Below are 72,089 nucleotides of genomic sequence, written 5' to 3' on the forward strand. Positions count from 1 at the left end.
AAACAAAAAAAAAAAAACTAAAATGTCTTCCAAAGGAAAATTCCATAAACTTTTGATTAAAAATCTTTTAACTAAAAAATATCGGAAGCTCGAAACGCTTGAAGCAAATATGTCTTCATAGTTCAGTCATTAACAGCAGAGGACAAAATAAATCGTAGGCTAAACGTTTTGGTTTCGATTCTCGGTGGTGGCGCACGAGTCATTATTTATTTATTTTTTTTTACATTTTAAATCATTACTATATATTGGGTCAAATATAATATAATAATAGATGCGAAATCTGGATTAATCAAAATATCATATTTAAGCCTATTTTACGATCGGGCAATACCGGGCACCCTGCTAGTATATATATATATATATATATATATATATATATATATATATATATATATATATTGCAAGATAGGTCACTACTTATCAAGGTACAGCGAACACGTGAGGATAAAGATTAGGTAGATGGAGAGACAAGAACAGTCTTGGAGGAGCTTGGAGAGGTCTAAGTTATTCAAGAGGGCAGCTCAACAGGAACCTATTCACATTAGATTTGAAGACTGTCATGTTATAGTCACATGGGAAGCAGACATACGATGTTGTGTTCCACAGAAGAACAGTTCTTGGAAAGAAACTCTGCTTATGGAATCTTCGTTTAGCTTTAGGCTTAGATAGAGAGTGGGGGAAGTAGTTGGCTGTTGTTACAACCATGGAAAGTATTTGTTGTAAACGATTTGCGGGAGGGATCATAGGGTCAGTCGAGCACCTGCCATAAAATAACGATAGAGCAGAAAGACTCGCAGTGTCTCTTCTGTGAGAAAGTAAGTAAGGAGGCGAAGAGGTCATCGCTCACTAAATCCTGGAGACAATTTTGTACCCTGTCAAAGAAGGAAATGGCGCTCTTAGTAGTTCTCCTCCCCAGATGTGGCAACAGTATTCCATCTTAGGGTGTATTTGACTCTTGTGCAAGTAGAGCATTGCGTCGGAGTTGAGGTTACTTCCTCAAGATTTTTCCTGTGATTTTTGCATCGGATGTATGTCTTACATTTCGAGGGTAAAGGTTTGTTCCAGAAGTTTGTTACAACAGGGCGCTTCATCAAGATGGGAGCCGTTCATTTCAACTGGAGCAAAGTTGACATGTGAGCGTCGGTAGTGGTAGAAAGATAGGAGTTTGGTTTAGGATACATTAAAAGTAATATGCAATTTTTTACCCCATTGTACAAAGCACTCTAAGTTGGAGAAGAGAAAATAAGATAGATCTTGATCTTTTTTGGCTTTGGAAGTGTTTTTTTTCTTGCATGGGAGTCACCACTTATCGAGGCTCGAAGGTCACTCGAAGATAAGTGTTAATGAGTGTAGAGTAGTCACCGAGACAACAGCGTATTAATAGTTAGTGGTAGAAATGGAGTAGAAATAGATTATTCAGGGAACAACAAGAACTTGCTTACAGTGAAGACGATCGTATTGTAGTCAGCTGGAAAGCAGGCCAGACACATGAAGCTTTGTTAATAGAATATGCGTTTAGATTTAGGGACAGATAGAGAGTGGGAGAAACTGTTGATGTTCGTCGTAGCTAGACGGGTGTTCTGTGAAAATTTGGCAGAAATGGTCCATAAATTGAAGCTAAGACAAGCATTTGCCATGAAAATAATAATAGAGCAAAGACAGGCTGACAATGTCTCTTCTGTGGGGAAGAGGTTGCAGGGGGGAAAAAGCACATCATCTACTAGGTTTCGAAACCGGTTTAAAACTTTATCAGAGCAGGATAGGGTGGTCCGAGCAGCTCTCGCCCAGAAATGGCAACAATGCGCCATTTTAGGACGCATCTGGTTCTTATATAGGTGAAAGATTACTTCTGAAGTGGTAAAATGACACAACGATTTTTCCGGCGATCTTGGCAACTAATTTGTTGCCATAGTTGGAAGTATCGTCTGAATAAATGTTGACGAATGAATGAAGAATGTGATTTGGGAGGTTGTTAATGAAGATTGGAAAAAGAGTTGGACCCATAATGGATCCCTTAGGCACGCCAGCGTTAATACTGTGAGCTTAAGATTTCTGTCCATCAGTGATTACTCTGATAGATCTTTCAGAAAGAAAGAGGTTTATGGTTAAGAGAACATTTCCAGCTATTCTGTAGCTGGAAATCTTATAACGCAAACCTTTGTGCCAGACACTATCAAATGCCTTAGATATGACAAGAGCTTTTGCTCTAGAAACGAAGCTGTCGTCCATAGATTCACTGATTCTGTGTGATATTACTGTGAGAATATCGGCTGTTGATCTGTCAGAACGAAAACCATATTGGATGTTGCTGAAGAAGTTGTTTTTGGTGAGTGATTGACAACTTCTCTATTTATTACGGACTCAAGCAAATTACTCATGACGCACAGGAAACTGATTTGTCTGTGCTGGAATGTAGAAGATCGATCCACTGTATTTCTAATATACAGACTGTCAAGGTTATGGTTAGGAGCTTTGACTGTTATACAGGCGGTCGGGTTTCAATCCTGGCTTGAGGTAGTTGTCTGTCTAGCCGCACTGATGAGCTGTGAAACAGCGAAACAGTGCTGTATGTGGATGACTATATATATATATATATATATATATATATATATATATCACTATATATGTGAGTTCCTCATAAGTTCTGAAACAGCTGAGTTTATCATTTGCAAATTTCACACAAAGGTTATTTATATGTCTGGCAGTGTTCTTAGATATGATCTGTACAGAAATTCACCTGATAAGTATGAAATATCGAAAAAATCCGATCTTAAAAATAGTCTATCGCTCTTAGAAATAAAAAAGAAGAATTTTACAAGGGTATATTTTACGTTATATTGGATAAGGGAGTAATAAAATTTCAGCAAATCATTTGTTCGAAAAATTTAAAGATATAGTTTAGTAGTAGAGCATTCGACTACAGATCGATCAAGTCCGGGTGTACCTTACCATTTTATTTATTTTATTTTTTTCTTATTAATGAGTTCAATTTACGATAAAAGAAGAGGTACCATTTCAAATCGCCGCAAATCATTTCTTCGTTTGCATATGTTGTAACTAATCATTAATCAGAAGTGTTTTTTCCAGGGTATTCATTGTCAAACCCAAATATCAGCTGACGTGATATGGTAAACAAACACAGACGGAATTTGATGAACGACATTATTTATTTATTTTGCAAATTAGTCCACCGGGTAAATTATTCCTCGTAATATATAATAATCAATACAGGATTGATTCTATAATAATAGATACGCAATCTGCATAAATTAAAACATTATGTTTAAGCTTATTGTACAACCGGGCAACGCCAGAGAGAGAGAGAGAGAGAGAGAGAGAGAGAGAGAGAGAGAGAGAGAGAGAGATAATTTGCATAATGTATGGATATTAGGTATTGGTCGACACCGATTTGCCACGCAAATTATTAATATTATTCTATCTTTCTTCTTCTTCTTCTTCTTCTTCTTCTTCTTCTTCTTCTTCTTCTTTATTCACTGCCAAACATTCACTGCCTATTCAAAGAATTACTGTATTAAGTGGGAAATTTCCTCATTACTTTCCTACTTGTATAACCCAATAAAATACTGTTTCAATGATTATACTTTCAGTTTGTGTGTGTGTGTGTGTGTGTGTGTGTGTGTGTGTGCACGCGCGTGCGTTTTAACTGGAGAAACAGCGATAAGGCATTACAGTCCGAGAGTAAGTTTAATTTCGCGGGACAATTGTGAGATTTAAAATAATTTTATATTTTCTCCGCTTCTCCTCACACTACAACCACTCCGAAAATAAAACGATACATCCGTCCGCTCACCGCCCTCGCGACCCTTGCCGATCCAAGGCACTCATTGCGCGCATCCACCTCCTCCAGGTCGGATCTCCTTCTGTTCACTCTCTAGACTGCCTTGTCTTCACTACTGACCTTTACGACGGACAAAAAAAGAAGTTGGGGTTTTCCTTCATCAGCTCTCAAGAGAAACAATTACATAAAATATTACCCGGCACAAAGAACCTCTTTAAACATACTGACCCATAACCGATACAACAACACTGCTCCATGTCTATCCTCAAATAATATCCAATTAATTGATTCCCTCGCGCGAAAAAGAAAAACTTTTCATCTAAAGAACATCGAAATCAAAGATGACAAATTTAGACTTTGCATTGTTTATGCTTTTTGCCAGCATCATGGTATCGCAATGTCGTAAGTAAAAAAATTTCTTTTGATATATTTTTAAAACAACAACCACATTGAACTGGTTCCCTGATCAATTTTCGCCCTGAGAAAGGTTAGTTTATTGATAACTTCAAGCGCTCCTACCGCTAATTAAAACACATTCGTAAAAAAAATTCTCGAATAATGAAATTCACCATTAATTTTCGATTTAATGTGTTTAGGAATTCTTTAGTCGGCTTGGGATTTTTATCCTTGACTTCCTACATCAACAGAGATTAGACCATTCCTGCAACAACATAATCCCTGTTGATTGTGGTGTAATGTTAGTTCTGTGCAGTTCTAGGAGGTCAACCCACCCTGGCTTTGCCCTCTCTCTTTGATGTTCATTTGTTTTTATGTTAGTTTATTTCTAATCGTCTGAGGCGCTCTTACCGGGGAATGCCCAGGCATTTTTTGCAGGTCAGAGTGGCCTTCCTCGGACGCGCTGAATACTCGACCTCACTTTCCGACCCTGGTGTCACACTTCTTGCAGTGAACGAGAATTAAATCCATCTTTATTTTTTTAAAAGTGAAAACGATCTTTCTTTCGGATACAACCTCGCATCTCTGTAAAAGACTACAGTTGTCTATTTTGCCTCTAATTTAACATAACATTTTCCTTTGATTCATCACGATTATGTTTTAAGTTGAATTTTTCATGTCCCACTCTTAGATTTGAAATATATTCCATATAAGCAACAGCTTATGTCGAATAATCGCTACTTAAAGGGACTCGTGGAAGAAAATACACCCACACGTACCCATTCATACTAACACATCAGCAAAGTAAAATCTTTCTGAAATATTTCAGTCAAAATATTTTTTGGCCAACTTCACCGTCATAAGAAACTTTTAAATTGTCTTGATGTTTGGTAAATAAAAAAGTATATTCAATTAATTTGTATTAATTTTGTTAATATTTTAGTTCAGTTGCATTAATTCCTATTATCCATATTTCATGACTCTTTTTTAGGGAATGTGTGTTCGCACCAGTTTTGGGGTCTTACTTTAAGCTATTTTGTAATAAGAGAGAAATATTTCCAGTGAAAAGTTTTTGTGTGTTTATAATTAGATATGCGAAAAAGAGAGACATTATCATACGCTAAATAAAACAAAATAATGAGTTCAGAAGGCATAAATTCACAAAAGGGATATTTGTTATATGTTTTAAATGGCAGTTTATAGCAATAGGAAAACATAGAATGTTCGTGAATATTTTAGAGTTCTTGTAAAAACAAGGAGGAATTCATAAATTGAGACATTGAAGAAATATGAATCGATTAAGAACTGTGAGTTTCAGGGGTCAAGAAAAAAATCGTTATCAAAACTTCTCTGCTCATTTTTATTATAATTCACTGAGAGTTGTTCATAAGAGTCAATGTTCATTTGTTTTTATGTGAGTAAGAATAAGATAAAGTTATAGAATATTTCAATTGATGATTTGTTTAAAATGAGCAGACGACATTAAAGGATTCAAGCATTCATTGTGTGTGTCGCACTTTGTAAGTGTGAGTATGCGTGTGACAAGGTATTGTTACGTGAATTGAGAATTATGGCGAGAGAGGAAACGTAGCACTGTCTGAATTTTTGGTTTCAACTGTTTACTGAAAGAAAATCTGGCCCCTTTAAAGGATTTAGGTGGTCCTCAAAAATTCCAATTCGAATAAATTCAGAAAATTCTCCGATTGGTCAAAATATAATTATTTGTTCGCATTAATTCAGGCCTGCGCGAATTCAGTGCACAGAAACGAGTTTATGCACTTTGATTTTGGACACAAAAAAGCAGACTTCGGTACTACGGATCAGTTAATAGTGTGAGGAAAATCCAGCTTCGCAAAAAAAAAAAAAAAAAAAGAAAAAAAGAAAAAAAAAAGGCGCATACCAGATTGGGACAAAAATATCCCAGGCTATTAAGCCTGGGATATTTTTGTCTCCCTCACTGATTAAGGACAGAAAATATACCAGAACAGAGATTACACTTCATTCCTCGCTAAATGCCAATGTAAATGCCATGTTTGTTGAAATAATTCCAGTCTTGCAAAAAGGCATATGAAAATGACGTAAAACAAGTTGAATGTTGTTTGTTTTGAAAAATCAAACAACATTTCTTTTGAAAAATCATTTATTTTTATTTATTACCAAGTCAGTACTTGTCAAGTCTAAAATTTACTCGAGGATAAGAGTTAATGATCTCATTAACCTTTAGACCGTCAGTTGAATGATAAAGAATATTATGAAAGCATTTAAAATGATGGATAGCATGAATTTGATTACTTATGAGGACCGTTCATCGCATGTACTTACTGAATTTAAAGATTATGTTATAGTTTGCAGGGGAGCAATTCTATCGCAAAGTGTCCCACAAATGAGAAGTTATTCAAAAGAAACTCTGTTCGTGGAAATCCGTTTGATGTTAGACACTCGGTAGAACTAAGGAAAATTCCTTGCAATTGTGGCAATATGATGAGTTCTTGCTGTGAATGTCTTACAACGAGGAACCATTAATTTTGTTGTAACATTTTTCACCGTTAAGCGCTCAAATTGAATGAAAATATTTTATTTTTCTGTTTTAAATTTTATCAAAGTTAATATTTTTCCATTACGGGTTCATTTTTATATTATCATACTGAGGCTGAGTTAATCAACGTTTGCATCCCAAAGAGTTTTCCCTATATATTTTAATTACACAGAGTACGTGTTAAAATAGTGTTTGGTTTTAAGATTGAGTTTCTTCTTTTCTCCCAGATATGCATCCGTACATTCCTATTGTAAACGTTTGTCGAATTTTTACTATTTTTTTAAATTAAATCATTTTTCTATGTTCCTGCTTAAAAAAAAGTTTTATTTTTTATGATTATATAAAAATTATGTTACGCCGAAAATTTCACATTCATACAAACAAGGAAAATATTAGAATCGTACATATAACAATTATGCGAAATTTGCAATTCAAAAACAAAAGCAGAAATATTTTTTGCTTTTATAATTTTTTTGTGTGAAACTATTAAATACACAATGCTTAATTCAATGATGATATCGGTAGTTCGAGAAATTAATTCTTTCGAGTTATATCGAATTCATTAATACAGATTTTAAGGACTTTTTCGTAATTTCATGTAAAAATTAAATATTTTTTAATTGTTACAATTTACAATGCTTTATTTTCATTAAAAATGCAAAAATAAATTTATGCATTTTTTTTTTACTACTGAAAACTATAACTTTAGTAAAGGTATTTTTTATTTAAACAAAATAATACATTTCCACTAAGATTTAAGTAAAAAAAAAAACTGTATTCCTTGTATTCCATAATCATTATTTGATAAATACTGAAAATTTCATTAAAATTAGTTAATTTCCTGATTTTTTGGTGAATTTTTAAGTAAAGGGAAGAGTCAAAATGTTTATACATTTCGAACAACGGCATTCATTTTGCCCGTACCTACTTTAATGAGTGCGATGATCGGCTCTCAGTAGTTTAGCACCAAATCGGCAACGGCCTCTTTTATTGCTATTGGTTACTATTGGTGAAAACATTTTGACTCTTCTCATTAGTTGGATTTTTTGTTTGTTGTTTCTGTTCTTTTCTTTTTTTTTTTTTTTTGTACCAAAATATGCAATTCTTTTATTATTATTTTTTTTTTTTTTACTATTCGCACAAACAGTCTTAATCCTAATACAAACTCTTGTTTCATGTTTTAAATTAATGATTTTTCTTTCATTTAAGCTCATATTTTAAACAATCATCATTCGTTTGTTCTTAAGGTTTAGTTGTTTATCTGATAACGGAAATAAATTGGAAAATAGTGAAATGCGTTTTTTAATGGTAGAAACTGTTTTTTAATGGCATAAGCTGTTTTTTAATGGTATAATTTGTTTTTAATATGCTTTTAATTATAAATGTGTGCATATTACAAATATTCCGGGCAGGAAGATTCTTTCTAACTAATTTGTTGCTAAGTACATTACTATATTGCCAATAACACGACATAACAACAAATAGACATTGGCTTTTCAAAAGAAAATGTTGATCTGTCGGCTTTATTTGTGTGGGGATTGAGGTCGGCATGTAAAGCAAACTTTGTGTGGGGGCGGTGTGAGGGCGATGTGTGGGTCGCACTGCGCTGGAGAGGGATGCAGGATGAACCAAGTGTGAGGTTTTGGAGTGGTGTGTAAAGCTAACCGCGGTTGAAGAGGAGGGGATGAGATGTAGCACGTGTAAAGGTTTGGGTGTGCATGGTCAAAAGTTAAATTTAATTCCGATTACACTTGAACATATTTCGAGAACAATTAAGCATTTGTAACGCCTTTCGCTTCCTTTTTCTCAATTTCCAATTAAAATACCAACGTACCATTCGTCGAGTGGCATGATGTCGTTCTCTAGTTAATCCGACATAAGGATCGCGTGGTGAGATGAAAAGTTGTGGAATCAAGAATCTGAAACTGGATAAAAGGATTTTGAAGAACCGTGGAACAACCGACGATGATGTCGATTTTTATCGGAGAACTGGAAACGCACCGCAAAGTTGGATTATAAATTAGAATGGAAGCGATCCGAAGATGGGAGTGAAAATTGTTAATCAGTTTGCTTATGATCAGTCAAGAGGAATGGATGGTACAGAAAAGTCATCTAGGAATTTGAGATTGAAGAAGATCACCCAATATTCGCTAGCAAACAGATAGTTGATGATATGGAAGAAAATCCCAGGAAAGTTGTAAATAGGGGCAATCAGAATAATTGGAGGATAAACAGCCTTATGTAATCGCTTGTTTGCTGTGAAGACGTTATGTGCTCATACAACTATTGCTTTATTATGAACACTCTCATCACGTAATCTAGTGGTGAACCGTGTTGATCATGGATTGGACTGCATATATGACAAAATGTTACAACGAAGATAGATGAGTAAGAGAGAGAGAGAGGGAGGGGGAGAAAGAAAGAGAGAGAATAAGAGAAGGAAGGAAGAAGGCAGAAGAAAGGAAATGTTGATTCGGTAATTACAGAGTTATGTCCCTTGAGCCAGATTCAAGTTATCTCCCATAAATCATTTCGTGCCAACGAGAGAATACAGTCTCTTATTTTTGAAAGTTAAAAAGACTAGTTATACGCAAGTGCGAAATTCAAAACGAAGCTTGGATGCCCAAAGCATTAGACGCGATTACATAGTCTTCATAACTCTGACGATGTCTCTGTCAGATCCGACTTCAAGCTCACAGACATAATCGACAGAATAAGTTACATTATTCATTGAACCTATCTTTCTATTCGTTTACACTTGCTATGCATGTATTTCGATTGTATTGGAACATTCGTCTAACTTTGACGTTAGTAATGTCCACCCTTCTCTGTACCATGTTTCACATATCACTCTTTCGTTTTCTTTTTGACAAATTATACCCGTGAAAATAAACATAATTGTTTCCTAATTAGTATAGTCTCTTTATCTTCCTCTTTACCCTATGTGCTATTGTGACACCACGTGCCCGCTCCTTCGACAACATCGCCGACTGCAACGTTGTGTGCCGTGGATTTCTTCCTTCTTTCATCTTCTATTCTCGCTCTGGCATGTCATCGTCTCTTACGCATTGGCGACTGCTAAGGGGAGGGGATCACGGATTCGCAAGTATAAAAAATTAAATACAACAAGAGAAGCAAAATAAAACGCAGACTCTGACACTTTCTGTAAATATTAGTTGCACTCTAAGTGTGCGTGACACATTACCGCTAAGGTCCACATCTACGTCTTCTGTCGAGTCGGTTGATCAATCCATTTTCTCATTTTTTCCGAGCAACAGCTTGTGTTTAACTGTTTCCAGCTCACAGTTGTCGTCAACTGGGCATTCATTGCCAATTCTAAAACTAATTCTAAGTATATTTCCGCCACACTCTGATTCACAACCCCACCTCAGCTTTCTTTTGTCTGCCTCGGTGAACAATTCCACCCCCATTGTTCTGCCAATAAACCTATTTCCTCTTTCTTTTGTTATATTTTTTCTTCTCGTTCTCCTTTACTTCTTACCACTTGGAAGAGGGGAACATCGATAATATCACACTATTCCCGATAACACAGTAGTATACAAAATAGCGAGTGTCTGTTTGGAAAGAAACCAAACATGTGATCACTACAAAAATGGAGAAATTGAATATCAACTATTCGAATTCTTCAGAAAGAGGAAAAATGAGTAGTATTAATAGAAACAGAGAAGTAGAAAGGTGGAGGGCAAGTTCGATGGGAGATATACCGTGAGATTGAATACGTTGTACCATCTTAAAAAAATCTACCGTGGATGTTTCTTTCCACATTTACCCGATGAAGGGACGACACATGAACTTAATGTGATATGCAAAGTATATTTGAATTGAGTGGACATCAAACATCGTGTATATTATTATTTATTTCTTATTTGCGTATGAGTTATATTAATTTTGTTGTTCTCCGTAAACATAAAGTAGAACCACTTATTTTTAATAATAAACCACTTATTTTTAAAAATAAACCACTTATTTTTAATAATAAACCACTTATTTTTAATAATAAACCATTTCTTTTTGATAAAGTACTAAAATCTGTTTCGTCAGGCATTTGTGGCAAATATTAGTCTATGTTTATAAAAAATAAAAATTCATATTTTCGATCGATTTTAAAATGGAAATATTTCATTCTGATCAATATTTTATTTTATATAAGTTATATTTTAAGAAAGTCGGAGATTTTTAATCTCGACACTCGTAAGTCTCTCACTGTCACCCATAACAACGGAAACAAATTTAATAACAATTAATTTTTCCTAATTCAGCAAAAATAATTTATATTTTTTAATATATTTTTAATATATTTTGAAATTTATACATAAATAACTTTAAAATTGAAAATAACATTAGAAAATAAATAAAAATAAAATAAAATAAACAGATATATTCATATAATAAATAATTTTATGAATAAAACTAACATAATATCCGAAATATAAAATAAAACACAAAATAACATATCTAACTACACCTAGGTTGAGAGTAGATCAGCTTCCTACACACAAAGGATATCTATCCTTCCCATAAAAACACACAAAGGGAAAGGGTGAACCTGAGATCAACTGTACCTTTGTCCTGTAAGTGTCCGACCATTAGCTGATTAGAATGAGCGCAGTTACAACTAAGAATCTAGAAATTCAATACCATGAGTTTATATAAAAATGCGCGATAACCACAACTTTTCGCATAAACCTGATGAATTCTCACGAGGATGAAACGCGGAATATTCTGTGTAACTTAAATTACCATATATATTTTCATAAATTACTATATATATATATATATATATATATATATATATATATATATATATATATATTCAATGTGTTGCAAAAAAAAAGCATCTAATCTTATAGATAACTATGTACGTATGACTGTGTATTACCTTGAAAACAGGTGTATGAAGAGAGACGACAAGAATGACTTTTAGGGTGGTGGTAGGGTTGTATGCACCCCAAAATAAATAATTGTCGAACACAAAAGCACGGAATGAATAACAGAATCCTTTTTATAAGAAAACGACGAAAGGGTTTATTCCGGCAGTAGAAAGTTGACAATTGGACTGTGTTCTGGCCGAGAAGAAGGAATAGCAGATTCTTTTTGGTCTGTCAGTCAGGAAGCCGTTCTTTTTGTAGTTTCAGGTTGGCAGAAGTTATTTTTAATGAAAATCGTCGATACTGGAATGTAAAGTGGAGAGAGACGAGAGAGAAAGAAAGGTGTCTGGCTTGGTCGGATTTATTCTGCTAACCGTGTTTTACAAAAGGAGCTAAAGAAGTTTTTTGATGATAGACGAATCAATGCGCCCCACCAGCTGATTGGCCAGTGTGTGGCCGAATTACTGACCGAGGGGGGGCGTTGATTCACAAGAGAAAATAGATCATTTGTGACTGCTACATCACCCCCTATTAGGCAAAAAGTTGACAGAGAAAAACGTAGTTGTACAAAATAGAAATATTAATTCAAATGTTAAATCAGTTTACAGACAATGTTTTTATATGAAAAAATGTTCTTGCTTTTCAGTGAAAAGTTGGTTTTCCTTGTTGATGAAAAAGAAATGTTTTGGTTTTTTTTTTCAGCGAAAAAATAGAACATATTGGGGGGAAAAATGTTCATATTTTGGGGACAAAATATGTTTTGTTTTTTTCTGTGAAAAGTACTTTTTATGAAAAAAAACAAAAAAAACAAAACAAAAAAAAAACAAGCAGAAATTATACAAAAGCACATTCTATATGTATAGTCTTCCATAATTTCTTTGGCCAATGTACTCGTCGACTGGAGTATTCACTTCAGGTGTATGTTAATGCAATGTGTATGTAGGGGCAATGTGTGGCTCTTGTGCTTTCGTGTCAAGAAAGACTCTTTACCATGTCAATTGATACCGTCTCTTTTTTACCACTCATGTCTAGGGTGAAAAGTTTATCAGTGCGTGAAACTACGCGATAAGGGCCAGTATAAGGGGGAGTTATATGGAATTTCCCACCGTTCTTTCTCAGAAAAATGTGAGTCTCCGAGAAAATGTCCTTTGGGACTGATGATTTTATGGTCTGTTCCCTAGGGTACATCGGAGAGAGCTTACTGAAATAAGCTCACAGTCTGTTAACATACAGAAGTGTATATTATCTGACCTGGTAACGATGGAGGTACTCCATAGACACGTTCAGCTCACGTGGTCTAGAACTCCATGAGATAACAAAAGGCGCACCCCAAAGATTTCATTTCCGTAAGTGAAAGTGGTTATATATTTTTTATGAACTGGATTTTTTTCTCTGGTTTATTTTTCAGTTTCAAAATGTCCACGCATCCGGAATTTAAAGAATATTCGCACAAAGTATAGCTTTCAGGGAAGACTCCTCTACTTCCGGTGTAAAAGAGGCTTTAATATGATTGGTGCCAAATCAGCAGTTTGTAAGGGACGCACATGGTCGAACGAGGTCCCCATCTGTATCGGTAAGTATCAATGAAACCACTAAATGCAATATCAAATCATTAATGAGAAAAAAACAAAACGATATTAACTTTCTATAAAACAAATTTGAAACTTAAAAAGCGAATAAACCTTTGTTTGGCTTGTGGTTGGAATTTCTCTCTGCTGGCATTTGTATTAAATGCTAGTAGGTTAGTATTTGTTATTATTGTAAGAATGAATGTACATTTTGAGTCTGGTCCTGGATATGACCTTAAACTATATCCGATAGTGAGGCCCCAGCTTGTAGGCTTTGAGGAGTGTGGAGCCACCCTTTAATTGCCATTGCTCTCAGGTCCACTCTGAGTGGTAGTACCTGTTAGGGTCCCAACTATGGGTTAAATAGAAACCGACTTTAAAAAAAAAAAAACAACAAATATATTCTCTTAAAGAATTTTTTTCTTCAAAATCACTGGATTCGGCATTAAATAACCTGAAAAGGGTTGATATGCCGTAAAAAACAAAAAAACAAAAAAAAAAACAACCAACCAACAACATTTTGAGTCATGCATCTTTTGAAAGGGAGTAGAATATCATTCTGATACATGATGAAAGAATTCACAATCTAGAAAATATTGAGAACCAATGTATTTTTTTTTACGGAAATCGCCCCAGACAAGGCGTAAAGCCATTTGATATAAGAAGCTAACAAGAACGAAAGATAATTACTGCAAAGATAGGGAATTCATATTGGCTTTAATTTAGAAAAGACCAAGGTTATAAGTAGGAGGGAAACAGTCAGCAGGAAAAGAGTTTCACAAACCGACAGTGCTTGGAAATAAGCTACTTGAATAGGAAGCTGTATTATTAAAACTTATCACAAGCAGAAAATTAATGGAGATCACTAGACAAATGAATGAAACAAGCGAAAGAAAGCAAATAATAAATCAGCAGCAGAGGCATGAAGAGTTGCTGAAAAGGAAATCCTTCTGAAGTGAATGTAACGATGAAGGAACGATTAACATTAACGATACTTTTTGTGAATATTGTTTTATAATGTAACGGGGGATCAGTTTTGTAGTAAAATTTAATATAAAATAATTCTCCCATTTCTAGACCGCTTTTGTTGTTGTTGTTGTTTTTGTTGTTGTTGTTTTTGTTGTTGTTGTTTTTTATGGTAGCTCAATCCGCTGCACTTATTGTTTTCTGGTATAAATATGGTGATTAATTTTTTAACAAAAAATGTGACTAAATAATTTTCCGTTTTTTTTTTAATGTAAATATTTGTGAACGAAACTTGCTCGAATGTGAAATTGTAATAATCAAAAAAAAAAAAAAGATAACATTTATCTACCTATATAAAATGTAAGTAGATAAACGTCGAAAAACTCGTTCGAGTTTCATAATGAAATGAATTCAAATATTAAAAGCATTAAAAAGCAAATCAAATTGAAAAAAAAAGAAGGATTATTTTAGTTGTGACCGCTTTTATTAATAATAACAGATACAAGGTGTTTTCCAAAAGTAATGCCTCCATTTTTTATTTTACATGAATGCAAATTACATTATTATGCCTTCGTAGTGAAAAAGTAACATTCAAAACAGAGAATACTGTGAATACTGATTACTTTATGTTGATATGAGTATTTAAAAATTACATTATTAATAAAAGAATGGAATTCTGTTTGGAAACAGCAAACTTATGCCAAGATTTGTATTTTAAAATGATTATTTGTTCGTTTTTAAGTGCACCTACATACTGGAGTAGGTTTACAAATTATAAGTAAATCGTAACTATCGCTCTATGTAATCCGATGTTATAATATCCTTAAGAAGGTGTAAATTATTATTTTGTTTTGGACGTTTATGTATTATATAGAACAAAATAAAGAAGTTGAAATGATGTTAGATGTTTTAAAAGAAATTATCTTATAATAATGAAGGACCCAGTGTCAAGGAGTTGTGTGTTAGGAGTTAATGAATAGATAGTGAAATTACTTGTTACCTTCTTCTTTGTGGGAGTATATATTTGAGAGAAAAAGGTTATTCGGAATAAATGTAATAACTTATAAACGATGACGAAAGGTATGTATAGTTTCGTGAAACACACTTTAATGCTGTAATAATAAAAATGTGTATAATGTGTAAAAAATTTGTTTACGAAGTGTTCAGTTATTTTCCTATTGAGTCCAAATCAAAAAATCAAAATTACTTTAAAGCAAAATCTTAATATTTAAAAATAAAAACGGCTTACTTTAAATAAAGAAAAGAACACTACCGGGTAACGTCGGATATGGACAGCTAGTACTTTATCGATATTAAATAAACAATAAAATTCTTTAGAAAAACTTTTTTAATCAGAAAAATAAATCTGCTTTTATGTTGTGCTTGTTCTTTCAGCGCCAGGTTGCCCACCGTTGGAATATGACGAAGATGCGCTTGATGTGACGTATACTTACCGCGGTGCTTTGGCGACTTTTCAATGCAAACCCAGTTACATCAAGGAAAGTGGGGATACTAGTGTTTATTGCAACAAAGTCAAATGGAATAAATCACCTCCAAAATGCACAAGTAAGATTCACAAAATAATAATCCAGAAGATGAAGACGAGAGTTATATTCCTCATCTTTGTTTTTCATTTTTCTTTTATTTCTTTGTGATAAGCATGACTTTCTTCGAATTCAAAAGTTCGGACTTCAGTGAAGTTTATCATCAGTTATTGACTAAAAACATTTTAGTAAAAATGAAAGAAATTATGAAGCAAAGGAATGGCAGTATGTAATTCTTTTCAGTGACTATATCTCTTCTTCGATCTCTGTCTTTGTATATTAGTATAACTTTAACACTAACCTTAGCTCTAACAAGGTTACCATAGCCAATGAGATGCCATTGGACAAGCTCGCATTGGTTATAAAATGTCCCTAAAATGCAAAAGTCTCTGATAAGTATCTCCAACTTTTGACCTGGTCATATGGCTTAGATATAAGACCAACGACAGAACTGCTACTAATGGTGGGAAAATGGTCGAAAACGGATTGTGTGGTGTCTGCTAACCAGTGCTTTGATTGGATGAGGCTCATCAGTCTAGGAAGATAACTCATTGAAGAGAAGGAAAACTAATCTTAAACTCAAACTGTCTTATGGCAATGCCAAGTTCTTTCGCCCGTGTATTTCGTGGGTAAGGAAGAGAGAGAAAGAGAGAGAGAGAGAGAGAGAGAGAGAGAGAGAGAGAGAGAGAGAGAGAGAGAGAGAGAGAGAGAGAGAGAGAAAATGTTTGTGGTGTTAACCCCGAGGAAAAATCCGGAGATAAATTTAAGGCAGCCGGAGATTGTATATAGCAACATTTGGGAAACTACTGTAATGCACTGGAGGCATGTGTATCGCTATTTGCTTTTTCGGTAAACCATTGCTACGACATAAACACTAGGTAAGTCTGCTGCGTGGCTAACAGCATGTCCTCCATATTTATCCATCTTTTGCATTCTAAGAAAAAGGATGCCAATGAAGATTATGGAAAAACTGCAGTTCAGCTGACTACAATATGGTTGTCTTCAAGTCTAACGTAAACAAGTTTTTGATGAGCCGTTCCATATAAGTTAACAAATTTACCGAATTTCCATTATTAACCATTACTATATTGTCCAGTTTCTACTGTACACTCTTTAACCCTTATCCTCGAGTGGCCTCTTGGTCTTGATAAGTGGTGATGCCTATGTAAAAATAACTTTAAAAAAAATAACAGTTTTAAGAATGGATAATATTTTAGTTTAACCTCATTAAACAGACTCTCAAAACACTCGTAAAAATTATAAAAAGCATGTAAAAATATCATGACCAGTTTATGGGAGAGTGGTTGCTTTAAACTTGGATCACTTTAAGGTCAGGAGTCATTTTTCTCCCATTGCATATCTGCCCCTAGTTTTTCCCATTGTTTCGTTTTCGCACACGTTTTTTTTTTCCATCTGAATTCGAAATGGTTGTCAGCACTTCGCAGGTAAGTGTGAAAACTTGGAGTGAACTTACATCTTACACACATATTGTTACTACCGTGTATTGTCTGATAGATCAAGGATATATACTTACACACATACACACATACAGGTGCTAACAAAAATATGAAAAAGGCACACACACACACACACACAAACAAACAAACATACACATATATGTAGTTAAGTGAGGACGAAACTAAACAAATATAAAGTTAGTAATTTCAGATATTACAACAAATTATAATATACATATAGAAAAATCCTTTAAACCTAGGTTTTTCAAAAAATATCTTCTCGTAGGAAGGAGGAGCCAATTATTTTTTCCGCTTAGATAAAGTATAAAGGACTACATATTTTATAACTAATCAATAAAGTTTGGTTACGCAATTAAAATCTAAGCTTTTATTACCAACAAATTTCTTCCTCCTGATGACAGGATTTTTTAAAACCTACGTTTGAAAGTCTTTTCCATATCTAATTCCATACGGTGTTATACTATTTGAAATGATTAAAAATCGTAAAGTAACTTTTTGTTTGCTTTCATTCTATCCACAATATTGAGCATATCTTTATCATATTAAGAATTACTTGAAAAGATTTACGAAATAAGTATTAAATATAGTCATCCATATACAGTACTGTTTCGCTGTATCACAGCTCATCAGTGCGGCTAGACTAACAACTACCTCAAGCCAAGTTTGAAACTTAACCGCCTAGGTGACAGTCTGTGTTCCTAACCGTTACGCTATTCAGCTGCTACTAAGATAGATATATGAATCAACACTTATACAAGATCAAGAAATAAAAATTAAGTTTACAAGCCAAACGCTCCTGTAAACTTAAAGCAAATATAAATATTAATATTTACTCGTATATAGTAATTCCAACTAAATAAAAATTGGTCAATACAACCAAGATAAGAAATAGAGCTTCTCATAAAAAAACAAAAGACTGTAAATTATAATTTACAAGAATATTTGGTCAACAGGATACCTGAAAAGAAATATTAAGATTTCCTTAATCTGCAGAGTTTCAGAGAATCTGTTATTTTCATCAGAGGAAGGATATTAGCAAATAATTATTATAGCAAAGCTATGAATTTGCTGATACTGGCATAAATTGAAACTGCATTATATGAAAATTAATCATATACGCAAAAAAAAGTTCATGAATTGAAAAAAAAAATAAATAAAAATGTAAATGAAAGGATATGCAGTGGTTAGCTTGTTCCACAATAGGCGAATTGGTTAAAAGATTCAATGTTCTCATATGAAGTAGTTCGAGCAATCTAAATTAAAAATCCAAAATGAGCGTAATCCAATTAATCTGTAGAAAGAAAAAGCCAGTTTGCAAGCAATCGAGGAAGAAATATATATATATATATATATATATATATATATATATATATATATATATATATATATATATATAGTCTTTGAAATTTTTAACCTTTAAAACTATACAAAAAATATTTTTTATCATTCGTTAGAAAACCATCTAGTCAGTAAGTCATTTAATCACCTGCAATCACTGCATCAACTCGCTCTCGAATTTACTAAAATACCAATAATTTATTTTTCAAGGGATCATCAGTTGTTTACCATGAAACATTGTTTCGGGGATTTAAAAACAGTATATTACATCATGGCTCCCCAGCAGTGTTGTTCAAACACCACCACCCTTAATCTTAGGAAGAGGACATGTTACAAACATTTGATCCAATTTCCTATTCTTAATTGCAATTGTTAACCTTTTCATACTATAAAAATGAATTTCTTACCTGTGCGATTCATCAATTTCCACATTTAAAATGGATACATTTTTTAATTTTTTAATTTTTTAATTTATCAGTCTTGTATTTATAAGATTAGGATTAATCCATTTAACTACTTATCACCCCCACTATGATTAGTATTTAGTATATTTACATTCTTATTTATTTAAAATTATTTAAAATTAAATTATATATATATATATATATATATATATATATATATATATATATATATATATATATATATATATATATATATATATATAGGAAATTTATTACTGTGAGTCCAGAAGCTGAAACAATTTGTGAACTCATTCTGGACTCACAGTAATAAATTTCCTATATACTGCTCTGACTACACATTGAGCACTCTAGTCCGGTTTTTTCACCACTGGTAAATATATATATATATATATATATATATATATATATATATAATCTTCACTCAATAAACTAGCATGATCTCTTTATATAAAGCATTCTTTTCAAGTTTGCAAACAGTCAGTAGTCATTGAAAGTCAGTTCTGAAGGATAAGGTGGCTGCGGAAGCAAATCGAATAACAATTTGTGTAGTTTTGCTATCGCTGCATTATGAATAACCACTATTTTCTTCATGATTTTTTTGTTTTTGGTGATATATAATACAATATATAATATTGATGGTTTTACTTCCTTAAGGCAATTAATAGACAAAATGCCTTGTAGAGTCCAAAACTATTCCTGGTGATGCTTGTGTCTTTGGAGGGTTTTACGTGCTGCTGTCCACTTAGCTAACTGCCGATTTCAAAAATAAAGAAATACTTTAAGAAAAATAAAAAAATAGTTTAAGAAAAAAGTTAAAACTAAAATGAAGAATTATTATTACTATTACCTGTCTTTTCTATTTTATTGACTAATCTTGAATGCTTAGAAATTTTTACCATTAATGTTGAATGCTTAGAAATTTTTACCATTAATCTTGAATGCTTAGAAATTTTTACCATTAATGTTGAATGCTTAGAAATTTTTACCATTAATGTTGAATGCTTAGAAATTTTTACCATTAATGTTGAATGCTTAGAAATTTTTACCATTAATCTTGAATGCTTAGAAATTTTTACCATTAATCTTGAATGCTTAGAAATTTTTACCATTAATGTTGAATGCTTAGAAATTTTTACCATTAATGTTGAATGCTTAGAAATTTTTACCATTAATCTTGAATGCTTAGAAATTTTTACCATTAATCTTGAATGCTTAGAAATTTTTACCATTAATGTTGAATGCTTAGAAATTTTTACCATTAATGTTGAATGCTTAGAAATTTTTACCATTAATGTTGAATGCTTAGAAATTTTTACCATTAATGTTGAATGCTTAGAAATTTTTACCATTAATGTTGAATGCTTAGAAATTTTTACCATTAATGTTGAATGCTTAGAAATTTTTACCATTAATGTTGAATGCTTAGAAATTTTTACCATTAATGTTGAATGCTTAGAAATTTTTACCATTAATGTTGAATGCTTAGAAATTTTTACCATTAATCTTGAATGCTTAGAAATTTTTACCATTAATCTTGAATGCTTAGAAATTTTTACCATTAATGTTGAATGCTTAGAAATTTTTACCATTAATGTTGAATGCTTAGAAATTTTTACCATTAATCTTGAATGCTTAGAAATTTTTACCATTAATCTTGAATGCTTAGAAATTTTTACCATTAATCTTGAATGCTTTGTCTTTTTTTTTATCTTCATCACTTGTTTATGTTTTGTTCTTGCCAGAAAAATCATCAAAAAAATCCTGCGATTACGAAGATGGATTTTGCGGTTGGAAACAAGACTGGACTGACAGTTTCGACTGGGAAATCAACTCCAAAGGAACTTCAACCAAATTCACTGGACCGAACAATGACCATACATATCACAATACAAGTGAAGGTAAGAATGCAGAGAAATGTGTCAGAAAAAATTGACATGCATCAAGAACTGAACTATTTCTTTTGTTTAAGAACTAGCATGGCTGCCCTTTGATGTTCGGAATCTTTGATGAAAAATAGAAGCGTAATATAAAAGTGTAAAAACTTTTTTTAATTTCCTCAATCATATTAACCTTTTGAACACACCACTATACCACTCTCTTATCCATGTGTACACTTTTGCAACCTTTTTCAATCTTCTAATAATTTATAATCAAGCCGGCATTTCCAAATTAAATCTAAAATTATTGTTATACCATGTTATTTGCAACAAAACTTACTTTCTTTCAAAAAATATTTACTTTGTCCAATAAAAATATTTACTTTGTCCAATAAAAATATTTACTTTGTCCAATAAAACGGGGACTTTTTTCAATTATGATTTAAAAGATAAAATCAGCTTACATCATCAAAAGCAATTATTTTTGTTCTATCTATTTCAACTATCAGATAAACAATGAGATTCTTTCACGTTTGTAAAGTGACCTTGAAAGTCTCCTATCGCTGAATTTATAACACCGGATGACAACCGGTGTTCCACTTTTTTCCAGCCCGTCTCATCGGTCGTCCCCATTCTCCTCAACCTAACATTCACAGGTAACATAAATTGAAACAAACACATTGAAGATACTGCCATGGCTGCTGCAAAAAAAGGTGGTCTCCCTCTATTGTGCTAGAAAACTTCTCATACTTGCCAATATCCTATATCTTTATAAAGCCACCATTCGTTCATTGTCATACCTGGGATAGTACACTAGTCTCTCTTTTTATCCAAGTTGCACAAAAGAGTCTCTAACCTAAGTGCCAGCCTTTGTCCCATCACAGCAATGTTGCATCCCTGTACTTGGGCTCTGATGAATTTACTTCATCTCTATTCCCTCCAATATAAATACACTCGACCAACTCGACTTGTAGCAATGTTCTAACCCTTCACAGACAAGCTCTCCAGATGTTGAAAAACTTGTTAACTTAATGCTGAGTTATCTGTTCTTGATCCGAGCTCTCCACAAAGGAGTGCACTGTCATGGCGGGATCAATAAAAGATCTCACGTACAGCATAGATGAATAACCAAACGTCTGTATCCTGTTGTCATTCCTTGTTATGTAATGTTCCTATATCTTAACTATACATGGTGTCAGAAATCGGATTAAAACAAAAATAAAAGGAAGATACAACAGCTCATCCCAAGTTAGGAACAAAAAAAATAGAAAAAAACACAGTGAAACCAAAGGATGCATACTCGCACCACAAGATAAATTTTAATGATATCTCAAAATGTCTAATCCAAACGAACCTCCAAGACACACTGAAGTTGATCCGATGACTTTCATGTTGCAAATGCAACAATAGCAGCTTACTATGCAAAAACAAATTATGAAGCTCATGGCACATATTTTGCCCACTGAGCCATGTGCCCCCACCCTGTTGTTGCACCATCCACATGTGAAATCCATTAGACTAATTATTGAATCTGACCCATCGGATAATATTCCAAGATGTGTGGCTACACTACAAGAAAATGATACAGCTCACTGACACTACCAAAACCCGAAATAAGCTACAGTCTACATGCAGTTCATCCCTTAACGAAATGCTGTTCAATTTTGTTGATCTACATGCACTAAATAACCCCACATAAGAACAACTGCTCGGGTATATTAAAACCGTTGCAGTGAAAACTGTCCACCCTGAGGTATACCATCAACAACAAGCAGAGTGATGGGGAGATGATTATGTTTTTCATTTCCTGGCTGAAATCATAAGCGACGCTCTGTCCCAAATCATCGCTGGATTATGAGACACCTGCCACCAGAGCAAAATTTTGGCAGAGATTACTTCTTTGCCAACTCTAGATGACTTAACCAGACGTTTCTTGACTCTGGAATCTACTGCCAGAGCATCAAACCACTTCTGAATGGCAGAGACCACACAAGTCGCCCAATTCATCATCAATAACATTTCCACTGCTAAATAAGACAAAAATAATGACAATATATAAAGGTTTGTGGACGCAAGACACACCCAAAAGTTCAAAAACAATGCCTCACTTGGGGCAAAGCATGCCACAAATATGGTAAGGAGAATCACTTCTGAAGTATATGCCGTGCCATAGCTCATTGAGTGTCATAATGGATGATGGCTAGGGTGAGGATTCTTCATTCATATCAACTATGACTGTATGGCTCAGATGACTGAAGGAAGAATCCCACATGGTGCATGGACCAACAACCAATTCTCACTAGGCCGGCCAGAGCCACCCCTTCATCAATATTACAGTCACATTAAACACAAAGGCCCACCAGTACTTCGGACAAATAATACATACAGATAGGAAACACCTGCCCACCCAATTGACTGCCATGGCAGACACGAGAGCTCAAACATGTACAATCAGAGTGGACATATTAAACGATCTCGGGTGAACCTCTAAACATCTGCTACGCACTAGATATTGTTTAATGATGAAAACTTGCCCATCGTGGGAGCCTTAATTCCCATGATGTCACTTAGTGATGCAGCATGTTCAGCCCAAGAATTAAGGGCCTGTATATATTGCAAAACAATAACAGGCTCTAAAAAAAACTAAGCATCATCGACAATGATTTCTCAGAGCAACTTAGGAGTCAACAAAGGAAAACCCCCAAATCATGACAAAATGTTAGCCCCTTGCGAATGCCCATATAGGTCGCTTTGCTCATTACTATGAGACAAACTGCCATTTCTTGCTAGACCTGAATATCGAGAAGACCTAGAAAACTAAATCAAATATCACTTTTCCAGCAGCAAATTCAACACATGTACACATCAAAAATTGCAGACCATTAATGAAGAATCACTCATCATCACCTTCCCAGACAACTACCAACCTAAAACCGTTCACAAACCAATCCTGGTTCTCCACCACTGGAAAGAAGCTGTCAAATCCTAGCTAAATGCTGATGTAGCACTAAACATCATTGAACCAGTACAAGGTGTTCCAGAATGATCACAGTTTCCAAAAAAGACAGCAGTCCACGTAGAACAGTCGACCTGCAGAATCTGAATGCAGCAATGAGACGGGAGACACAGCATACACCCTCTCCATTAAACCTTGTCAACACAATACCCCCAGAAAAGAAAACCGTTTTGGATGCCTGGGATGGGTATCACAGTGTTCCCCTTGCTGCAAAAGCATGGAATGCTACAACTTTCATCACAGAATGGAGCAGATACCGATATTTGCAATCTCCCCAAGGTTTCCAAGCATCTAATGACAGCTACGCAAAGAAATTTTCCAGAAAGTGTGACACACAAAAGAACACACACGCTATTTTATTAACATATAGATGACAAAAGATGAAACTAATAAAAAAAAAACTTGGACATCGCTACAATAAGGAAACCTAAGCAGAAAAACGAAATCTCTAATAACAGTTGCACAAGATAACACGATTAGAACCAAGCACATGAAAGCTACGATAAACAAAACACAAGAAAACAGCAAATGCAGACTCTGTGGACAAAGAGACAAAATGATAAACCACATAATAAGTGAATGCAGAAAACTAGCACCAAAAGAATACAAAAATAGACAAGATCAAGTGGGGAAGACAGTATACTAAGAATTATGTAGACAACTGCATCTTGAACACCCAGACAAATGGTACAACCACAAACCGACAGTAGTACTTGAAAATGAAAGTCACAAAATGCTATGAGACATTGACTACAATAGATAAACCCATCCAAGCACGAAGACCAGATGTCATAATAGTTAACAAGAAGAAAAAGTCCTGCCAGAATGTAGATTTTGCTGTTCCAGCAGATCAGTGTTAATATCGGAGACAGAAGCGGAGCAAATACACAGAGCTGGCCAGAGAGCTGAAGGAATATATGGAAGATGAAGAAAGTCATGATAACACCAATAATAGTAGGAGTGCTAGAAACAATCCCAAGAAACTTTGAAAAAAGAATGGGAGAAATATGAATCAGTGAGATGAGTTTAGAAGATATAACGGATAACAATAATTAAAATGGCTGAAATATTAAAAAGAAATTCTTGAATGCGGAGACTAATATACATGTGCTACAGACACTAGCCGGACACATAGAAACTATAACAAGTAAAACACAAAGAAAAACCATATAGGATTAAGAAAACTGAAACTATATAATTGTAAGTTACTTTCCCAATCCCTATAAAAAAAATGTCAGCATCAACTGGCACCACGCTAAATAGTCGTGAAGGTTCAAGGAGGATGGAAAAACTGAAGTGAAAAAGCACTAACCAAACATCCACTGGATGAGTACAAAGAGGACTGAAAAATAAATAAAAGCACTACCCCCCTCCAAACATACACACACAACGTCCACCATATTTTTATGTAGCTAGAATGAAAGTCTGCCAGCTTCCCACTTCCGATATGACCTTAAGAGGGGTAGGTCGCTGTTTCCAGACAGCGGTAATTAGCACACATTAGGTTCAAAAGTTAGATAAGCTAAGGTTAAAAAATGTTTCTATCTAACTTTTGAACCTAATGTGTGCTAATTACCGCTAACTGTTTTCTTATTACAACTTTGACTTAAAAACTCCTAACTAAATTTTACCTATCTTGTCTTGCGTTTTTTATTTTTTTATTGTTCTGAATCTTTGTCAAATATGCTATTAACCAATATTGTCTTGTTACATCTAAAACGGAAAGAAAAAAAGTCACCTATGAAAACGAGAACATCCCAAATTAAAACCTTGAATAATTATCTTAACTCAAATGTAAATTAATATTAAGCCAACTTCACAAATTGATAAAAGTTCATTATTGGATTTTAATTATATTCGAATGATTCAAACTCGAGATAGATAACGCCAAAAACATCCACCCATTAATATGGGAGGGGAGATTATCTTCAAAAGCGTCCTGAATTGATAATTGAGCACCGGACTTATACTAAATAGATATTAATAAGTCCCTTGTACCCATCCCCCCCCCTTTTTATTTTTTTAATGGAGAGTAGATAATACAGTGGATGTGTTATCGGCAGCTCCAGTAACTCTTGCTTCTCCTTTTTTGTCCCTCAGTCCTCATTCAAATGAGTGATTTTTCTGGCAAAGGGCGAAGAAAAAGCTGCTTTAAAGGTCGGTAGTACTTAGTGAACAGTAGTCTGAGATGTCAGAAATTTTTCTGTCTCTATGTCTATCCTTGTGGCCATGTCACTAGTAAGGGTGCTGGAGGTAAACGTTTTCATCTGGGCTGACGTTATCCGCCTGATAGTCAGGGACCCGAACCTTGGATTAACCACTAAGGAGGTTGTCCTATCAGCAGGCGCAAAGTAGTGGGACTGCTGTATTGCCATTTGGTGAATGGATTCTGGACCATGAAGTAGTCTCTGGTGGCCATACTAGTGGGTAATTGTTACGGCTATACCTTTTCATGTGCTACAAAAAAAAAAAAAATAATTCCTGTCTTTTTCTCTCTTACTTTCCCTCTCTACCTTGCTCTAACCAAGTATGCCGACCTGTTCCACAAATCCCAAAACCTCAACGACACATCTTCAGAAAAAAAACTCGAATAAATCTAGAACTCCATCTTTCAATGTAGACCCCTACTACCATGTCTCCTTCTCCAACATCAGGGGTCTACATTCCAACCTTCCAGAGGCTGAAACCCAATTACAGGAGATGAAACTGGACATATCCTTTCTAAGTGAAACTGAAATAGGGCCGACCACTTCCCTAGATGAGTTCATAATTAACGGATACTCTAACTTAACATCTAAATCTGACTCCCAAGATTGCCATGGGCATGGAATATGTGCCTACATTAAAGATGGCTTCCCATATGGCAGGGATATCTCTAGAGAAGATCCTAATTTACCTTATATGTGCTTCCAGGTTGCACTTGCTTACACCACTGCATTTATATTTACCCTCTATCGGCCCCATAAACAGCAGAGTTACTATCTTTAAGAGCATATTTGAGAAAATAGACCACATCCTGTCTGCACATCCCTCGGCTAACATCCACATCTGTGGTGACTTCAACGTCCATAATGTGGAATAGCTGACCCACTCAAATAAGACGGACAATGAGAGAAGGTTCTGTCATGATTTTGCCATTGCCTATGACCTCACTCAGATTGTTCGCAAGCCCACCCATATGCCCGATACTACAGGTCAATATGCAAGCCTCCTAGACCCTTTTCTCTCAACTTCCCCTGAGATATGTTCATGTTCTGTTCTTTTTCCTCTAGGATCTTCCGACCACTCCGTCATATCAGTTAAGATAAAAATGAAATGTAATAAGTTCCCAGACGTACCCCTCCACTGTACTGTATACCGATACTCCATGGCTGACTGGGATAGCTTCCATACATTTATATCTGATCTACCTCTGCATTCCATGTTTAAAAGGATGTGTCCTCTATAGTATCAGACCTGACTGTATGGTTAATTGTAGGCATAGACCGATTCATACCATCTAAAAAATTCCAACAAAAACCTACCAGCGAGCCATGGTTCTCCCCTGAATGTGCTGCTGCCATCACGCACAGAAATCACTTTTTCCATAGCTACCAACGTAGTAGATGCACTGAGACTAAAGCTGCTTTCAGGAACGCCAGCAACCACTATAAAAGAGTTATAAAAAATGCAAGAGAGCTATATGCCCAGTCTGTTAAATCTAAAGTAGCTGATCAGCGGCTTGGTTCCCACCAGTTTTGGCAAATAACAAATAGGATCCTGAACAGAAGTGTACGTTCTATCCCAACCATTATCAATGGACCAGAGGTGATCTTGTCAGCTCCAGACAAGGCCAAACTATTTGCCAAGAACTTTGCAGCTAATTCTACCCTATGCGACGAAGGCCATTGCCAAGCTAATCAAGAACCTTGATTCCAGTAAAGCAACTGGCCTTGACGGCATCCCAATTATAGTGTTAAAAAAGTTTCAACCAGAACTTACTCCCATACTTACGAAACTGTTTAAGTGTTGCCTTAAAGAGAAGTGCTTTCCAACACCTTGGAAAACCTCATCAGTATGCTCTGTATTTAAGAACTAAAGTGATAAGTCATCTCCCTCTCAATACAGACCTCCTGTGTGTCATGAGTAAGTTGCTGGAATCCATATTAAATAGAGAAATAGTCAACCACCTCAGCAGAAATAATCTTCTTAGTGACACGCAATATGGTTTCCGTTCTGCAAGATCTACCGCAGGTGTGCTAACGGTTATATATCATAGGATTAGTGAATCTCTTGACAAAGGCTTCCTTTCTAGGGCAATTGCTCTTGACATATCAAAGGCCTTCGACAAGGTATGGCATAAAGGCCTACTTCACAAGATTTCCAGCTACGGTATAACAAAATGTTCTCTCTATCATTAAATCATTTCTCTCTGATAGGCTCATAAGAGTAGTGGTTGATGGACAAAAATCAGAGGCCCACAGTATTAATGCTGGAGTCCCTCAAGGGTCCATCCTGGGCCCAACTCTCTTCTTGATCTACATCAATGATCTTCCTAAACACATACTTAAATCATTCGTTGACATCTATGCTGATGACACGACCATCTACGGCAACACATCAAAGGCTGTAAATGACAAAACTCTCTCTAATTCTCTCTCCTCTGATCTCGAGTGCGTAGTTCAGTGGGGGAAGACGTGGCTGGTTATCTTTAATGCATCTAAAACCAAACTCCTATCTTTACATCATCAACGCTCTGATCCCCATCTGGCATCAATTGAAATGGATGGCTCTCGTCTAGGAGAAGCCCCATGTTTTGACAAGCTTCTGGGCTTGACCTTCACTCCTGATCAAGTCTGTTGCCAAGGTCGCTGGAAAGATGGTGGGATCCTTCTACCACTTCAGAAGATATCTCACTACTGATGCAATTCTCTATCTATATAAAAGCCAAGTACGTCCAAGGATGGAATACTGCTGCCATATCTGGGCAGGAGCTGCTAAAAACAGCCTATCCTGCCTTGACAGAGTACAAAATAGATTTCGTGGCTTAGTCGGGGATGCCCTTTTCTCTTCCCTGCAACCTCTCTCCCACAGAAGAGACGTTTCAAGCCTATCTTTGTTTTATCGTTATTTCCATGGCAGGTGCTCGTCTGAGCTCCAATCTCTGGTCCCCCCTCGCCAATCTTTTACGAAAAACACCCGTCTAGCTGAATCCACTGTGAAAAATTTTTCCCACTCTTTATCTATGCCTAAATCAAAACGTAGATTCCATGAACAAAGCTTCTTTCTTAGAACTGCACGCCTGTGGAACTCTGTTCCATCTGCCTGCTTCCCACCTGATTACAACCTTGGATATCTTCAAGTCCAACGTAAACAAATTCTTGATGAACCGCCCCCTTAAGTAGACACTTTATTAAATCTCCACACTAACGTACTGTACTTACAATAACCCTTATCCCTGAGTGGCTTCTGGGCCTTGATAAGTGGTGACCACCTTGTAAAGAAAAAAAAAATCTTCGGAAGGCTTATTGTTACACAAATTCTAGGTAAGCCCAATGGTTGATGCCAACGAAGAAATTAATGGTAAACAGCTGTTATGATAACACAAATTCATTTGCAAAGTTTATCAAAAAACGTAAAGAGTACCGAAAATCTGGGAGACTTGTTATTACTCAGACTTCAGGAAATAAAGAGAAATCGTTGATGATGGCCTGTGTGATTACTCCTAGTGAATAATCTAATATATAAAAGGATATATGTCTGTCTGTCTGTCTGTCTCCATATTTTCCAACTCTAACTCTTCCGAAACTAAAAGTTACCAGCAGCATTAGGGGCCTCAAATAATTTTATCTTTTATGAACCGTTCTTTTATGGGTCTTTAGCTTGTTAAAATCGTTTTTAAGGAGTCAAAAATGGGTCAAATCAAAAACATTGTTATATATTTTGTACATTCATCTTAGTTTATTTTAAATTTTTAATTTTTAATCAGTTCATATGCATGCCACGTTGGTACAGTGGTAACGTCACAAGCTTTGAATGCTACAGCTTGACTTTCGGTTTCGATTCTAGCTGATGGCGCCCAAATACTTTCGTTTTTACTTTTGAAATCACGACTCTATAAAAACATATACGTAATCTGGACAAATTAAAATATCATATTTAAGCGTATTTTATGCTCGGGCAAAGTCGCCTTCTCCCCTCCACTAGTCTAATTTATAAAACTCACTATTTCTGTCTGTCTGTCTCCATATTTTAAAACTCTATCTCCTCCGAGACTAAAAGTCACAGAGCGGCGCTAGAGACCTCAGATGATTGGATTTTTTATGGACCGTTCTTTTATGGATCTTTAGCCGATTAAAATAATTTTTAAGGATCAAATTAAAAAAATCATTATACATCTGTACATTAATCTTAATTTACTTTTAATCAGTTCGTATGCGCGTCATGTTGGTACAGTGGTAACGTCACCAGCTTTCAATTCCTATTTAAAAAAAGAAGTTTGATTTTCAGTTTCGATTCTACTTGATAGCACCCAAATGCTTTTTATTTTTGAAATCACGACTGTATAATCTAATATATAAACGTCTGCCTGTCTGTCTATCTCCATATTTTCAAACTCTATCTCTTTCAAAACTAAAAGTCACGGAGCGACGCTAGGGACCTCAAATGATTGGATTTTTCACGGATCATTCTTTTATGTGTCTTCAGCCCATTAAAATAGTTTTTAAGGGATCAAAATCGAAAAAAATATGCATTTTGTACATTAATCTGAGTTTATTTTTAATTTTTTAATCAGTTCATGTGCGCGTCGTGTTGTTACAGTGGTAACGTGAACAACTTAGAATGCTACAGTTTCGATTCTAGCTGATGGCACACAAATACTTTTTTTTACTTTTGAAATCACGACTCTATAATAATATATACAATCATACTCTATAATAATATATACAATCATACTCTATAATGATATATACAATCATACTCTATAATGATATATACAATCATACTCTTAATGATATATACAATCATACTCTATAATGATATATACAATTATACAATCATACTCTTAATGATATATACAATCATACTCTATAATGATATATACAATCATACTCTTAATGATATATACAATTATACTCTATAATGATATATACAATCATACTCTATAATGATATATACAATCATACTCTATAATAATATATACAATCATACTCTATAATGATATATACAATCATACTCTATAATGATATATACAATCATACTCTATAATGATATATACAATCATACTCTATAATGATATATACAATCATACTCTATAATGATATATACAATCATACTCTATAATGATATATACAATCATACTCTATAATGATATATACAATCATACTCTATAATGATATATACAATCATACTCTATAATGATATATACAATCATACTCTATAATGATATATACAATCATACTCTATAATGATATATACAATTATACTCTATAATGATATATACAATCATACTCTATAATGATATATACAATCATACTCTATAATGATATATACAATCATACTCTATAATGATATATACAATCATACTCTATAATGATATATACAATCATACTCTATAATGATATATACAATCATACTCTATAATGATATATACAATCATACTCTATAATGATATATACAATTATACTCTATAATGATATATACAATCATACTCTATAATGATATATACAATCATACTCTATAATGATATATACAATCATACTCTATAATGATATATACAATCATACTCTATAATGATATATACAATCATACTCTATAATGATATATACAATCATACTCTATAATGATATATACAATCATACTCTATAATGATATATACAATCATACTCTATAATGATATATACAATTATACTCTATAATGATATATACAATCATACTCTATAATGATATATACAATCATACTCTATAATGATATATACAATCATACTCTATAATGATATATACAATCATACTCTATAATGATATATACAATCATACTCTATAATGATATATACAATCATACTCTATAATGATATATACAATCATACTCTATAATGATATATACAATCATACTCTATAATTATATATACAATCATACTCTATAATGATATATACAATCATACTCTATAATGATATATACAATCATACTCTATAATGATATATACAATCATACTCTATAATGATATATACAATCATACTCTATAATGATATATACAATCATACTCTATAATAAAATATACAATCATACTCTATAATGATATATACAATCATACTCTATAATGATATATACAATCATACTCTATAATAATATATACAATTATACTCTATAATGATATATACAATCATACTCTATAATGATATATACAATCATACTCTATAATGATATATACAATTATACTCTATAATAATATATACAATTATACTCTATAATGATATATACAATCATACTCTATAATAATATATACAATCATACTCTATAATGATATATACAATTATACTCTATAATAATATATACAATTATACTCTATAATAATATATACAATCATACTCTATAATGATATATACAATCATACTCTATAATGATATATACAATCATACTCTATAATAATATATACAATTATACTCTATAATGATATATACAATCATACTCTATAATGATATATACAATTATACTCTATAATGATATATACAATCATACTCTATAATAATATATACAATCATACTCTATAATGATATATACAATCATACTCTATAATAATATATACAATCATACTCTATAATAATATATACAATTATACTCTATAATAATATATACAATTATACTCTATAATAATATATACAATTATACTCTATAATAATATATACAATTATACTCTATAATGATATATACAATCATACTCTATAATAATATATACAATCATACTCTATAATGATATATACAATTATACTCTATAATAATATATACAATTATACTCTATAATAATATATACAATTATACTCTATAATAATATATACAATCATACTCTATAATAATATATACAATCATACTCTATAATAATATATACAATTATACTCTATAATAATATATACAATCATACTCTATAATGATATATACAATCATACTCTATAATAATATATACAATCATACTCTATAATGATATATACAATTATACTCTATAATAATATATACAATCATACTCTATAATGATATATACAATTATACTCTATAATAATATATACAATTATACTCTATAATAATATATACAATCGTACTCTATAATAATATATACAATCATACTCTATAATGATATATACAATTATACTCTATAATAATATATACAATTATACTCTATAATAATATATACAATCATACTCTATAATGATATATACAATTATACTCTATAATAATATATACAATTATACTCTATAATAATATATACAATTATACTCTATAATAATATATACAATCATACTCTATAATGATATATACAATCATACTCTATAATGATATATACAATTATACTCTATAATAATATATACAATTATACTCTATAATAATAGTTACAATCGTACTCTATAATAATATATACAATCATACTCTATAATGATATATACAATTATACTCTATAATAATATATACAATCATACTCTATAATGATATATACAATTATACTCTATAATAATATATACAATCATACTCTATAATAATATATACAATTATACTCTATAATAATATATACAATCATACTCTATAATAATATATACAATCATACTCTATAATAATATATACAATCATACTCTATAATAATATATACAATTATACTCTATAATGATATATACAATCATACTCTATAATGATATATACAATCATACTCTATAATAATATATACAATCATACTCTATAATGAAATATACAATCATACTCTATGATGATATATACAATCATACTCTATAATGATATATACAATCATACTCTATAATGATATATACAATCATACTCTATAATGATATATACAATTATACTCTATAATAATATATACAATTATACTCTATAATAATATATACAATCATACTCTATAATAATATATACAATCATACTCTATAATAATATATACAATCATACTCTTAATGATATATACAATCATACTCTATAATAATATATACAATCATACTCTATAATAATATATACAATTATACTCTATAATGATATATACAATCATACTCTATAATAATATATACAATTATACTCTATAATGATATATACAATCATACTTTATAATGATATATACAATCATACTCTATAATGATATATACAATTATACTCTATAATAATATATACAATCATACTCTATAATATTATATACAATCATACTCTATAATGATATATACAATTATACTCTATAATGATATATACAATCATACTCTATAATGATATATACAATCATACTCTTAATGATATATACAATCATACTCTATAATGATATATACAATCATAGTCTTAATGATATATACAATTATACTCTATAATAATATATACAATCATACTCTATAATGATATATACAATTATACTCTATAATAATATATACAATCATACTCTATAATGATATATACAATCATGCTCTATAATAATATATACAATCATATTCTATAATGATATATACAATCATACTCTATAATAATATATACAATTATACTCTATAATGATATATACAATCATACTCTATAATGATATATACAATCATACTCTCTAATGATATATACAATTATACTCTATAATAATATATACAATCATACTCTATAATAATATATACAATCATACTCTATAATGATATATACAATCATACTCTATTATATTATATACAATCATACTCTATAATGATATATACAATCATACTCTTAATGATATATACAATCATACTCTATAATGATATATACAATCATACTCTATAATGATATATACAATTATACTCTATAATAATATATACAATCATACTCTATAATGATATATACAATCATACTCTATAATAATATATACAATCATACTCTATAATGATATATACAATCATACTCTATTATATTATATACAATCATACTCTATAATGATATACACAATCATACTCTTAATGATATATACAATCATACTCTATAATGATATATACAATCATACTCTTAATGATATATACAATTATACTCTATAATAATATATACAATCATACTCTATAATGATATATACAATCATACTCTATAATAATATATACAATCATACTCTATAATGATATATACAATCATACTCTATTATATTATATACAATCATACTCTTAATGATATATACAATCATACTCTATAATGATATATACAATCATACTCTTAATGATATATACAATTATACTCTATAATAATATATACAATCATACTCTATAATGATATATACAATCATACTCTATAATAATATATACAATCATACTCTATAATGATATATACAATTATACTCTATAATGATATATACAATCATACTCTATAATGATATATACAATCATACTCTATAATGATATATACAATCATACTCTATAATAATATATACAATCATACTCTATAATAATATATACAATTATACTCTATAATGATATATACAATCATACTCTATAATAATATATACAATCATACTCTATAATGATATATACAATCGTACTCTATAATAATATATACAATCATACTCTATAATGATATATACAATTATACTCTATAATGATATATACAATCATACTCTATAATAATATATACAATTATACTCTATAATGATATATACAATCATACTCTATAATGATATATACAATCATACTCTATAATGATATATACAATCATACTCTATAATGATATATACAATCATACTCTATAATGATATATACAATCATACTCTATAATAATATATACAATCATACTCTATAATGATATATACAATCATACTCTATAATAATATATACAATCATACTCTATAATGATATATACAATCATACTCTATAATGATATATACAATCATACTCTATAATGATATATACAATCATACTCTATAATGATATATACAATCATACGCTTAATGATATATACAATCATACTCTATAATGATATATACAATCATACTCTATAATGATATATACAATCATACTCTATAATGATATATACAATCATACTCTATAATAATATATACAATCATACTCTATAATAATATATACAATCATACTCTATAATGATATATACAATCATACTCTATAATGATATATACAATTATACTCTATAATAATATATACAATCATACTCTATAATAATATATACAATCATACTCTTTAATAATATATACAATCATACTCTATAATGATATATACAATCATACTCTATAATGATCTATACAATTATACTCTATAATAATATATACAATCATACTCTATAATGATATATACAATCATACTCTATAATGATATATACAATCATACTCTATAATAATATATACAATCATACTCTATAATGATATATACAATCGTACTCTTAATGATATATACAATCATACTTTATAATAATATATACAATCATACTCTATAGTAATATATACAATCATACTCTATAATAATATATACAGTCATACTCTATAATGATATATACAATCATACTCTATAATAATATATACAATCATACTCTATAATGATATATACAATCATGCTTTTAATGATATATACAATCATACTCTATAATAATATATACAATCATACTCTATAATAATATATACAATCATACTCTATAATGATATATACAATCATATTCTATAATGATATATACAATTATACTCTATAATAATATATACAATCATACTCTATAATGATATATACAATCATACTCTATAATGATATATACAATCATACTCTATAATGATATATACAATCATACTCTATAATAATATATACAATCATACTCTATAATGATATATACAATCATACTCTATAATAATATATACAATCATACTCTATAATGATATATACAATCATACTCTATAATGATATATACAATCATACTCTATAATGATATATACAATCATACTCTATAATGATATATACAATCATACGCTTAATGATATATACAATCATACTCTATAATGATATATACAATCATACTCTATAATGATATATACAATCATACTCTATAATGATATATACAATCATACTCTATAATAATATATACAATCATACTCTATAATAATATATACAATCATACTCTATAATGATATATACAATCATACTCTATAATGATATATACAATTATACTCTATAATAATATATACAATCATACTCTATAATAATATATACAATCATACTCTTTAATAATATATACAATCATACTCTATAATGATATATACAATCATACTCTATAATGATCTATACAATTATACTCTATAATAATATATACAATCATACTCTATAATGATATATACAATCATACTCTATAATGATATATACAATCATACTCTATAATAATATATACAATCATACTCTATAATGATGTATACAATCATACTCTATAATGATATATACAATCATACGCTTAATGATATATACAATCATACTCTATAATGATATATACAATCATACTCTATAATGATATATACAATCATACTCTATAATGATATATACAATCATACTCTATAATAATATATGCAATCATACTCTATAATAATATATACAATTATACTCTATAATAATATATACAATTATACTCTATAATGATATATACAATCATACTCTATAATGATATATACAATCATACTCTATAATGATATATACAATCATACTCTATAATGATATATACAATCATACTCTATAATGATATATACAATCATACTCTATAATAATATATGCAATCATACTCTATAATGATATATACAATCATACTCTATAATAATATATACAATTATACTCTATAATGATATATACAATCATACTCTATAATAATATATACAATCATACTCTATAATGATATCTACAATCATACTCTATAATAATATATACAATCATACTCTATAATAATATATACAATTATACTCTATAATGATATATACAATCATACTCTATAATGATATATACAGTCATACTCTATAATAATATATACAATCATACTCTATAATGATATATACAATCATACTCTATAATAATATATACAATTATACTCCATAATGATATATACAATCATACTCTATAATGATATATACAATCATACTCTATAATAATATATACAATCATACTCTATAATAATATATACAATCATACTTTATAATGATATATACAATTATACTCTATAATAATATATACAATTATACTCTATAATAATATATACAATCATACTCTATAATAATATATACAATCATACTCTATAATAATATATACAATTATACTCTATAATGATATATACAATCATACTCTATAATGATATATACAATCATACTCTATAATAATATAAACAATCATACTCTATAATGATATATACAATCATACTCTATAATGATATATACAATCATACTCTATAATAATATATACAATCATACTCTATAATAATATATACAATTATACTCTATAATAATATATACAATTATACTCTATAATTATATATACAATCATACTCTATAATTATATATACAATCATACTCTATAATAATATATACAATCATACTCTATAATGATATATACAATCATACTCTATAATGATATATACAATCATACTCTATAATAATATATACAATCATACTCTATAATGATATATACAATCATACTCTATAATAATATATACAATTATACTCTATAATAATATATGCAATCATACTCTATAATGATATATACAATTATACTCTATAATAATATATACAGTCATACTCTATAATAATATATACAATTATACTCTATAATGATATATACAATCATACTCTATAATGATATATACAATCATACTCTATAATGATATATACAATCATACTCTATAATAATATATACAATCATACTCTATAATAATATATACAATTATACTCTATAATAATATATGCAATCATACTCTATAATTATATATACAATTATACTCTATAATAATATATACAGTCATACTCTATAATAATATATACAATTATACTCTATAATGATATATACAATCATACTCTATAATGATATATACAATCATACTCTATAATGATATATACCATCATACGCTTAATGATATATACAATCATACTCTATAATGATATATACAATCATACTCTATAATAATATATACAATTATACTCTATAATGATATATACAATCATACTCTATAATAATATATAGAATCATACTCTATAATAATATATACAATTATACTCTATAATGATATATACAATCATACTCTATAATGATATATACAATTATACTCTATAATAATATATACAGTCATACTCTATAATAATATATACAATTATACTCTATAATTATATATACAATCATACTCTATAATGATATATACAATCATACTTTATAATGATATATACAATCATACGCTTAATGATATATACAATCATACTCTATAATGATATATACAATCATACTCTATAATGATATATACAATCATACTCTATAATGATATATACAATCATACTCTATAATGATATCTACAATCATACTCTATAATAATATATACAATCATACTCTATAATAATATATACAATTATACTCTATAATGATATATACAATCATACTCTATAATGATATATACAATCATACTCTATAATGATATATACAATCATACTCTATAATGATATATACAATCATACTCTATAATAATATATACAATCATACTCTATAATGATATATACAATCATACGCTTAATGATATATACAATCATACTCTATAATGATATATACAATCATACTCTATAATGATATATACAATCATACTCTATAATGATATATACAATCATACTCTATAATAATATATACAATCATACTCTATAATAATATATACAATTATACTCTATAATAATATATGCAATCATACTCTATAATGATATATACAATTATACTCTATAATAATATATACAGTCATACTCTATAATAATATATACAATTATACTCTATAATGATATATACAATCATACTCTATAATGATATATACAATCATACTCTATAATGATATATACAATCATATTCTATAATAATATATACAATCATACTCTATAATGATATATACAATCATACTCTATAATAATATATACAATCATACTCTATAATGATATCTACAATCATACTCTACAATAATATATACAATCATACTCTATAATAATATATACAATCATACTCTATAATAATATATACAATCATACTCTATAATAATATATACAATCATACTCTATAATGATATATACAATTATACTCTATAATAATATATACAATCATACTCTATAATGATATATACAATCATATTCTATAATAATATATACAATCATACTCTATAATGATATATACAATCATACTCTATAATAATATATACAATCATACTCTATAATAATATATACAATTATACTCTATAATGATATATACAATCATACTCTATAATGATATATACAATCATACTCTATAATAATATATACAATTATACTCTATAATGATATATACAATCATACTCTATAATAATATATACAATCATACTCTATAATAATATATACAATTATACTCTATAATAATATATACAATCATACTCTATAATGATATATACAATCATACTCTATAATAATATATACAATCATACTCTATAATAATATATACAATCATACTCTATAATGATATATACAATTATACTCTATAATAATATATACAATTATACTCTATAATAATATATACAATCATACTCTATAATAATATATACAATCATACTCTATAATAATATATACAATTATACTCTATAATAATATATACAATCATACTCTATAATAATATATACAATTATACTCTATAATAATATATACAATCATACTCTATAATAATATATACAATCATACTCTATAATAATATATACAATCATACTCTATAATGATATATACAATTATACTCTATAATAATATATACAATCATACTCTATAATAATATATACAATCATACTCTATAATAATATATACAATCATACTCTATAATGATATATACAATCATACTCTATAATAATATATACAATCATACTCTATAATAATATATACAATCATACTCTATAATAATATATACAATCATACTCTATAATAATATATACAATCATACTCTATAATAATATATACAATCATACTCTATAATAATATATACAATTATACTCTATAATAATATATACAATCATACTCTATAATAATATATACAATTATACTCTATAATAATATATACAATCATACTCTATAATAATATATACAATTATACTCTATAATAATATATACAATCATACTCTATAATGATATATACAATTATACTCTATAATAATATATACAATCATACTCTATAATGATATATACAATCATACTCTATAATAATATATACAATTATACTCTATAATAATATATACAATTATACTCTATAATAATATATACAATCATACTCTATAATAATATATACAATTATACTCTATAATAATATATACAATCATACTCTATAATAATATATACAATTATACTCTATAATAATATATACAATCATACTCTATAATGATATATACAATCATACTCTATAATAATATATACAATTATACTCTATAATAATATATACAATCATACTCTATAATAATATATACAATCATACTCTATAATAATATATACAATCATACTCTATAATAATATATACAATCATACTCTATAATAATATATACAATCATACTCTATAATAATATATACAATTATACTCTATAATAATATATACAATCATACTCTATAATAATATATACAATTATACTCTATAATAATATATACAATCATACTCTATAATAATATATACAATTATACTCTATAATAATATATACAATCATACTCTATAATGATATATACAATTATACTCTATAATAATATATACAATCATACTCTATAATGATATATACAATCATACTCTATAATAATATATACAATCATACTCTATAATAATATATACAATCATACTCTATAATGATATATACAATCATACTCTATAATGATATATACAATCATACTCTATAATGATATATACAATCATACTCTATAATAATATATACAATCATACTCTATAATGAAATATACAATCATACTCTATAATGATATATACAATTATACTCTATAATAATATATACAATCATACTCTATAATAATATATACAATCATACTCTATAATGATATATACAATCATACTCTATAATGATATATACAATCATACTCTATAATGATATATACAATCATACTCTATAATGATATATACAATCATACTCTATAATGAAATATACAATCATACTCTATAATAATATATACAATCATACTCTATAATGATATATACAATCATACTCTATAATGATATATACAATCATACTCTATAATGATATATATAATCATACTCTATAATGATATATACAATCATACTCTATAATGATATATACAATTATACTCTATAATAATATATACAATTATACTCTATAATAATATATACAATCATACTCTATAATAATATATACAATTATACTCTATAATAATATATACAATCATACTCTATAATGATATATACAATCATACTCTATAATAATATATACAATCATACTCTATAATAATATATACAATCATACTCTATAATAATATATACAATCATACTCTATAATGATATATACAATCATACTCTATAATGATATATACAATCATACTCTATAATAATATATACAATCATACTCTATAATAATATATACAATCATACTCTATAATAATATATACAATCATACTCTATAATGATATATACAATCATACTCTATAATGAAATATACAATCATACTCTATAATGATATATACAATCATACTCTATAATGATATATACAATCATACTCTATAATGATATATACAATTATACTCTATAATAATATATACAATTATACTCTATAATGATATATACAATCATACTCTATAATGATATATACAATCATACTCTATAATAATATATACAATCATACTCTATAATGATATATACAATCATACTCTATAATGATATATACAATCATACTCTATAATAATATATACAAAATCTGGACGAATAAAAAAAATCATATTTAAACATATTTTACGCTCGGACAAAGGCGACCGCCAAAGCGCTAGTAATATATACAAAATCGTGACAAATTAAAATATCATATTTAAGCATATTTTGCGACTGGGCAAAACTGGGTGCTCCTATGCTAGTCTAATACATAAAAAGCTATATGTATGTCTGTCTGTCTCCGTATATTCAAACTCTGTCTCTCCCGAAAGTAAAAGTCGTACATTATTTATATTTTAGTCACAAAATTATTAAGAATAAAAAAGCATTTTTCTTTTCTTTATAGTCAGTTATTAGCATGTTCCTCTATACGGCATAATCACGTTGATGAACCGATTCCTGTCAGATCACCGAAGTTAAGCAACGTTGAGCCTGGTCTGTACTAAAATGGGTGACCATTTGGGACTTCCAGGTGCTGTATGTGCTTTCCGTCTATCTCGGCATATTTTTCAGTCGTCTAGCATTTTTCTTTGTCACCAGACTCAAGCAGTGCTGATTCAGGAGAGGTGTGGTTAGAAATTGCGCACCACTTGCTTCACAATTACTCGTGCAGCTATGCTTATACAGGGTATCCATTGTCTCCTGAGACTGAACGGCAGCATCGAGCATCTTCTTTGCTCATAAAATTAAATTTTCACATATGATTATCCATTACTTTCTTTGTTATTATTATCAGTTATGGTTAAGATTAAGTCTTCCTTGATCATAAAATAAATTTGTATACATTATTATTGAAACAAGTCGGACGCACGTTCACTTTTATTATAAAGAATAACGTCTTGTTGTTCTCTTCTGTAAACCTTTTATGTTCCTAACCTGCGAGCAAGAGATAAATTCATATTTCTTCTTTCTTCTTTTAGGCCATTATATTTATGCTGAATCGTCCGCTCCTCAACGAGAAGGGGATCAGGCCAGATTGATCTCGCCATTGTACAACTTTGAAGGGAAAATCTCCTGCTTTGAGTTTTGGTTCCATATGTGGTGTCCGTCTTTCCAAAGCAAAAACGGTAAAAAAAAAAAAAAAAAATGTTTTTATACATTTTTAAGCGCTTATTCGGAGTGGGAACGAAAGTTAAAAGCAGTGCTTTATCAATTTAGATTTTGTCATTGTTTTCGATGGTAACTCTGTTTAAACAACGGTGATTTGTAAATTAATAATCTAATTGGACTCAAATTTTGACACATGGTATTCGAAAATTATTTATAAAATTCAAATGAAATTTTTATTAATGGCGCCACAAGGCCCGAGACTTATTAAGCGATGCGTTATATGATCCACAGTATTTTGATATATCCCATTTTAAGCAATTTAAGACATTTCTAACATTCGATTATTCTGGGGTATATTCAGCAAAACTGCTTAAGCAAAATAAGCACGCGCTTGTGGCACTAAGGGAAGGGGGACACGACAAAAATGTCATAATCCACATTTTTAATGATGCTTCAGTGTTTAATGAAATAATTTGAGCTGGTTAGCTTTGTTTAATTTTAATTGATAAAATTTTGTGTGGTTTACTATGTGAAACCCGACATTACCCATGAATGAATGAGGATCAACAAATATTTCACCTTCCCATATTTTATTGTCATCGAAATCGGTGAAATCTCCTAGTTTTCTATTGTATTTGCTTCGTACACAATACATTGTAGTCTATATTGCACTGTAGAGAACGTACTGCTGATTTTATAAAATCGTTTTTATATATAATGGCTTGAATTAAAGTTTAAAATGCAAATATCAAGTATCATGGTACAAGTGTGCTCTAAACAGAAACATTCATTCGAACGCGCCTGTCATATCAAAGAACCCGCTGTTGATTTTATATGCCGGACTTTTCTGTTTGTGCAATAATAAAACGTCTCAAATGCACTTGTGATGTTTGGTTATGTTGGTCAAAATCGCCTGTTCCTTCACTCATCGGATTTTTTCGATTATCAATACTTATCGAAGACATTCGCATCTAAATCTAAAAACACTGCTAGGCACATAAAGTACATCTGTGTGAAATTTAAAAACAATCGGCCTAGTCGTTTGGAAGTCCGTAGGAAACGAACTCACATAGACACATACAAAGTTCTATTTATACAATAATAGAGATATACAAGCCAATATATCATATTAGATCAATTATGAGGATCTGAGCAAAGAGTTTGTAGTTAAAAAAATCGTGAGAAAACTTTCAAATGTAAGTAAAACTTGTTTTCTTTCTTAATGCTACTTTTGATTCACTTCGATGGATAATATCTTGTGTGGTTTATATGTGTTTGTATTTTGAATTTTATTGTGTAGTGTTTTGTGTTTGTATTTTGACACAGAGCATCAAAGTCTTGAGTGCTTAGGACATCTAAAAAGCATGATCCAGATCTACGTATATTATAGAAATAGACAAAAATGATTAGAAAGGGGGGGCGTGTGGAAATTAGTATTCTATGCGGTTTAATGTGTGGAAAAGAAGTGAAAGTATTAAACTAATAAAAACACGGGAAATTATGGCTTCAAGTGTCGAACACCAATGTGATTTTACGTTTCTGAATTTTTTACATGAAGATTGGTTATTCGTATAATTTGGAATCTTCGAATGTTATTTTATTTATTATTTATTTTTTGGTCGATGTAACTTCCGACCTTCTTCAAGTGTATCTTAGCGAACTCGAAAATGTTATTGTCTGCAAGAACTCATGGCGCAGTTGTTAGAGTATTTTCAAAATCAATTGTAAAAGTGATATGCTCCTGATGGTTGAATGTTCAATTTTTAGTGTTGGCGACTGAAAAATACAATTGCGAATCTCTTAAAACTTCTATCTAGTCATGACTGACGGAATGCGAGCATGTTACTCCCGTGAAATAAATAAAGAGTTCGAAATTCTGTCCAAATTCCTGAGTTCGACAGAAACATTTCTAAGTTCGACAAGATACACCTGATCGAAACAGTTTGAAAATGACGCTTTAGATGAGTGCGAAGAATCCAAATAATGCGAATAATCAATGTAATTTATCTTTGATGAATGTTTTTTCTAAATGTGATAGCATTTAAAGAATTCACATTCATTCCGTTTGCTTGGAATTGACGATAATCGCTGCTTCAATGTGATGAATGTTTTTGATGATCGAATTCTTCGACGGTTTAAATAATTTATTATTATTGAAATATTTTGGAATTTCTTTTACAGACGTTGGTTCGCTTGAAGTGTATGTCATTCCAGAAAACGGAACATTGAGCAATTTCAGACCATTGCTGACATTGACAGGTGATTATGGAAACATGTGGAAACGACAGCGAATAGAAATAAAACCAACGCTAAAATCCTTTCAGGTATTTTCTTTGTTTCTTTTCTTCATTATGATGCTATATTACGTTTCCCTTTTAAATGTATTCTTAGTTTATAACTTTCAAAAATATCGGCGAAAAAAAGTGACCACTCCCTACCCTGTAGAAAAGTTCTAGTTGAAGGGGAAGATATTAATGTTTTTAGCCAATTTTTCGATATTTGTCGTATAAAAGGTCGAACTTTAAAACGATACTTATCTTGGTAAAATCTGTCGCCTCTATTGAAAGTTTTAGGCAGACATGCAAACATACATACATACATTTACATATTGGTAACTGAAAATGTTCGACCTAAACCGATGAAAAAGCTTGTCCTATCTCTGAATACCCTTTATGCAAAATTTCAAATATTTAGACCAGAAATTTGGAACAGACCAAAGAGGTCAATTTTTTTTAACTTCGACCTCTTCTTTGACCCCTTAACATGTATTGTTTTTGGCTCAAATCGAGTTATTAAGTTAAATCCATGTCCAAGGAACCTATATCTAACATTTCAAGTGTGTAGACCAAAAATTGTCGGAGGAGTTTGGTACAGCTCTCAAAGGTCAAATCGTTGTACTTTGACCCCTTAATCGCCAAATTTCTGGTCGAAAACCGATTACATCGATTTTCTCAAATCTCAGTACCCTGTATATCAAATTTCGAGTCTGTAGACTAAAAATTGACAGAGTTATTGCGTAGGGAAATGTACACACACAGACAGAAAGACACTTTCACTTTTATAGATATACTAGCATTTCAGCCCGGCGTTGCCCGGATATTTGGAGGTGTTTGTTCAGAAAAAAAAAGCTGTCAATTTTTTAAACTTTGACCCCTATTATGACCCCTTAAAATTTATTGTTTTGGGCTCAAATCAAGTTATTAAGTTAGTTCCATGTCCATGGAACCTATATCCAAAATTTCAAGTGCTTAGACCAAAAATTGTCGGAGGGGTTTGGTAGAGTTCTCAAAAATCAAATCGTTGAACTTTGATCCCTTAATCGCCAAATTTCTGCCCGAAATCCGGTCACATCGATTTTTCCAAATCCCAGTACCCTGTATATCCAATTTCGAGTCTATAGACTTAAAATTGACAGCTATTGCGTATGGAAATACACACACACACACACACACACACACACACACACACACACACACACACACACACACACATAAACAGAAACTTTCACTTTTATAGATATACTAGCATGGGTGCCCGGCGTTTCCGGGTATTTGGAGGTGTATGTTGAGCAAAAAAAAAAAAACGGTCATTTTTTTAAAACTTTGACCCCTATTATTACCCCTTAAAATTTATTGTTTTGGGCTCAAATCGAGTTATTAAGTTAGATATATGTCCAACGAATCCATATCTAAAATTTCAAGTGTGTAGACCCTAAATTGTCAGAGGAGTTTGGTAGAGTTCTCAAAGGTCAAATCGTTGAACTTTGACTCCTTAATCGCCAAATTTCTGGTCGAAAACCAATCATATCGATTTTTCCAAATCTCAGTACTCTGTATATTAAATTTCCAGTCTGTAGACTAAAAATTGACAGAGTTATTGCGTAGGGAAATGTACACAGACACACACACACAGACACGTTCACTTTTATAGATAGATAGATAGATAGATAGATTATGTGTAATATTATTCATGCAGATATTCTACATGATTTATACTTGTATAATATTTGCGTAAAAAGTTTACAGTAAACATAAAATTGTTTCCATATATATTTATGTATACGTATATATTTTGGTTTAATCTATCTATCTATCTATCTATCTATCTATCTATCTATAAAAGTGAACGTATCTGTGTATCTGTCTGTCTGTCGGTGTGTGTACATTTTCCTATGCAATAACTCTGTCAATTTTTAGTCTACAGACTCGAAATTTGATATACAGGGTACTGAGATTTGGAAAAATCTATGTAATTCGTTTTCGGCCAGAAATTTGGCTATTAAGGGGTCAAAGTTCAACGAGTTGACATTTAAGAACTCCTCTGATAATTTTGGGCCTAAAGACTTGAAATGTTAGTTATAGGTTTCTTGGACATGGTCTAACTTAATAACTTGATTTGAGCCCAAAACAATAAATTTTAAGGGGTCATAATAGGGGTCAAAGTTAAAAAAAAAATATTGACCTCAGTGCTTTCTACCAAATTACTCAGACACTTTCTGGTCTAAACATTTGAAATCTTACATAAAGGGTATTAAGAGATATGGCAAGTTTTTAATCGGGTTGGGTCGAAAATTTTTAGTTACCAATATATAAATGTATGTATGTATGTATGTATGTATGTATGTATGTATGTATGTTTGCATGTGTGCCTAAAACTTTCGACAGAGGCGACGGATTTTACCAAGAAAAGTATCGTTTTCAGACGACAAATATCGAAAAATTGCCTAAGCACATTAATATCTTCATATGCAACTGGGCACTTTTCTACGGGGGGGGGGGTAGCTTTTTTCGCCAATATTTTCGAAAGTCATCCTCTCCTTTCGATTGTCTTGCCTTAATTTAAACATAAGTCACTTTCGGTTTGGCGGTGGTCGTAACAGCAAAGATGTCAGGTTTTCTCCCCCCCCCCGTTCTTTTCCTCCTTTGCGGTACGGGTTCGAGCCTGCCTTCCTACTACCACATTTTTTTTTTTTTTGCTCGACATACATATCCAAACACCCGGGCAACGCCGGGCTTAAATGCTATTTTATATATATATATATATATATATATATATATATATATATATATATATATATATATATATATATATATATATATATATCCACCCGACTGACTCTTTCTCTTTCCCCTCTTTTAACAGTCATTTTTCTCTTAACTTTCGCTAAAAGGAAAAACAAAACGATCGCTTTTCCTAAGGTTTTATACTCTTTCTTCCTGCCTTCCATAAATCGTCACTCCCTGAAGCTGAAGCTTCTGTTAACCGATTCGACATAAATAAAAGAACACTACTGTTTTCGTTATGACGTTGTTGTTCTCTCTGTCTATTCTTCAATTTGATTGGGTAGTAATCGCACGTCACATGACTTTTGAAATGGCCGACACTGAAGCCATCCATAAGGTTTAATTGTAAGTCGTTATTTTTCAACAGATAAGACATTCTTGTTTTGTTTCGATTGATTTGTTATTTCGCTTATTTTTATTTGACAGATTATTTTTGAAGCAACTCGACGAGTAAATCACCAAAACGACATTGCTGTTGACGACATCCATTTATGGCAAGGATTTTGCGATGGTAACCACCTTTCTCATTCTCAGATCTTTCGATTCGCGTGTGAAGATCTTTGTTGTTGCTCTTGAATGTCTTCCCCGTTTATCCATCTTTACTTCTGAGAAAAATGAATTAGAATATTTGGTGTGCTTTTTAATCAAGTTTAGGATACAGGAAGAGAAAAGATCAATTAATTTTCGATACAGGTGGATTTAGTACGATTCATCATGCACTAGCAGTGTCAGAAACCGACATTAAAAATGCGTGGAAAAAAATTGAATAATTCGACCTCCTATCTTTTCAATCTTATAACTACTTGAAAAATGTAATTCAAACCCCATTTTTTACAATTAAAGGAGCAAAGACCAAATTAAAAAAAAAAAAAAACAGGTTTAATAGCAAATCATGCAATATTTGTGTTTTTAAATCGGTTTTCTTTAAAAAAGATTTAAAGAAAATCAACAAATTTTAACTTGCTTCGATAAATATATGCATATATAAATTCCAAAAAATCACTTACCTATAAAAAATACTATTCAATGGGTACTTCCATTCTTCATTGTTAAGAATTTATCCATATTTATATTTTCAATTCCATGTATTTTTTTAATAAAGGAATTTTTTTAAACAACTATTTGAAAATACCGCCATTAATTTCATTACGTAAACAAAATGGCTGCATGAAGGTGTGCAGGCACTTTGTAAACCCTGTTTTTTAAAAAATAATATTTCTATTATTTTTTAAACGACTTTAATAGTTTATTTTAGAAGTATAGAAAATAAACAACCCACTTTAAAAAGAGAAATTAGGAGTTTTTTATATTTTATTCGCAATTTTTTGTTAGGGATGTCAAAAATTCCCCCCAAATTCTGACACACCTAATCATGCACTATCGTTGCAACACAAAAAGTAAAAGATCATTAAGGGGGAAATAAGACATTTCATTTAATAATAGTTTGTCTACAACAAATTATCAAGACTAAATAAATCACGCTCGACATAAGCTGTCCATTATTTATTAACACAAATAAAGTGGATGTATGCTTAAAAGATAGGTACGGACAAAAATAGTCGAAAAATAATGGGACATAGTTTTGAAAGCCGGTTTATCATTAGACGGGTACTTTCTTTTATTTTGGTTAAACGAAGCGAGAGATTCTCGTTTCATTCAACCGAAAGAAAAGAAAGTTCTCGCCTAATGGATAATACGAAAGTCCAAAATTTCATACAGATAGTTTAAAGGGCGGCGGTGGGTGCTAATTTTCTTTTTTCTCCCACTCCGTACATTCCTATCGTGTACGTTTGTCTAATTTTTACCATTTTTTAATCTAATTATTTTTCTATGGCCCTGCTTTTAAATTAAAAAGAAAAGTTTTGTTTTTCAAGATTATATAAAATTTCACATTCATTCAAGCAAGGAATATATTAGAATCTTGGATATAAAAATTATGCGAAACCTGTAATTTAAAAAAAAAAGTAGAAATATTTTTGACAATTATATTTTTGTGTGAAAATATTAAATAAAAAATGCTTAATTCAATGATAATATCGGTAGTTCGATAAATTAATTTTTCTTCGAGTAATATTGAATTAATTAACACGGACTTTAGGGTTTCTTTTTTCCTAATGTTCCTGCAAAAAACAAATTTTTTTAATTGTTACACTTTACAATACTTTATTTTCATATAAAAGGCAAACATAAATTCATGCATTTTTTAATACTTAAAATCATAACTTTAGTAAAAGTATTTTTGTTTAAACAAAATAATACATTTCATCAAGACTTCAGTAAAAATAATGTGTTCATTATATTCCGTGGGCATTATTTGATAAATACTGAAAATTTCATTAAAATTGGTACATTTCCTGATTTTTTGTGAATGTTTAAGTAAAGGGAAGGGTCAAAATGTTTATACATTTTGAGCATCGGCATTCATTTTGCACGTACCTATTAAAAGAGTTCATGCTCATTTAATGTCAATCATATAACGATAATTTTTAGTTTTATTCCCTCTTTCGAGTATTCAATCTTTTCTGAAAACATTTGTGTCGACGTTTCTGTTGTTCACACGGAATCCTGCAATTCCATTAATCCGTGAGGACAGTTTTATTTCCTCTCATCGTGAAAGAGAGAGGGGAAGGGAGGGGGTGTCCATTTAATTTATTCAGTTCGAGATTTCCATTATGAAATACACAATTCTTGGATGTCAGAGAATCGAAGAATTGGCAGAAACTGGACAAAGTGAATCATCTATTTAAAAATGAAATTCCAAGCATCCGAACATTCCGTTCAGAATTGTTCAAGATTTTTTATAATCACGAAAATAGAAAACTCGAGAAAAATTGGAATAAAATAAAAGTAAACGTGACGTCATCAAGGAGCTAGCATTGCTCTTTTTCTTTAAATTAAAGGGAGTTTCGTACAAACCCAAAATATACGAAACTAAGAATCATAAAAGATATGAAATACAGAAAATCAAATATAAGAACCAGAATAAAAATATGATAAAAGTAAACCGGGGGGATGCACAATTATTGGTACAAAAAAAAAAAATTCCAACACATTAAATCATGGTGCTGCTCCAAACTTATCAATTTTCATCTAAAAGTATCGCGCGTTTTCTGGTTTTCATACATCCAAATGATAAATATTCGCTTCATTAGTTAGCCAATTACATGAATATGAACGACGACAAATAAGTTGATTTGGTAAAAGAATGTTACAATATTGTCGTATTTTCTTTTGCAGGTCGTCCAAGTATTATAGATTCGCTATCGACTTCCAGCCATTCTTCTGAGATGCAAACCCGAACTGATGACACTGTTGTTATATCAGGAAAGCAAACAGTTTCGACAACATTATTAATACAACCAACAGTTCATCAGTCATCGATAACAATGGTCTCCACTTTTGAAGAAATGGGGAAGAAGAAAGTTGAATCTATTTCTACACAGCCGACATCAAATCCATCTCTCGTCACTCAAACCAGTTCATCACCATCAGATAAAAATCAGATAAAAACAACAACAAAAAGAATTACCATGACAACACATCCGAATGCACTAATGGACACATCTTCTTCCACGTATCCCATAATTGTAACAAGCAGTGTAGGAAACAAAGATAATATGTCGACTAAGTTTCCCTTCCAACAATTTTCCGAACCAAGTATAGAAAGAACGATGTCGACAAAGAATTCAGGAGTGGACACTGATAATTACACACCATTAGCCATCGGTATCACTGTGACCCTTCTGTTTGGCATTGGTGTTATATTTTTAATCGTCTGGGTTTGGGCACGAACTCAAGATAGAAAGCGAACGATGGCGGAAACTGAAGAAGAGGCACAGCCAATTACAAATGCTGAATCAAATTGCAGCTTACAAAACGGACTCTGACTCAAAACGAAAATGACATTAGGAAAGGAGTCAGTCGGTGATGTAGATGATTCAAATCGTTACAACGAATTCTATTCACATTGGAATCTTAAACTTCCAAAATATTACAAGTTTTCTTTAATTAAATTAACAACTATTCGTGTTTTCAATGAATAAACAGACGCAATCTTAAATAACAAGGAACTTTATTCGTATGAGAAGGAACATCTTGGGAATGTTTCGTAAAAATTGAAAAAATTACGCAGTGATTATGTTTTGTGAATGAAGCTGCCTTTTGTGTGTATGTGTTTTGATAGCGAACAGACTAACGTATGCGAATATCTGTTACCTGAGTTAGTAAACAGTGAGTCAGTGGTCGTTATTTTTTCTCAAAGGTTAATGGTATAATGTGTTTCTGATGCCTCGATGGATCGAGTCAGTAATCATGTGAGCGAGCTGAATGCGATATTTTGACTAACTGACTGAGTGACTGACTCGCTCAAAACTTGCTTTATATTGTTATGAATCGACTTCCGGTTAATGTTATATTTTATACTCAACCCGTGCATTTGAGATTTGCGAATGTACATAAATTACAATTTTAATAACAAATTTAAACTTCCTATTTACTTTGCCTTCCCACGTGACAAAGTTAGACACCAGGGTCGTTTTTTAATGTGGAGAAAGGAACAGAAATAAAAATTGTCTCAGTTGTGAAGGATTTCTCCTCCACTGACAGAGAACAAGAAATTGAAGTGTAGCATATGAAGAACAGATACTGCACTTTGATCTTGCCCCGAAGGTACTTTTTAATAGTTTTGAGGAAAGAAATACTAGGCCTAAAACGTATTTCTTCTTTTCATTGCAGATGAAAGATAAAAATGATAAGCCATCTATTCAGTCTCGATGAAAGATGATCGGCAACACGCCACATTAAACTTATTTATTGAAATTATGTTCCAATATTTATTTTTTATTTCTTTAGAAAGTAATAATTACTTGCATAGAAATGATGGCAAAATATTTTCTACAAATGTCTGTTGTAACGAGCAGCCTATCGACAAAACATTGTTTAATCTTTTTGACGTAATGTAAACGATAACTTTTTGCATTGTAATATATGTGTGTGGGGGTGTGGGTGTGCGCGCGTGTGTATATATACATGTATATATATGTATACATATGCATACATATATATATAAATATTATATGTATATATATATATATATATATACATATATGTATAAATATACATATATATGCATGTATATATGTATATATATATACATATATGTATATGTATATGTATATGTATATGTATATATCCTACACTTCTGCGTATTTTCAATAAAAGGTATCAAGACTTTTTTCAGTTAAAGGCCTAATTAATTGTGACCATAAAAACATAAACAAAACTAGAAACAAGAATCAAAAGGCAGTTGGTGATTTACATCTTTTATATATATATATATATATATATATATATATATATATATATATATATATATATATATATATATATATATATAAAAGAAGCACCATTTTAATAAACATGTGTTTGCAAGTGTTGTTTTTATTCTTCTACAAGACGTACCCGTAATCTGTTGGGTCATAACCACTACCGATATTTATTCCACTTTGATTTCATTAAAAAATTCATAAACTGTGACATATCTGCTAAGACATTATGTTTGCATTACTAAAAATAAGTGCCTTTACTTTTATAGCATCCATCTTATTCATTTTATCATTTTTATTATCATTATCATCATCATTATTTAGTATTATTATTAGGGCTAGGACAACAGCATATTCTTTTCATTGTTCTGATTCCCGAGAATATATCTGACACAGTTGAATCAAACGAGAACCACATCCCTCTACATAAAAACATAGAAAATATCAATGGATATATACCTGAGAATCAAAACAAGGAAAATAATATGCTGTTGTCATAGCCCTAATTATTATTTATTATTATCATCATTTAAGGTCAGATTTTTTATTATTGTTTATTATTGTTTATTATTGTTTATTATTATTATTATTATTATTATTATTATTATTATTATTATCAATATTATCATTTATTATTATTTTTATTATCATTATTATTATAATTATTTTATTATTACTAATTATTATTTATGTATTATTTTTAATTATTATTATTATTATTATTATTCATTATTATTACTATTATTTTATTATTAGCATTATTTATTATTCATATTAGTATTTAATATTATTATTATCTTATTCTTATTATTTATTATTTTTATACTTATTATTTTATTATTATTTAATATTATTATTTTATTATTATATAGAAATATTATCATTCTATTTAATTAATCTGATATAGAAGTAGCCTAATTCGTACGCATTTTTCTAATGTGTATAGAACTAACAGCTCACAAAGACATTAATAATTATCAGAGAGTGGTTGAATCAACATAGAGAGAGAGGGGCAATAGAAATCGATGGTTAAGTGAGAGAGGAGTGATTTGTTCACTTAATTATAGATTGCAACTGATTAGAACAATTGAAGTAAAATCATTTTTCGAACATCACTCAATCCAATAAGTAAAGTATATTTAAGCATGTATTTTGTATGATTAAACAATACGGGAGGAGATTTATAAAAATAAAACATCGATGAACTCGCATATAGCATCTATATATTAATACCGTAGCACCTTTAACGTACATGTGTCACAGTTCCCAGATTATAAATTATTCAATTGTGAGTTCGTATTTATTAAAAAGGAGGATATAAGGTGATAACATACTAGAAACATTAAATTACTATATATATATATATAGATACGTTTACTATATATATATATATATATATATATATATATATATATATACGTTTACTATACATAGATAGATACGTTTACTATATATATAGATACGTTTACTATATATAGATAGATACGTTTACTATATATATATATATATATATATATATATATAGACACGTTTACTATATATATATATATATACGTTTACTATTTATATATAAAGATACGTTTACTATATATATATATATATATATATATATATATGTATACGTTTACTATACATAGATAGATACGTTTACTATATATATAGATACGTTTACTATATATAGATAGATACGTTTACTATATATATATATATATATATATATATAGACACGTTTACTATATATATATATATATATATATATATATATATATATATATATATATATATATATACGTTTACTATATATATATAAAGATACGTTTACTATATATATATATATATACGTTTACTATACATAGATAGATACGTTTACTATATATATATAGATACGTTTACTATATATAGATAGATACGTTTACTATATATATATATATATATATATATATAGACACGTTTACTATATATATATATATATATATACATACACGTTTACTATATATATATATATATATATATAAAGATACGTTCACTATATATATATATATATATATATATATATATATATATATACGTTTACTATACATAGATAGATACGTTTACTATATATATAGATACGTTTACTATATATAGATAGATACGTTTACTATATATATATATATAGACACGTTTACTATATATATATATATATATATATATATATATATACGTTTACTATATATATAAAGATACGTTTACTATATATATATATATATATATATATATATATATATATATATATATATATGTATATATATATAGATACGTTTACAATATATATAGATACGTTTACTATATATATATAGATATGTTTACTATATATACATAGATACGTTTACTATATATATATATATATATATATATATATATATATATACGTTTACTATATATATAGATAAGTTTACTATATATATATATATATATATATATATATATATAGATAGATAGATAGATGGATACGTTTACTATATATAGAGATACGTTTACTATATATATATATAGAGAGAGAGAGATACGTTTACTATATATAGATACGTTTATTATATATATATATATATATATATATATATATATATATATATATTTACTATATATAGATAGATACGTTTACTATATATACATATATATATATATATATAGTTACGTTTCCTATATATATATATATATATATATATATAGATATGTTTACTATATATATATATATAGATACGTTTACTATATATATATATATATATATACAGATAGATACGTTTACTATATATATATATATATATATATATACAGATATGTTTACTATATATATATATAGATACGTTTACTATATATATATAGATACGTTTACTACATATATATATAGAGAGAGATAGATACGTTTACTATATATATATATACGTTTACGATATATATATATAAATAGATAGATACGTTTACTATATATATATATAGATAGAGACGTTTACTATATACAGATAGATACGTTTACTATATATATATAGATAGATACGTTTACTATATATATATATATATATATATATATATAGATACGTTTACTATATATAGATACGTTTACTATATATATATATAGATAGATACGTTTACTATATATATATTTATAGATACGTTTACTATATATATATATATATATATACGTTTACTATATATATATATATATATAGATAGATAGATACGTTTACTATATATATATATATATATATATATATATATATATATATATATATATATATATATATATACGCTAATTTTGCTACAGTTCGTAATATGGTATCACCTTATATCCTCCTTTTTAATAAATACGAACTATCAATCACCAAAGACGCAATGTAAAAAGCAAAAAAAGTTGATGTCGCTTTTGGGTCATACATGAAACTAAAACATACCTTCTTTGTCATCTGGCTAGAATCGAAGCATAGTATCTGTTTTTTTATAAAAATGGTATATTGATATTGTGGGGTGTCCATTTGCACCAGGCATCCATACAATAATTATAATTATAATAATAATAATAATAACGATAATAAAAAATAATAATAATAAATAATGATAATGATAAATAATAATGATAATAAATAACGATATCACAGACTCCTGTTGGAGATAAACCATAATAACCAGATATATTCTTACACTAAATTAACTAGATTACTCCAATAAATACGTTTACAGTTTTAACAAAAGGACTACAATAATATTGCGAGGTTCCCAGCTCCGCTGAACGTCCATAGAATGACTAGCAGCAATTTATCACCCATGAAAGATGTGGAATTTCCACAGGTCCCGCTAGTAATGATAGATTCTTCTCATGCAGAATTTCTTCTGTGATAGCCTTTTAATGAAAAATCGGTATGGAGTCGTCTTAGTTCTCAGTTTTACAATTTATCTTTCAAACCATCCGATTATGAAAAGTCAAATCGAGAGAATCATTTTAATCGTAAACTGTCGAATGAAAAATCTGCTGCAATAATAAAACCTGACTTTTTTCATACAAATAACATCCTTATAAAATGGTAAACGCTTTGTTTAGACCACTGATACTTTTCTGTTCATTTTTTGCAAAACTATTTTATTTGTTAGATTCTCCTTAAACAAGAAAACCTGACATAGAGATTGAAGTGTTTTGCTTGAAAAATTGCGATTTGCACAGAAACTAGACACTGAACTACTTACCGAGTTGGTTTGCCTTTAACTCCGCCTTAGATTCCACAAACCACTTCCTCCCAAATTTCCTATTACAAATAGAAACCACATGTGATGATTTCATCATTACCCATTCTCATGTCCAGGATATCACAAAAAAAAAAACAAACAAAAAAACCTTGACATCTCAAAACCTTGTAGACTGGATCTTATTTATGGTATACTATTAAAGACATGCTCTTCTGAGACGGACCATGTCCTCTCCAAACTTTACAACAAATGTTTTACTGAATCTTGCTTCCCTGGTAGCTGGAAAATTGCCTCTGCGGTACCAGTTTTCAGGAATTCTGGTAAAAGAACTAATCTGCAAAATTATCGCCTCATCAGTCTCTTCTCACTCTTCACTAAAATCTTTGAATTGCTAATCAATTTAGTGATAGTCCAACACTCTGTTAATGTTAAATTTGTTTCTGACAATCAAGCCCATTCTACTGTTGATATCCGAACGATCATATGCCATACACTGAATAAGTTATGTGAAGTTATGGCATTAGCGTTTGATATATCAAAAAGTTTTAACGGTGTCTGACAAGAAGATCTTCTCACGAAAATTAATTTGCACAATATTAATGGACGAATATTTAATATAACCATATCTTTCCCAAAAGAAAGATCCAGTTGTCCTCAATTGTCAAACATCGTCAAACATGATAAGATTAATTCCAAAGTGTCGATCATTGAACTTTTATTATTCCCGATCTTCAGAAACAATGTTGCTGATGCAATTGTGTCTGAGATGGATATATTTGCCAATGACACCACATTCTATTCTCAACACATGAGCAAAATAAATGTGCACATATACAATGTAATGGCTGAATATAAAAAATATAAAACTAATTTCCAGTCTGTAGTTGAATGGGGACATAAGTGGATTGTAACATTTAATACTACCGAGATAAAGCGCCTTTCCTTCAACAATTATAAATAACTTCTTTAGACCATCAATGGCTATGGCTAATAGTACCTTAGTCAGGAGTCCAACATTTGGACTCCACAGCTTAACATTCACAGGTAACATTAATTGGATCAAATTACATAGAAGATACTGTCAAGGCTGCTACAAAGAAAGTGGGTTCCCTCTACTATGCTAGAAAAACCTCTTTAATCTTCCAGTATCCTTTATCTCTTCAAAGCCACCATTCACCCATGCATGGAGTATTTTTATCACATCTGGATAAAAAAAAATGCTCTAATCTAATAACAGAGAAAAAAATTATATGTGTATCGAAAAAAAATTGAAAATACAAGAAAGAAATGCCTTGGTCTTTTTGCAGCTTAAAAAAAAAATCAACTTATTTGATACTGTGGAAGGGGCCTGCTCATTAAGAGAGCTCTATAAATGTGGCCAATACAAGCGTTCAAAAATAAACAAGGACTGGCTCTTCGACTTTATCCTACCAAAATTAAATGCCTAGTGATAAGTCTAAAAAATAGTCTTATCTAATCAAATAGAGTTATTTTAGAAGACAAAGGGAGCTAACTTATTGTTTTCGCTTTTTTATGATGCTTTTAATGAGAGGAAAATAGAGATTAGAGGAAAGCGTTAAAACTAATAGTTTTTGCTACCTTTTAAAATAACCTGAAGTTACAGATTTTTTCTACTCAACTGAATATTACGAAATAATATAATTCCCACATAAAAAATTTGCCATGGAATGTCCTTACGTGGTGAAAGAGGATTTGTGTTATGCTTTTCATGAGGATTCGTTAAAAGGTTATTAACCCAGAGAATGAAACTGGCACAGCCAAGTTCTAGACTTACGTTTACATTTCATATTAAGGGTCTTTATAAAACATATGGGATCACTTAGCTTCGTCGCTTCCCTCAGGTAAAATAATAGGACCCCCCCATCTCTCTCTCTCTCTCTCTCTCTCTCTCTCTCTCTCTCTCTTTCTCTCCCCCGCCTCTCTCTCTCTCTTTCTCTCTCTCTCTTGGTTGTTAACCAGTGTAAAAACAAACCAATTCTGTATTAAAAACGAATCGAACTAGAAATTCAAACTGATCAAATCAATTCGCGAAACTACATCCTTATCATTTCTAGAGGGAGGAGACTATATCACAAGCAAGATAAGAACAAAAAATCACAAAACATTTAAAAAATAATTTCTTGTCATAAATGAAATAGAATTGAAATGTTAGTCAACATACTCATATTGACACGCTCATTAAACAACATTCAGTCAAGTCAGTACCAAATGAATGCCTGTATTTTTTTTTTCACTTATTTGTCCCAAACAAGATATAGTGCCATTTGGACATGAGAGATTAATATTTGGGACAATATATACAGGGACACTATGTAGGGAGTTGAGAAGCATCATGTCTGTTCACATTTAAACATCTGTGTGTTAGTACAGCCAGGGAAATAGGAAACTGGGAGGAAATTCCTTCCAAAGTTGAGCATTAGCTTTTTTTTTTTTTTTCACAAGTACTACAAGTTCGTCAGATCCCATCCCATCAAAATACTTATAAAATAGACACAAGGATGAAACAGTGCAGCGATGGGACAGGGGGTTGAGTTTGAATGACAGTGTAAAACCTATTAAGTTGGAAACCCTTTTCTGGACCATGTCCCATTGCTGCAATGTTTTATCCCTGAGTGAGAGACTAGTGGCAGATGCACAAACCCAGATGTGGCAACAATGCTCCATGCATGTGACGAATGGTGTAGGGATGGAGGATACTGTTAGGTGTGATTCATTTTCTAGCACTGTATAGAGAGCCCACCTTCTTTGCAGCAACCTTGACAATGTCTTCAATGTATTTGTTCCAATTCATGTTTCCTGTGAATGTTAAACCGAGGAGTTTGATGTGGGAAGATCACAAAATCTTCCTACAAAAAAAGTACATCTCTGGAAATGCTTTTAGTAAGTACTTCAGTATTATTTGCTGATTGTGCATGTCTTAACACAATGGAACGACCTTTTCCTATGTGAAAGTTTTGTTCCCAATCATGTGGCGAAGCTCTTTGCAAAGACTATGCAATTCGATCGTCAAAATATTAAGACATTTTCAAATAAATGTGCTTGACTTCAATTATTTTTTGGTTTATTTCTTTTTTAAAACTTAATAAAAGTTAAAATAAGTTTTAGTATTGTTTGTTTATTTTTTACTCAATAAATTTTGCAATGGCCAAATAATTTACTTGCTATTCCTATTATACTTGAGTTTTTTTCTTTATTTCCTTGAAAATATGAAAATTTCTTGTATGGTCCGAGGCTACAATGACTACAAAATGCATTCCGATTGGTTGCTCTGGCTGTGACACACACAGATCCACAGAACGTTGACGTTGAAACAACTTAGTGACTTGGGTAAGTAGTTGGTCTGGTCAGCAAACCAAAAAAACTATGTGAAAAATAACACATTTATTTGAACAATATGTACAAAAATAACACATTTATTTGAACAATACGAGGGGCGTGCAATAAGTAATGCCCCTGACCCACTTCCAGTTGTCTGATCTAGCTGAAATTTTGTATGTGCAATGATTTATATCTCTATGGGCTATTTGGCAAATTTATATCTCTACAGGTTATGTGGCAAATTACAGCTCTGTGGTTTCTGTTTTACAGGTGTTTGAACTGAGTTAGGTGTGAAATGGAGCCTGTTGAATGTCAAGTAGTGATCCGGTTTTTGTATTTGAAAGGACGCACACCACAGGAGACTTCTGATGAAATGAAAGAAACTTATGGTGATAATGCCGCATCATATGACCTTGTAAAACGCTGGCATCATGAATTCAAACATGGTCGGAAGTCTGTGGAAACAGCTCCCAGACCTGGTCGCCCCCGCTTCTGCCATTGATGAGGCATCTGTCCGTCAAGTTGAGGCTGCCATTTTGGAAGATCGGTGCATTACTATTCGCCAAATAGCCCAAGATGTCAAGATTAGTACAGGGTCTATGGAAACTATCATTCATGACCATTTGCATATGCATAAGGTGTCTGCCAGATGGATTCCCAGGTTGCTCACACCATTCCAGAAGTGAGAACGCGTCGAGTGCTCGAGGATGAATTTGGAGATGTGCCAAAAAGATGAGTCAAAGTTTTTCAAAAAACTGATTACACAGGATGAAACTTGGGTCCATCACTATGATTCAGAGACCAAAGCCCAGTCAATGCAGTGGAAGCACTTGGACTCATCACCTCCAAAGAAGGCAAGCGTGCAGCCCTCTGCTGGCAAGGTCATGCTCACAGTCTTCTGGGACCAGGACGGAGTAATGATGACAGATTTCCTAGCAAAGGGTACCACAATTACAAGAGCCTATTATGCTTCCCTTTTGAGGAAATTAAGGGAAGCTATCAAAATCAAGAGGTGGGGAAAGATCAGCAAAGGTACCCTCCTCCTGCAGGACAACGCTCCGATCCACAACTCGCATGTCGCCAGATCAGAAGCATAGGTGTGTGGTTATGAAACCCTTCCCCATCCTCCCTAGTCTCCTGACCTTGCACCCTCTGACTTTCATCTCTTCCCAGCCATGATGTTGTTTTGGAAAGGATAGCGTTTCCCAGATGATGCAGCCTTGATTTCTGAAGTCACGTCGTGGTTGGAGGACTAACCTGGGGTGTTCTACAAAAATGGTCTCCATAGCTGCATCGTATATACGAAACATGATTTTGCACTTGTTGAGGAAAAAAGAAACTTTGCTAACTTTGAATGGTATTAATTATAATTAATACCATTCAAACTTAGCAACGTTTCTTTTTTTCATAATTATGAGTTGAAAAACTTTGAATTTTTTTTTTTTTTTTGCGCTTTTGTTTGTTGGAGGTGGTTGAATTAGATTTTATTATTGGCCGTTATTTATTTATTTATTTTGTTTTTGAGCGATCGCCGACTTCTGTCTCTCTTAAGAATCCGTAAAAAGTACCAGTTTTTCAGTTGAGACGACTATTCTGATTGGCTCCTCTAACATTTTTTACTATTTTATATTGGCCAACCAATAGGAGCAGCATTCACACAAATTGGTTTATTACAGTGATAGAAAACATTTGTAATTACTTACTTAAGCCTTGAGCCCCTAGTGGGACATAGGCCATCCACAACTGCCTGCCAATGTCTGGCGTGTGATATTCGTTTGTTGTTTCCTAAGGGTGTGTCCGATCCATCACCATCTCCTTCTTCTGATCTCTTCTTCTGCTGGTACTTGGTTAGCTCTCTCCCAGAGATCTGCATTACTGATGGTAGTTGGCCAGTGGATCCTTAGCATTCTTCGAAGGCATGAGTTTATGAAAGCCTGCACTCTTCCGATGGTGGTCTTTGTTGTTCTCCACGTTTCTGCTCCATACAGTAGTATTGATTTGATGTTGGAATTGAACAGTCGGATTTTTGTGCAAGAAGTGATGAGGTTGGATCGCAAGATGTTCTTGAGGGCTATGAAAGATGCTCTTGCTTTTCCGATACGGTTCTTTATATCTGTATCTGTTCCTCCCTGCTGGTTGATCACACTCCCAAGGTATGTGAAGGTCTCAACCTCTTCCAAGCTTTTGTTACTCAACTCCACTACCTCTTTGCTGAATGCATTGATTTTCAGGATCTTGGTCTTGTTATGGTGTATGTGAAGGCCAACTTGAGAAGCATGGATGGCCAGTCTAGAGGTCTTGCTATGCATGTGTTGTTGCTTATGGGAGAGCAGAGCGAGATCATCAGTGAAGTCAAGGTCATCCAGCTGAGTCCAGAGGGTCCACTGAATATCATCGCTCTGTCCATCCATTGTCCGCCTCATCACCCAGTCAATAGCTAGTAGAAACAAGAATGGCGATAGAAGGCATCCCTGTCGTATACCAGTCTTTATGTTGAAACATCGTGTCAACTGTCCCCCATGTACGACCTGACAAGCCATTCCCTCGTATGACTCCCTGATAATTCTCGTCAGCTTTTCTGGGATCCCATAGTGTTGGAGGAGTTGCCACAAGGTGTTGTGGTGTATGCTGTCAAAAGCCTTGAGGAAGTCCACGGAGTTGATGTACAATGAGGAATTCCACTCCAGGGACTGTTCAAACTATGATGCGCAGCATGGCAATCTGGTCTGTACAGGATCTGTCCCGCCTGAAGCCTGCATGATGTTCTCTGAGCCTAATATCCACTGCATCTCTCATCCTCTCCAACAGAATCCTGGTACTGACAAAAGAGTGATGCCTCTATAGTTCTCACAATTCCTAAGATCTCCCTTCTTGGGCAGTTTTATTATGTGTCCGTCCTTCCAATCTGTCGATACCTCTTCCTGTTTCCAGATCTTCTCAAAGAGTGTCAGTAGTATGCCAGCTGTTGTTTCTACATCTGCCTTGAGGGCTTCTGCTGGAATTCCATCTGGGCCGGCTGCCTTGCCATTTTTTATCTTCTTGATGGTGCGGGCGATCTCTTCTTTTGTTGGTGGATCACAGTCTATATTAATATCAGCGTCTGCTTCAGTAATGTGTGGAGGGTTCTCGGGAACTGATCTGTTGAGAAGTTCCTCGAAATGTTCCGCCCATCTCTCAAGTTGTTTTTCAAAGTTTGTGATGGTTTGTCCTTGCTTGTCTTTAACGTGTAACTCTGGTCTGTTATATTTACCTGCCAGCTTTTTAATTATCATGTACAGGTCTTTCATGTTGCCATGGTAGGCTGCTTCTTCCGCTTCTCCTTCCAGGCTGTCTATATAATTTCTCTTGTCTTTCTTTACACTTTCCCTCACTTCCTTGTGGGCTCTTGTATATTCTGCTTGGGCTGTCATTTTGCTGCCCCTTGTACGGCTCTCATTGACTGCCTTTTTCTTGAGTCTTCTGGCTTCAACCTTCTGTAAAGTGTTTATAGAGATCCAGTTTTTGTGTTGGTTCTTCTTTGGTCCAAGCACTTCCTGGCATGTTTCCCTAAGGATGTCTTTTATTCCCTTCCAAAGGTCGTGAGCATTGGTGTCTTTGGTGGTAAGCTCCTGCCATACTTGGAATCTGTTACTCAGGCTCACAGTGAAGGCTTCCCGAGTCATCTGGTCTTTCAGTAGGTTGATGTTGTATTTTGTCCTACCTTCTGCCTGCCGGACGGTTCCCCTTAGTTTCAGTTTGAGTCTCACATTCAGAAGATGGTGGTCTGATGTCACATTTGCTTCCCTCCTCACTCGTACATCTTGAAGAGACCACCTAAACTTCTTGCTGATACAGAGGTGGTCTATCTGATTCTCTGTTACATGGTCAGGCGATACCCAGATGGCCTTGTGTATCCTCTTGTGGGCAAAGATGCTGCCTCCGATGACAAGGTCATTCAGTTCACAGAAGTCAGCAAATTTCTCTCCATTTTCGTTCATTTCTCCGAGAGCATGTTGTCCCATCACTTCCTCGTAGCCTCGATTGTCTGATCCCACCTTTGCATTGAAATCCCCATCAGGATGTTGACGTTTTCATCTTTAAACTTGTCTAAGACTGTCTGTAGTCTGTTGTAGAAATAGTCTTTGTCTTCGTCGGCATGATCATTGGTGGATGCGTAACATTGAATCACATTCATCTTGATGTTCTTCTTCACGATCATGAAGGATGCTGTTATTATCCTTGATCTGTGTGCTTCCTATCCCGTCAAAGCTTTCTGTGCTGTTCTTGAAAGCATGATTGCTACGCCTTCCGTGTGTGCTGCATTTTCTTCTTTATGTCCTGAGTACAGCAAGAGTTCACTGGTAGCCAGCCTTGCTTGTCCAGCTTGCAGCCACCTCGTCTCACTCAATCCTAGCAGGGCAATGTTGTATCAGCGCATCTTTGCTGACACTTGTGCTGCCTTACCCGCTTCATACATGGTTTTGACGTTCCATGTAGCAATGGTGGTGGTTGTCCTGGTCGATAAGGAGGTTTTCGGCACTGAAGCATCCTTTTGGCTTTGATCGCAGCACGTCATTCTTTCTGCAGATGCAGAATCTTCCTCTCACAGAACCAAAATTTCTTGGGGTTTTGTTGTGGATGCTTTTGTAGCAAGTTCTTTTTTCCGGGGTAAGGGTGCTGGCCCCACGCCCAACTTTCCCCAGAAGGTAGGTGAAGTGCTCTTAGTCTGGCCTCTACCCGTCGACCTGTCCGGCATGGGTGGCCCCGCCAGGAGATGAATCTCCCGCCAGCTTAGCTCTTAGGGTCATTAAGGCACACAAGCTTCCCAACCAACTTCTTTTGGGAAGACATTTGTAATTATTGACAAGTAAATATATTATCAGACATGGGCATGCGCATTAAATAACTTTTTACACCATATTTTTCCGATTAGCATAACTTTTTAAATCGTAAACTCGATTTGGTCATGGACTGAATAATGTGTAGAATAGAAAAGCAAAGTTTTATTTTAACATTTAAAAGAAATTTATTCAGTCATCTTCGTTGTGATGTAAATAAAAAAATGAAAGTGAAAGGTGTTAGTAAGTGCATGGATGAAGATGAAATGTTAGAAAGGATGAATATCTTGTATATACAGAACGGTTTAAAGTTCATATTATAGGATTCTCCGTACGTATGGATGTGTTAAAGTCAGTTTGTATTCATGCGTGTCTGTAGGTATGTATATGTGTGTGTGTGTGTGTGTGTGTGTGTGTGTGTGTGTGTGTGTGTGTGTGTGTGTGTGTGCGCGTTGTGTTGTATTCAGTCTATGTGTGTACGACTGTAACACAATCTTGTTGGACCCGACGAGGGAATGGGGTGCATCCCAAGAAAGAAGTTTTGTGATCGGTCCGAGCAATATGAATGGGTAGTTAGCAATGCTGTCTCGTGACCGAAAAATAAAAAAAGACGAAGATGCGTCATCTTTTATTAATGCTACCAATACTCATTTCAGTTCATATGTGAGATGACTCCTGATTGAGCATTACTCAGACAAGCATAGGTTAAAAATATTATTGTTGCTGCTGCTGTTAAGTATCATTCATGAGGGACCACGTGAAGTTTGCCAACATCCCTAAGTGAAAGCGTGGGTTTGAACTTGGCACACCCAGGTTGTCAGTTCGTATCATTAACCACTGAGCTATCGTCACTTCCCTGCTGCTGTTGTTGGTGTCGCTTGTAACTATCACTGGTATAAATATTTTTACGATTATTCAGACGTTTGCAATTGCAAATAAAAATGATCCTTCAAAATTATAATATTTATTATTCTTGATAATTCAATTTGCCCGGAAAAATATATTTAATCAATAATTTCAGGCCGTAACTTTAAACTACAGGTTTTGTAATCTATAACTCAATATTTGTGTTTGTGTTTGCCTATAGAATTTAAAATGAGAGAATCTACATAAGATTTTAAAGTGTATTCTTATGTAAAATTTACCGGGGAAAACAATGGAAGTGTTTCCAAATCTTTAAGTGCATTGCTAAGAGAGTTATAGTGACACAACACCCTTAAAACCTCAAACATATTCTATTTTGATGAAATTTACAAATTTTATGTATAAAATTATTATACTACCACCTTACAATCATTAACCCTTATCCTCGAGTGGCCTTCGAGTCTTGATAAGTGGTGACTCCCAATTAAAAAAAAATAAAATAGAATTCTGTGGAAGACAATGAAAGTAGTCCCAAATCTCAAAGTGCCATCTTACCCTAGTGGAGCTATAGAAACTGAAGTTTCTTTAAAACTTCAAATATATCCTATTTTGATGAAGTTTATGTTATATGATATCAGTTTTATATTAGAAAATAGAAGTAGTCTCGAATTTTAGTGTTACACTCTATATACCGGATATCTATGCTGAAGTGATCATTCAACAATGGGGAGAAAACCTATTCAAAACTTCAAATTAGTTTATTTTAATGGAATGTCAACGCAAGAATGAGGGGGCGTCAAAAAGAAAGTAATATGGTGTTATAAGAATAATGAAATTGCATATAGTATTGATTCTAATCCCGAACAACATTTGGTTATCCTGCTAGTACTTATGTATTCATGTATTTTAGAATACTTTGTAAGTAAAATAAAAAAAAAAAATAGCAACATGTTACGTTAAAAGTATATGCAAAACTAACTCCCTTCTAAAAATAAATGTGTATTTTTTTCGAGTGGTGCTATAATATTTTTGCTGATGATGTAGAATAAGTACCAATTTGTATTTTATTCATTCAAGAAATTCTTGTCCCAACATAAATTTAAGCTAAAGTGTTATTTACTAGTTTAGTCATCAAAAATATTATTGTATTTGTTTTGCTGGTGAACTAGAATAGTCGCCAATTTTCCTTTTTCTAAAAATATGACCAGGAAACAAAGTAATGTATATTTATTCTGGAATACTACATAACTAAATACAATACTTATCTGGCACAGGCCAGGATCAGTGTGTAGTATCTGTTTTGATGCTATACTTTGTGACAAAACCTACTTAATCAATTGATTAAGTTAAAAGGTTTTTGCACAAAGTTTTTTTTCCTCAAAGGACCATCCTCATTCTTTGGGTGTCCGGACCGGCTAGAACTTATGTTTTGGTTACTTTCGTTAGTCCATTAGGGACAATATTAAGTGGTTTTCTTTTCTCTTTTTTTTTTTCAGATAGTCTAATACTTGGCAGGACTTAAATAGCCAGCAGGTCTTTTTTAGGCGATAATCTCCTTGTCTCCAAATCGGTGGGTCTGTTCAGGTACTAGACCAACAGAATGGATCGGGTCACTTATTTGTTCAAATGAGGAGACGCCCTCAATGCTATGCCCAGAGGCGGCCAAGTTCTGGGAGCAGCCCCTGCCATGCCTGGAGGCTTAATTCCAGGAGGAGAGTAGGCTATGCCTGGAGGCCATGTTCTAGGAGCGACCCCTTGCCATGCCTGGAGGCTTAGTTCTAAGAGGAGCGAATACCACACCCAGATACAATGTTCTGGGGAACTCTCCGTTGTCCGTTAAAGGTGATGCCACATCCGTCTTGAGGGCCCCCATTTTGCCCCCAGTGTCCGATGGCATCCTAATTTCTGTGTCTGCATCCATTGCAAGGAGAGCCACATCTGGTGTTTCTCCTAGTCTGTTGTCCACAAGAGGGAGGAGCACACTCAAAACCACCTTAGCAACTTGGTCAGGGTGGGTGGGAAGTACGCTTGGCAGTGAGGATGGACTCCCTAAGACACCAAAGAGTCAAGCACAGGATCCGCTCAACAGCAGTCCTCATCCATTTGCTGGTTGGGAAAAATGTACTAAGCAAATGAGGACAAAAGCCTCAAGGTCAGTCGGGAGCAGCCCGAGGAAAGAGCCTAAGGAATTGAGGAAGTGGCGGTCCAAAGATCTGACACTCGCCAGGGATGAGGATCAAATAGAACATTTTCTAAGCCTGGAAAAAGAGTGGCCAGCACTCTGGAAGAAGGAAGAGGAAAGGGATCAAACGGAAAAGGGACCAACTTGGGGACTCCAACAGCAAAAGATGCTGGAGGAATACTGGAGACTGTTTTAGGAGAAGTACCAGATTTTAACGCTGGTCCCAGGAACATTGAAAGCCCTGCAAGAAAGGATAATCTCACTGGTGACCTCGGATGGTCCTCAAGGAGAAGATGATGGCTATGTTGGTGGAATTAAATGTACCGGCAAGATACATAGTAAGGAGAAGTTTCACAATGTGGGAGCTACTTCTCCCGACCATGGATGAGGCAACTAAGATGGCGAAGTCTGACATCATCTGGAAGGGCTTAAGGTTTAAGCCTGAATACATGGACAAAAGAAGAACTAAGGTCTCAGTACTTAATGTCCCATGCTGTATGAGTGAAGAACATAGAGAATCTATATTCTCACAGTACAATGAGGTCGAGGCGGTCCTCCCAGTGCGAGGTCCTAGGAACATCCTAACAGGGGACTATAATTTAAGGATGGGAGTAGACAGAGCAGGCTTCAATGCAATCCCAGTCCAATTAAAATGCGAGCATAAAGTTGTGCTCCAAGAAGACACAACCAGCAGTACCCCCCTCCAAAGAAGACAACAAAAAAGACAGCTGTGAAAGCGGCAGAAAAACCAGAGTACAGTAGTGGGAAATAGAAAAAAGGCCACCACTACAAGAAGGAGCAAGGAGATGGAAGAGGAAAAACCAGGGGTGAAGAAAAAACTTCTGCTTCCCTCCTCAGAGACAAAAGAGAACTCCACAGCGGAAGAAAAACAGAAGAAAACGAAAGTCAAAGACTACAATATTGCTCAACCAGAACAATCCCAATCCCTGACCTGGATGGATGAGCAAAATACCTCTCCTGTTTTTAATACCTCGGTAGCTGCGCCTTTGGCAGAAGAGATGGAAGCTCTGGAAAAGAAGAAGGAGGAGGTAATGGAACAGGAGAGGGAGGAGGTGGTGGAGCAAGAGAAGAAGATAGTGGTTATGCCCGCTCCCCAGAGAGTACAGACTGAAAAGACTAGGAATATGCTTGTTTTGCCTGGGGAAAAGGGCCTGCAATGCGGATAGCTCTGACACTCAGGCAGATCTGAATGGTAGGCGGAAGAGGTATCTGTAGCAGCTGGTAAACTTCACACACATTGAAGCGCAGGAGGTGCAAAGACTTTCTGGAGGCTCCGATGCTCATCAACTTTATAAGGAAAGACAAAGAGGTTAGGGCAAAGGCACACTAGAGGATGATCAGAGATGCTAAGAAGGCAATTGCAGGTGAAGGCTGGTGAAAGAAGAACACCCATCACCGACGCAAATACTAAATATGAAGGGAGGGTCCCGCTTTATGTTCACCCCTCCTTATACAGAACTTTAAAATAAACCTTTCCCTTGGACGTGGGGGTCTGGTTCGAAATATTCAGTTTACAACTGAGTTGTTGACTGGCTGTATCAGTCAGGACTTCGGCGTCCTTATCTCCAAGGACTTTGGACCCATAAGGAACCATGAATCTGAACCTAGTTTGAATACGAGGGCATAAGATCCTGAAGCAATGCAGCTTGCATGCTGAGGGATCTCGTGGCCCTTAAGGTAGATATAGCTGCTCTTCAGGAGACCCACTTCATTTCATATAGGGATTGCAGTGTGCTGATCAACAACTTTGGCATCTACTTAGTATATGGCAATCTTTGTAATGTGGGGTATCTGAGCTAGTTAGTCGCACGCTGTCTGCAATGGTAAACATAGTTCATGCAGACACTCAGAGAAGGCTGGTCGATATTCCTGTTAAAAGTGGTAAGTTCTGGATTGTCACAGTTTACGCACTCAATATCACTAGCGAGTGGGTTTCCTTTTTTTTTTTCGGCCTGTGGAGGTGTTTCTCTCAGGTTACCTGTATTAACTGTATACCGAAAGCAACTTTTACTGGACTTCAACTTTCACCATCCATATGTAAAGAAAAGGGTCGTTCGTTGCCTACAACACTGAGCAAAAGCAATGTGTAGTAACAGCAATGCATATCATGTGGAGATAGACAGTTTAAGAG

The 72,089-nt window shown here is 31.7% G+C and overlaps 1 protein-coding gene across 1 annotated transcript; it reads left to right on the top strand.

The window, feature by feature from the left end:
• The first annotated feature begins 3,349 nt into the window (after positions 1 to 3,349).
• LOC145293135 (uncharacterized) lies at positions 3,350 to 53,253 on the top strand. The gene is made up of 8 exons (XM_080139541.1): positions 3,350 to 4,201; positions 13,029 to 13,193; positions 15,550 to 15,720; positions 20,682 to 20,837; positions 44,001 to 44,147; positions 46,312 to 46,454; positions 49,620 to 49,704; positions 52,431 to 53,253. Exons 1-8 carry the CDS (start codon positions 4,141 to 4,143, stop codon positions 53,078 to 53,080), a joined length of 1,578 nt encoding a protein of 525 aa, XP_079995667.1. The 5' UTR covers positions 3,350 to 4,140; the 3' UTR covers positions 53,081 to 53,253.
• Positions 53,254 to 72,089: the final 18,836 nt, after the last annotated feature.

The sequence above is a fragment of the Euprymna scolopes genome, chromosome 14 (genome assembly GCF_053919585.1).
Source record: "Euprymna scolopes isolate OS-2025 chromosome 14, ASM5391958v1, whole genome shotgun sequence".
Lineage (NCBI taxonomy): Eukaryota > Metazoa > Mollusca > Cephalopoda > Sepiida > Sepiolidae > Euprymna > Euprymna scolopes.

What these genes read in the sequence shown, in the direction of transcription:
- LOC145293135 (XM_080139541.1), top strand. Translation starts at nt 4,141, where the DNA reads ATGACAAATTTAGACTTTGCATTGTTTATGCTTTTTGCCAGCATCATG. An exon ending in CATCATGGTATCGCAATGTC is followed by an intron (nt 4,202 to 13,028) that starts GTAAGTAAAAAA and finishes TTTATTTTTCAG; the next exon opens with TTTCAAAATGTCCACGCATC. An exon ending in CAACGCTAAAATCCTTTCAG is followed by an intron (nt 46,455 to 49,619) that starts GTATTTTCTTTG and finishes TTTATTTGACAG; the next exon opens with ATTATTTTTGAAGCAACTCG.